Source organism: Panthera pardus, unplaced genomic scaffold, assembly GCF_024362965.1.
Source record: "Panthera pardus isolate Hobbes unplaced genomic scaffold, ASM2436296v1 HiC_scaffold_21, whole genome shotgun sequence".
Classification (NCBI taxonomy): Eukaryota; Metazoa; Chordata; class Mammalia; order Carnivora; family Felidae; genus Panthera; species Panthera pardus.
Window position 1 is genome coordinate 57745061 of NW_026526777.1, and position 57765 is coordinate 57802825.

The 57765-nt window shown below is 48.7% G+C and overlaps 1 long non-coding RNA gene across 1 annotated transcript; it reads right to left on the reverse strand.

Annotated features, from left to right (window-relative positions):
* Nucleotides 1-8932: 8932 nt before the first annotated feature.
* Nucleotides 8933-46197, reverse strand: LOC109251925 (uncharacterized). Its single transcript, XR_002073774.2, has 3 exons — nt 45857-46197; nt 25202-25290; nt 8933-9737 (listed from the first exon to the last, which is right to left on the reverse strand). It is a non-coding gene; the product is annotated as an uncharacterized LOC109251925 (long non-coding RNA).
* Nucleotides 46198-57765: the final 11568 nt, after the last annotated feature.

A 57765-nucleotide genomic window follows, 5' to 3' on the forward strand; every position in this document is an offset into this window, starting at 1 on the left:
ACATGAATGCAAAAATCCTCAACAAGATATTAGCCAACCAGCTCCAACAATACATTAAAAAAATTATTCACCACGACCACGTGGGATTTATACCTGGGATGCAGGGCTGGTTCAATATCCACAAAACAATCAATGTGATTCATCACATCAATAAAAGAAAGGACAAGAACCACATGATGCTCTCAATAGATGCAGAGAAAGCATTTGACAAAATACATCATATTTTCTTGATAAAAACCCTCAAGAAAATAGGGATAGAAGGATCATACCTCGAGATCATAAAAGCCATAGATGAACAACCCAACGCTAATATCATCCTCAATGGGGAAAAACTGAGAGCTTTCCCTCTAAGGTCAGGAACAAGACAGGGATGTCCACTCTCGCCACTGTTATTCAACGTAGTATTGGAAGTCTTAGCCTCAGCAATCAGACAACACAAAGAAATAAAAGGCATACAGATTGGCCAGGAGGAGGTCAAACTTTCACTCTTCACAGATGACATGACACTGTATATGGAAAACCAAAAGATTCCACAAAAAACTGCTAGAACTGAGTCATGAATTCAGCAAAGTTGCAGGATATAAAATCACTACACAGAAATCAGTTGCATTCCTATTCACCAACAATGAAGCAACAGAAAGAGAAATCAAGGAATCACACCAAAAACCATAAAATACCTAGGAATAAATCTAACCAAAGAGATGAAAAATCTATACACTGAAAACTACAGAAAGCTTGTGAAAGAAATTGAAGAAGACACACAAAAAAACGGAAAAGATTCCATGTTCCTGGATAGGAAGAACAAATATTGTTAAAATGTCAATACTACCCAAAGCAATCTACATATTCAATGCAATTCCTATCAAAATAACACGAGCATTCTTCACAGAGCTAGAACAAACAATCCTAAAATTTGTATGGAAACAGAAAAGACCCCGAATAGCCAAAGCAATCTTGAGAAAGAAAACCAAAGAAGGAGGGATCACAATCCCAGTCTTCAAGCTGTATTACAAAGCTATAATCATCAAGACAGTGTGGTACTTGCACAAAAACAGACACTCAGATCAATGGAACAGAATAGAGAACCCAGAAATGAACCCACAAACGTTTGGCCAACTAATCTTTGACAAAGCAGGAAAGAATATCCATTGGAATAAAGACAGTCTCTTCAGCAAGTGGTGCTGGGAAACTGGACAGCGATGTGCAGAAAAATGAACCTGGACCACTTTCTTACACCATACACAAAAATAAAACCAAAATGGATGAAAGACCTAAATGTAAGACAGGATGCCATCAAAATCCTCGAGGGGAAAGCAGGCAAAAACCTCTTTGATCTTGCCTGCAACTTCTTACTCAACACGTCTCCAGAGGCAAGGGAAACAAAAGCAAAAATGAACTATTGGGACCTCATCAAAATAAAAAGCTTCTGCACAGCGAAGGAAACAATCAGCAAAACTAAAAGGCAACCGATGGAATGGGAGAAGACATTTGCAAATGGTTAGTATCCAAAATCTATAAAGAACTTATCAAACTCAACACCCAAAAAACAAATAATCCAGTGAAGAAATGGGGAAAAGACATGAATTGACACTTTTCCAAAGAAGATATCCAGATGGCCAACCGACACATGGAAAACTGCTCAACATCACTCATCATCAGGGAAATACAAATCAAAACCACAATGAGATATCACCTCACACCAGTCAGAATGGCTAACATCAACAACTCAGGCAACAACAGATGTTGGCAACAATGCGGAGAAAGAGGAACTGTTTAGCACTGCTGGTGGGAATGCAAACGGGTGCAGCCACTCTGGAAAACAGTTTTGAGGTTCCTCAAAAAATTAAAAATAGAACTACCCTACGATCCAGCAATTGCACTGGTAGGTATTTACCCAAGGGATGCAGGTATGCTGTTTCGAAGGGAGCACATGCACCCCGATGTTTATAGCAGCACTATCAACAATAGCCAAAGTATGGAAAGAGCCCAAATGTCCATTGATGGATGAATGGATAAAGAAGATGTGGTGTATACATATATAATGGAGTACTACTCAGCAATCAAAAAGAATGAAATCTTGCCATTTGCAACTACGTGAATGGAACTAAAGGGTATTATGCTAAGCAAAATTAGTCAGAGAAAGACAAATATCATATGACTTCACTCATATGAGGACTTTAAGACACAGAACAGATGAACACAAGGGAAGGGAAGCAAAAATAACATAAAAACAGGTAGGGGAGCAAAACATAAGAGACTCTTAAATATGGAGAACAAACAGAGGGCTACTGGAGGGGTTGTGGGAGGGGAGATGGGCTAAATGGGTAAGGGTCATTAAGGAATCTACTCCTGAAATCATTGTTGCACTATATGCTAACTAACTTGGATGTAAAATTAAAAAATAAAATAAAACTTAAAAATAAATAAATAAATAAATAAATAGAAACAATATCTTAAAAAAAATAATAGAACTTGTAAGTTTATCTGGGTACATAGCCAACAGAGAGGAAGATGATACTTACCAGCCTCCCTTGCAGCTAAGAAAGGCCATAAAGCTAGGTTCTGGACAATGGAATATAAGCAGAGTGTTGTATGAAAATTCCAGGAAATATTCTTATATAAGAGGAGTAGTACACTGTTCTTTATATCTTCCTCCTTTTTGATGGCCAGGAAATGAATATGATAGCTAGAAGTAGAATAACCATGCCAGACCATGAGGTAGAAACCTAATGCAAAACGTGTAAAAGCACTAAAAGCACTTCTAAGAAGCCTAAGTCCTTCATGATTATGAGCCATCTGTACTAAATCCCTATGTATTTTTCTAGAAATATATCCATTTCATCTAAATTGTAAAATTTATTTGCATATTCATAATATTCTCTTACTGTCTTTAGAATATCTGTAGGATCTGTAGTGATGTCTTCTTTTTTACTCTTGATACTGATTATGTCTTCTTTCTTTTCTTGATCAGTCTTGCCAAAGGTATATTAATTTTATTAGTCTTCAAAGATTTGACTTTTAGATTTATTGATGATCCCTTCTATTTATATATTTTCTATTACCATTATAATTTATTTCTTTCTATTGGGGGAGTGTTATTTAACTATTTTTCTACATTCTTGAATGTAGGAATATAAATCTTTCTTGCTTTCGCTACATCTCATAAGTAATCATATGTCATATTTTCATTATCATTCATCTATTTTCTAAATACCAATTCTTGTTTGTCCCATAAGTAATTTAGAAGTATATTTTTTAGTTTCCAAAAATGTATGGATATTCTAGTTCTCTTGTATTTATTTATACAAAAATTGTGTCATGGTCAAATTCTGAACAAATACAATTCCTTTTCCACCGCCTATAGAATAGATTTTTTTTAAATACCCTGTTTGTACTTAAAAATAACTCTATTCTGTCTTTCTAAGAAATTGTTCTATAATTTGTTTGTTCACTGTGTTACTCAAGTCTTTTAAATTCTTACAGATTTTTGTCTAATTACTCTGTCAATTACTCATAGATGTATAGTAAAATTGTCCACTATGGTTGTGAATTTGTTTACTTATCCCTGAAGTTTTTATAATTTTTACTTTACATATATTGAGATTATGCTATTTGATGTAAATTTAGAAATGTTTTATAAACCTAGTGAACTGTCCTTTTGTCATTATCTAGAGATATGTTTATTTCTAGCAATGCTTTTTTTTTTCCTTAAAGTCTGTTTCATCTGATATTAACATAGCTACTTTGGCTTTTGGGTTTGGTTTTAATTTCTACAGTATATCTTTTTCTATGATCTTAGTCTTTGTGAATCTTTATGTTTTACCTCTGTCTCTTATAAAGAGTATATGGTTTCTTTTTAAAACAAACTGCTGATGATGTTAATTAGCACATTTGCTCCATTTATACTTAACACAATGACTGATACATTAGCACTTATCTGTCATGATGTGGTATTGTTCTGCGTATTCTACATTCTTCCCCTTATTTATTGCTACATTTGAATTGATTATATTTTAATCATTCAGTTAGTTGGCTCCCATCCATTTGTTCATAAGCTATATACTGTTTTGGAATTTTCTCAGTGTTACCCTTGAAATGATCAGATGCATTTGGGGCTTATCAAAGTCTAATTAATTACTGTTAATTAATATTCTCATCCTCATCCTAACAATGCAAAGACCTGAAACATTTTTCACTGCATTCTCTAACCCTTATCTAATACCCACTAGCATGCTCTTGCTGTCCTACATTTAATTTTGTATATATTTTTTAATTCCAAAAGACATGATGATGATGATGATGATGATGATAGCAATATTTTTTTCCATTTACCCACATATTAAGATTTTTATTCATCTTGGGGCACCTGGGTGGCTCAGTTAAGTTTCCAACTTCTCCCTAGTCACGATCTCGTAGTTCCCGGGTTCGAGCCCCACGTCGGGTTCTGCGCTCACAGCTCAGAGCCTGGAGCCTGCTTCAGATTCTGTGTCTCCCTCTCTCTCTGCCCCTCCCCCACTCACACTCTGTATCTCTCAAAAATAAACATTACAAATTTTAAAAAAAAGATTTTTACTCAACTTAACTTCTTCCTGCTTTTTCATCTGGCATCGTATTCCTTTTCCCTGAAGTTAACCCTTTAGTATTTCCTTTACTACTGATGGCAAATTCTGTTTCATTTTGTCTGGAAATGTCTTTATTTTCCCTGCATACGTTAGTACTTTTCTTCTCTCAGCGTTTTGGAAATATCAGTCCTCCGTATTTGGTCCCCCACTGTCGCAAGTAGGAAGGCAGCTGTTGGCCTGTTGCTCTTTTCAAGGTAATCCAAGTTACCTTCTTGATCTTTCTCGCTATAAGATGCCACGCATCGACTTCCTGTTCAAAATGCATTGGGTTTCTGAAAATCTGGATTAATGTCGCTCAACGGTTTTGAAAAAAAGTGCTCAGTTATTATCTCTTCAAATATCATTTCTGTTCCTTTAGAAAACATGTGACAGATGCAATATTTCCCTCCCCTCTTCCAAGATTCAAATTAAATGATTGTCCTACCTTCTCACTGTATTCTCCATGGTTATGGAAGGCACTCACATATATTGCCTTTTGTGTTTTCTTATTATAAAGACTGCCACCATTAGCATTAGCTATTTCCTCTTCTATTTCCAGTTTTTCATTTGAGTGCTTCCTCTCAGACCAAAAGGAAGTCATTGCTCTAGATGCTTTAAAATTACTGTGCTTTTCTGGGGCGCCTGGGTGGCTCCGTCGGTTAAGCGTCCGACTTCAGCTCAGGTCACGATCTCGCGGTCCGCGAGTTCGAGCCCCGCATCGGGCTCTGGGCTGATGGCTCAGAGCCTGGAACTTGCTTCCGATTATGTGTCTCCCTCTCTCTCTGCCCCTCCCCCGTTCATGCTGTGTCTCTCTCTGTCTCAAAAAAAAATAAACGTTAAAAAAAAAATTTAAAAAGTAAATAAAATTTAAAAAATAAAATAAAATTACTGTGCTTTTCAAATATTTATTCTTTTCATACAATTACCTCTTCCTCTCCGTAATGCTAGCAATGCTGACAATGCTCTTAGCTGGCCTTACCCCATCTTACCCAGATCCCTAAAGCCTTGCCAGGCTCATGACCTCATTCTGCCTCCCAGACTCTCTTGCAGAAGGGCAACAGACAAGAAACCTTAGCCGGCCTGGTTTGGGGAGAAGGGGATACAAAAGGAAGGCTCCAATTTGCTACAGGGAATTAAGACAAATGTTTTTGGCAGTTTTTATTTTGTCTTTAAAGTTCTGTTCCCATAGCAAAGGGCTTTCCTCTAAGGACTGATCTATCGATTCGTTACCTCACTGGGATGGGTCACCTTCTCAAACTCAGGACAGAAATTTGGCGGGGGGGGGGGGGGGGGGGGGGCGCCGTGTGAAGGGGGAGCAGGGAAAATGGAAGAAGCCAATGGCCAAGCCAGTAGCTGCTGGGTGCCTGCAGATGGGAGGAGTCAGAGGCAAAACAGACCAGAGGAAAAAAGACACAAAAAGTTCCAAGGCCGGGGATGGTACAACAAAATGCCCCGTTCACCCCATTTGCCCCAGCTCCCCCGTCTCCCGTTTCGGCCACAACAACACCTTTACTACCCGCTGAGGCCTCCTGCCCAGCCGATCCTCCTTATCCACTCTCAGGAGGACCCTGTCTCTTCCGTGACAATGAAATCCCTTCATCTGCTACCACACTTCTCTCCTTTCCTTCGCTGCCTGAGCTCCTCGGACCCTGGGTCCCGTCGTCCCCTCCCGCCTGCTCCCTGGGCATCAGTGCTCCCTCACACTGGAGGGAGTCTCCCTTGAGATCCACATTCAATACCCACTTAGTTGTCATCTTCATATGTATTTCTCAAAGGCACTTAACATCTTCCCACTATCGAAATCTGGGTCCCCTATTACGTATTCTCCTTTTCAGCGAACAGTCTCCAAACCTCTCTGGTCACATAGAGCGGAAATGTCATACCTTCGTAACTACCATTCCTCAAGCCCATATCTGGTCCACCTGCCTATCCTGACCCCCCAAGCCCCTAAACATTTCTCGAGCCTGTCCCCGTTGATCTTCTTAGCCACCACCCGATACCTGCTGACCCATCTGCCTGCATAGACTTTGCTGTCCCATCCATTCCTATAGCAGCCACCAGGACCTCTGTGAAAATGCAAATCTGACTCCATCGCTCCCTTGCTAAAAATGCGTCAGTGATTCCTTAATGATCTTAGGAAAAAGAACCCAAGAATCCTTAAAATAGTGTACTAACAGGAATCCTATTTTGAAACATACGCACACCCCCACACACTTTTACCTTCTGCCTTCCCCAAGAAGTCAACGTCTCCCTAGATGGCAAAGCATCTATCCACTGGGGAGAAATTTGGCCTGAAAAGGAAGAATGCCGAGGGAAGGAAAGGAGTTCATATCCAGAGTTTTAATTTCAAAATGGAGTTCTGCAGCAAACCAATAGCCATGCAAGGGAGAATTTTCTGAATTCCTTTATCCTCTTTTTTGGCTTAACTGGGAATCAAGACTGACTGTCCACACCACCAGGTTCTCCATAGGACAGAGCCGGTTCCCCCTGCAAAGGCCATTTGGAAAACAAAACAGAAACACAGCAAGACCTGGGGTCAGGTGGAATCATCCAGGGGATAATTGCTGGGCCCCGACCAATTGGAGGGAAGGATAGAGGAAGGGGGGAAGGGGGGGAGTGGGGAGGGGGGAGGAGGGGAGGGGGAGGGAGGGAGGCCCAGCCACAAGGTGCACAGACTGCCAGCCACAGCCACCAACGTCAGCAGGGCGCTAGGTGGCCAGAGAGACAAGGAGCGCTACTGCGAAGACCAAAAGAGGCGGAGAACAGTCCAGGTCACTTCAGGGCTCCAAGGTCGCTTTTGTCACTGTTGCTACAAGTACCAAGCAAGCCAAAGCCCAGCCCCATGCTCAGGAGCCAGCCTGAAAAGTTGCCCGGTAAGCGTAGTCAAATCTAAGCATGTTTACTCAAAAAGGACTATTTCTATTTTTATTTCACGCTAAGTTTTGAAGCTGAAATTCTTGCTCCTCAGCAGATGGAGTTTCTGAGAAAGATGAAATTAGAGACCGATCCCCCCACCCCCCCAAAAAAAAAAAAAGAAAAGAAAAAGAGAAGGAGGGCAGGGAAGTGGAGAGGGAAAGAGGAGGGGCAGAGGAAGGGGGAAGGGGAGGAGGAGAACCATCACTGCTCCCCACCTGTGCCTCTGGCTATGGTGTCCTGGAACCGCCCCCCCCCCGCCCCCCTCCACCTGCTGTCTCTCACACCCCACTCTCCCTCCATTCTCAAGACACAGTGTCCTCCCCCCCCACCCCCCAACCTCCCCGGTCCTTTTTCAAACCTGCTCACCTACAGGCACTTTCCCACACAATCTATCCCCCCTCCCCCTGGCTGCCGCACCCTGCCCGGTGGTCTGGACTGTTTGGCCCTGCCTCGCTTTCCCAAGGAAGCCGCCCCAGACCATCCCCCCTGGCCCCGCACCCCTCCCCCGCCTGCAGGGGCCCAGAGGCCCCCTCCCCCCCCCCCCACTTATGGCCCCAGAGTTCCCTGAACTTCTCCTGGTCGCCGTCTCCCCCGCTGGCAACCACGGTGCTGTCGGGTTGTGCCCTTGATTCCGCCAGCCCGGAGACCCTGAGCCCCACGCTGGCAGGACCGTTTTGCTCACCCCTGCACCTCACACCAAGGGCATTCCATCGGTCTTTACCAAATGAAAGAATTGCTCCATAAATCTATAAAGAGGTGAACAATCCCATCTGTTCAAAAATGTACTGGGCTGCCCTGTGAGCCAAGCGGCCCCCATCCCTGCGGGTTCAAGTTCAGCAGCACGGTTGCCACGGGGGGACACTTTAGCGGCAATGCCCGCACTGGATGGATGGCCAGGGTGCACACGGCTCAAGTCTCATCCATCTCGAGTCCCATGCTTCGCGGAATTGAAGTGTTCCCAGAGCCAGTGCCATTTCCTCAGGTCATGAGGGTGGCCAAGGCATCCTTGCCCAGCGTGTGCTTGAGACCAGAGGACGGCGTTCTCCACCGCAGGAGGAGGAGAATGAGCGTATGTCTGTGCCCCTGGTGGCTCTGCGTTCATCGCTGGGGATTTGTTGTTGTCTCCCCATTAGCTGCTGCTGCTGCTCAAGGCAGTGTGTGTGTGTGTGTGTGTGTGTGTGTGTGTGTATGTGACGTGCATGGACACAGTACATATGTACGGGTAGGGGTGGGATACGGAACTGGGGGACCAACTTGTAACCAACATAAAATGTTTTGTGCCAGCCTCAGCAGCACCATGGGTGATGCACGTACGACGTGGAGAGGAAGACCCTCTTCCAGGCGTAGCTCACTACCCAACACCCCACCACCACCTACATCTTTATCCAAAAGGCTAACAATTTGGTTCCCCTGAGTTTTAAAATATTTTGCTTCTGAAAACCTTGTTAAAATGAAAATGCTTTTGGAAGGGGAACGGTTCAAGCTTCTATACTCCGCGTTGTAGAGACGATTGCAATGGCTAATTAAGAAGGGCCTGGAACATCAGACACAAGATGAGGAGTGGGAAACGTCAGCGAAGGAGGATGGGAAAACCCAGCATCCAGAGAGCTGCCAACGGTGGCCTCTGTCGCCTGTAAACGTCACTGGCGCAACTTGGCTTGGGAGGCCCACAGGATAACTGTCTGTCCTCAAAGGAACACTGCAGATCTCTGAGATAGAGGGGTGTGCTCCGTTTAGTTTAGATTCAAAGAAAAAGTGCCGGGTTCACTTGAGGTTCTCTGATCAAGGGCAACAAGCAGCATCTTGGGGGCTCTGCAGCACCGACGGTGACAGCCTGGCCATTTCCCGGTTAGGAGACATAAGGAGCAGCAGCAGGGAAAGCCACCTATTACTGGTGGGATGAGGTCCACATAACTGCTCTGGGGAGCTCAGGACCACCCCCTATACCCACCCCCTGCAGAGATCCTGCAGCACTCAGTGTCAAGTTTAGGGAGGACCCGGGGAAGTGAGGGTGCAGAAAGAAATGAAGGATGGAGAGAGGAAAACAAAGAAAGACAGAGAAGGAGGAGGACAGGTTAAGCATCTGGAAAATTACTGCAGGCTCATGGCTTTTGCTGCTTCAAAGCCAGGATGAGTCATCGGCTGGTTGCCTAGGCAACAGCTATCTTCCTCCTGCCGCTGATCAATTTCATCTGCACAAATGTCCCGGGAAACCGTGAGCTGTAAAGATAATATGCCCGAGTCACAGAAAGTCCTGCCAAACGAGGTCTGCATTTCAAGTGTTCTGAGCCAGACCTTATGTATGTTTACCCATCGTCTCTGTAACCCACCCCAGCCCCATTCCAATGTTCACACACACACACACACACACACACACAGCAATGGGCCAGAGCAGGGGTCAGGGATACAGGCAGGAGGAGATTGTCACCTCTGCCTTATTCTGGCTATGCCAGGATCATAACTGCCCAACCTCACCGTCCCCCCCCTTAAAGACAGAGTAGATATGTGGTCATTCTGTCCTCTTATGTCTCCAAGCAGTTCCCTGGATGATGGAATACAGCCACAGAGGGCAGTCAGGGGCAACTCCGGGGGTCAGAACAGGGAATAGTGGCCACTGTCTTCACCCTGAGTCCTCCAAAGACATCGCTGTCACCTTCTAATACTTTCTTTTTCCTCCCAACACTTGTCACTACACGTGATAGACTAAGTACATAATTGCTTTGTCTTACCCACTAGAGCACAGGCTCCTTTAGGGCAGGAAATTTATTTGTCCCGCTCTCCAGTATATCCTCACCTCCCAGCCCAGCACATCATCCTGCACATACTAGGTGCTCAGTGATAGTTGGTTGGCTGAACAAAGGGATGAGTAAATGAATAGCAATGTTTTCAGACCACCTCACAGAGAAGGCCACCCTGAAAAAAATTACACAATCAATACCGTCAACCGCCTTCTGAAGGGGTTAACGTCCACGGGACTTCTGTACTATCGGCGAGACAACACCTACAATATGACAAGTCAGGAAACCGTCAGTTTCCATGGTTTCCCCCATCCTCCTGCCACCATTTAGGGCGTGAAGAACTGAGGAAAGATCTTACGGGGGAAAAAGGACGCGCGTCTCATATACACGTAGCCATCCCGCAGCACAAAGCTGATAGAGTTTCCAGGCCCATTCATCTGCTGCCAGTGTCCTCTAGGGAATGACAGTGTGGCAGGCACGCTGCGTGCATTTTTTGTTTGTTTCACCTTCAAAACAACCCAGGTGATACATATTTTATAATTCCCGTTTTACAGATGAGGAAACTGAGACAAAAGGAGGTGATAAATAGATAGATGGATAGATACATACATACATACATACATAGATGATAGATAAATAGATGACTGATAGATAAATAGATGATAGATAGATAGATAGATAGATAGATAGATAGATAATAGAGAGATACAAGATAGATAGATAGATAGATAGATAGATAGATAGATAGATGATAGGTAAATGATAGATAATAGATAGATAGATAGATAGATAGATAGATAGATAGATAGATAGATAGATAATAGAGAGATACAAGGTAGATAGATGATAGATAGATAGATAAATAGATAGATAGATAGATGATAGGTAAATGATAGATAATAGATAGATAGATAGATAGATAGATAGATAGATAGATAATAGATGATTGATAGATAATAGATGGACAGATAGATAGATGATTGATAGACAGATAGATAGATAAGCAGCATCAGCATGCGACCCCAGTTCTGAGTTCTTAGCCACAGCCGGTGTCACCTCTGCTTGCCTCACCCCTGCACTTGTCCCTGTTGTTCCTTTGGTGAGATTTCCAACCCCCCTTATCCTTCAAGCAGCCCAGAATGTCAATTTTAGCCTGAAGTGTTTTGCCTCTCGTACTGCGCTAATTTTCCAAGTATCTTCACGTAAATGATGTCCTTTGGGCCTCAAAACAATGCCGGCTGCTAAGCACGGGCTCGCCTCACTGCAGATGGGGAACGTGAGAAACAGAAAGGTGATGTGATTTGCATGACACCGTTCACCCAATCAGAGCTGGAGTTTGCACATCGATGCTCAGACGCCACTGTCTCCCCAGTCCAAGTGCGCTCCGGAAAAGAGCATCCGAGGGCACTCTCGGTGTGATCAGCCCCAGGCTCTGCCCGCACCCTAATTTGGCTCTGGGCCCCCACCATTGCTCAGAGCTGTCCGTGAGAAGCCTCAAGCTGGCTCTCATTGATCCCCCTTGTCAGCTAATTCTAGGCAGAGCCAGCCCTGGGGAACCTCAGGGACCTTCCTTCTGCAATAACAGGAAAGCAACCTGAGATTTCAGAGGAAATCTGAGTATGTGAGAGTCTAAATGTTATGGCTTAATTTGGAAAATGGTGCCAGATATTTGTACTAATTTTATCTTCACTCTTTCCTGGCCCTGATCCCCTCAGCCTCAGTCTGCTCTCCACCCACCCCCTTTCCCCTTCAAAAAGAAATAACCTTGCATCATCCGCCATGCAGTAAAAATGCTTCAAATTATAGCTCTGGGGTCATCCTTCTGAGAGACGAGTTCACAAAATATTCTTACCCGCTCTCTCTCTCTGCAAACACTGCTAGGCCAGGTGGGAATGAGTAATTAGAAGAGCCAGAATTATACATTTGAATCCAAACACTTATAAGATGTCCCTACTGGCCGGCAACCAACAGGCATACAAAAGAAACATGCTAATGATCACCAAAAATGAGGAGTCTCGCTTGCTTTGAGTGGTTTCTATGAACGACTCCACCTGCCCGCCAGAGCCATTCTTTTTCCTCAGCATGGCTTCCTTTCTCTATGAATTGTCTATATGGACGATTTTCCTGTCTGTATGAAAGCCACATTTTCCCTCTGTGTCTGAGCCCGTGTGTTTTGTGCACACATTTGCATGTCTTCGTTGGTGGGAGTTGGACCGAGAGGGGGCCTGCCATGTGCTGGGCACTGGGCCAGGTGCTTCCGGGATGTGACCTCAGCCCCACCTCCAGGGGGCTATAACAGCAATATGACTGCTAGTGGGTTTTTTTCCTTTTACAGGTGAGGAAACTGGGGCTCGAAGAAGTTAAGGAATTCGTCGACCAGCACAAAATAATGTAAAATTAATCCTAGCAGTAGACCCAGAACGGTAACTGGGTATCATCCACACATTCACACAATACTTTTATTTCAGCACGGGACTACTCTTTCCAGTGAATCTGAACGACCATCGCCGCTGAGAGACCAGGAGGAGAAAACTATATTGAATCTTTAATAACGTTCTTTTCCCCCATTTATGAGATCCACGGAGACATTGGAGTGTTCACCTTAATTTTGTTTGGGCCAAAATTAGTTCTCACAGTGTAACCCCTCAAAAGCATGATGTTATGTGTCAAAATTATTTACAAACCAAGTCAGAGACATTTTAGATTTTCCAAATCCACCTATCCCCTCAACTATGAGGGCAGGATGATAGCTATTTGTTATGTTTCCAGTAATACGTCATTACATTAATTCTAATGATGATGCATGAGGCCGTGTTAGAATATTTAAACGATTTGTCTGTCTTCAGTGATTGAGCTTAAGAAAAAACAAATTCTGATTAATGAAAAAAAAATAAGTCTAATTCTTAATCAAGCCTTGCCTATGAACATACATCTGAAGAAAAGTGGGCCAGGCCACAAGAAAATCATCCTGCTGATGTCTTCCTTAATTAGTCATATCTGACCCACAACTTGGACAGTACTTCTGTTACACTCATGTGCTGACCGATTAGATGCATCATCACCCCATCCATAGAAAGCATAAGAATGGTTACTGCTGACTTTATAAAGAGCAAAATATTCTCAAGCTACTGAATTTTTCAATATTAACATGGATGAGTAAAATTCTTTCCTTTCTTTAGAGCTATGCGCTTTGCCTTACTCTACGATTGTGGTCAGAAAGTTGAGTATAAATCGTGTTTTTATAACATAAAACATATTTTCCCATTCATTCTTGTGTGTGTGTTCTCATTCATTTATGTGATTAACGTGGGCATTTTCCTGAAGGAAATGAAAGTTTCATTAAATATAAATGGCACAAGTTTCCTATTGTTAAAATTGAGGATCTTAAACACGGTGACCTCAAGAAGATCTGGGAAAGCTCAAACACGGGACAGCAAGTTAGGACAAAAAGAGGCAAAAAAAAAAAACACTGGAAGCTGGGGTCTTGGCTGGGTAGTATCATTGGAGCAAAGGATGTATGGGACCAAGTGACGAGATAAGAGGCTGCAGAGACAAGCAAAAGTCAGACCTTGAAAGGCCTTATCAAGGTGCACATACTGCGAAATCCACTAGCGGGTTTTTAGGCACAGTGACATGGTCAGCTTGGAAACGAACTCTGAGAAAGGTGACTCAATCAGCAGTATGAAGATGCCCTGGAGGACAGACGCCACCGACGGCAAGAAGAATGTTTATAGTAACCCAGCGAGAAGCAATGGAGAACTAATCCAAGGCCATCCATGAGGATGGAGATGTGGTGGTGGGTCCGGGAGAGTTTAGACAGACGGAAGCTCCAGGAGGTTGTGACTGGGCCTGGGAGTGGGAAAGGACTGTGACTGGGAAAGGAAGGAAGTACAAGTTAGTGAAGGAGCCAGCCTGGAAAGGATCATAAAGAGGCTGCTATGCCAGGTAAGGAGATAAGAAACACCAGAGCAGATGCATGTTTGGCCAGGGATTTAAAATAATGAACTTCCAACGTATGTGTACAGCTTGTGGAGCTGTCCCACAGAGCGCTCGGTGGGACTGGAACATCAGAGGGGAAATCGGTGCTCACCCGTGGAAGCCGAAGCTGGCTCTTGGTGAGTTCGCTCACTACGTGGGTACGGAGCGAGGAGAGAAACACGTTTAAGGGGGTGAGTGAAGAGGCTCCCATGAAAAAAGATAAGGCGGGGAAGGCCCAGCAAATAGTGATGACCTTGGATGCCAAAGAGAAAGAGAAGTTCAGGAAGAAAGCAGTCCACACAGTCAAAGACTGCGGAGACTAAAAAGTACTCTTTGTTTTGCAGAGCATGGGTGAGTCCGTTTCAATGCAGTAAGAACAGAAGCCAGAATGTAACAGGTCCAAGAGTTGGAGTAAAGATTGCAAATACAGTCACTGGCATTCTAGGCACGTTATACACCTGCAAAAAGGTTTACAATACTTGTTTTTCATTACAGAAGAATATACCCATATGATATAAAGCTTAGCAGATAAAGAACACAAGCTCACCCGTGATTTCTATATCTCGAAACAAACCACTGCACTTGGTCAATTTTCTCCCAGTCTTTAACCATGTGAATATACTTCACTTCCAACTACTGTCTGTTAAGAAACCTGAAGGTGAAAACCTACAAAAATTCCAACACGTCCCCCAAACGTATCTGTAGCTTGCCTTAAATATTTGTCTTACTTCAAAGCATCTTTGCAAGAGCATGGCCCCAAATAATAGGCCTTGAACTTAAAGCTGGGGCCATGTGTTGTTCATAACATACCCAAACTTCAACTTCTTTTCATAGCCTTTAGAAGTCTCACTCCAGCAAAGCCAGCAATCGAGTGTCAAACTCGGAACCTCAGCCAAGTGTCTCCCTGCCCCCAGGGGCTACCCCAGGCTTCACCTGAAACATACAAGGCGTATGGATCAGGTCCCCGGAAACTGGAATGGAAGTGGGCAATCATCCCACATCAGATCATTTACTAGAAGCAACTTCTTTCTTATTCCATACATCATACCAAACATTCTCCAGCTTCTCACGTCGCCCAACGCATACTTAAGTAACTGGGCTTGCTGGAGTAAGAACGAGAAAGGTTCAAGTTTACCTAAGCCTGACCTCACCTCCAGGCCGGCCTGGCGAATGTTGCAAGAAGGCTGGGCTGTCTCCCACGTAACACCCCGTCTCCTTCTTTGATATTCCTGAAAGCAAAACCTCTTCCGAAATTTGCCCTGACTTCACGGAGACAGGGACAAATGGATAAACGTTTTTCAAGTGTCAGCAGCCAGGCTTTCATATGGAAATTTTACAAGGGAAGAGGTAATGTTGGAAGTGGTGGGAGGGAGGAGTGAAAGTTTAAGACTAAAGATGTCTATGAATTTGTGCTACAGAGGCCGTCCCTGGTGCTAGTAATTCTGGGAGGAAAGCCACATAAATATTTGCATTTTACTGGGAGTTCCCCAGAGCCACAAGTCTTAACCCCAAGGCAGCACAGCTTGAAAAGCAGGAAGAGTCTGGGGATACTTCAACTTTGTGGTGTCCTTCCAATGGTACTCTCTATCTAGTGATCTGTAGCTCAAATTTTTTGGTATCCAGTTAGGGATTATTCCTTTTGCAAAGAGCTTTTACAAGTACAGAGACTCGTGTCGAATGGGCCCCTTGAAGCGTTGGGCACTAGCCCTCTTCTGTCGGTTGATAGGGTCTGGGTGGCCCTGTCTAACCATGGCTGGATAAACCTGGATAAAACTAAATCTCGTACGCGGTCCCACGTGGAGTCCTTAGTATGGTAAACAGATCCAAGCAGACCCACCCCAGAGGACCTCAGAACTCTTCCTACTTCTCGATGGCACCTTGAAAACCACTCATCCAACCCAATGTCCCAGTTTTACAGATGAGCAAATAGGAGGCCCAAAGAAAGAACATGATGACGTCCAAGGTCATACAGCTAGTGGCAAAACCAGGATCTGCTCACTTCTGGTGCTTTCTCCCGTTCCATTTTGGAGCTGCCACTGTGACCTTTGATTTTACGCTTAGTACTCATTGGATCACACTGGTCCGGGAGACCATCAAGCCACTTGGACCCCGTGTCTAGGACTTGTGTCACCAGGACCTTCAAGAGCAAGCCAGATTCCTTTTCCACCTCCATCCTGCCAGTCCGCGGCCTGATGGGAAATTTAGAATTTAGGATTCAAATTTTAAATGGTCCAGATGAGCTGGGTAAGCAGCCATTAATGAACAATGAAACTCCATTGTATTTGATCTTCCTCTGGTCCCTCCTGAATTCACAAGCAGAGAGCCCTGTAATTCCTTTGCCATTGGAAACAGGGAGAGCATCCAGAGGGGTCGGGAGGGCTCTAAGGAGAGCAAGCCTGGGGACACCCTGGGTAGCATTCTTGCAGGGAGCATCTACTGAGCGCCTACTGTTTGTTATACTCTGTGCCTTGCACAGGGGACGCAAAGACTGTTAGTCCCCAGGCCTGGTCAGGAGGGGTCTGGGTGGCTCTGTCTAACCATGGCTGGATAAACCTGGATAAAACTAAATCTTGTAGGCGGTCCTATGTGGAGTCCTTAACTCTACCCCAACCTGTCTTGGGAGTTCCATGATTATCTCTGAGCCTCCGAACGAGGAGAGTCAGGGACAAAAAGCAAATCTACCAGGTCAGTGATTATGAGGTAAACAGGGCCAGTCCTGGCCACGACCGCACCTCTCCTCTCCCCTTTTCACCTCCTCCTTCTCTCTCTCCTGCAAGGATGCCCACCACATCCCACGCCCAACACCTGCCCCTCTGTCCCTCGCACTGTTCCCGCTCTGTCGCAGGGCTCGCAAAGATGTATGCTGTGTTTTTTCCTCGACCTTCTGAACTTCCCCGAGCTCCCATGTGCCCAGAGATACAAATATTCACCTGCTAGGACCGCCAGAACAATGAAATAAGGCAATGAGTAAAAGGTATCTATGGCACAAAACAGTTCCCTGAGTTGTTACCCTTATTATTATTCATTTCTGTTACGGTTGTTATCCCTTCCCTTAATGATACTACTTTTCCCTGGGGTATTTGCATTCAATAGGAGTCAAAGAGCCTCTAAATCCCAACAAATCGGTTCCTAATGGTGAGGCTTCAAACCAAGAGGAAGAGAGCGGGCAGGGGTCCTTCAGGGCACCCTCAATATCTCCCCGGGAGTATACCCACGGTGGGGAGGGGGGGGGGGCTCCACAGCCCAGCCTCCTGGGATGACTGCGTCTGCTGCCCCACTGAGGGCCCACGTGGCTGTCCTGCTCAGGCACACAGGGCGATCGCCACGCAGCCCGCGGGGACGGGAGCCACAAAATAGATGTTCCCGTGCATCCGCCTTCATCCAGAGAAGTGCTTCCCTTGCGGGCAACTAACTTTGTTTTGCAGGCTTGCCGGAGTCCAGGATAGCCCAAGGTCAAGCTCCCTGGGGCCTCATCTAAAGTTTATAATGAGGCCGGGACTCTGCTGAAGCAAGCCTCAGCATAAAACTGCCTTTCAGCTCGAGGGCAAGGCACCACGACTCAGCATTCTGGTCTACCTCCCCCGGGTCTCTGACTTCTCCCTCCTCCTCCTCATCCGCGGGCTGCTGCCTCAGCCAGGGCTCCTGTCACCTCTCTCTCCCCCAGGTAAACCATAACCAACCAATAATTTACTAAGTGCTTACTCTGTGCCGGGCCATCTAGACAAAAGTTTTTGCATGCAATTTCTCGCCAAGCCTCAACACAAGCCACGAGGTGGAAATTCTTTGTTGGGAAATATTTGGAAATTTTTGGAAAATATTTGGAAATATTTTTGGAAATCTTTGGAAATATTTGTTGTTGGAAATATTGGTTGGGAAATTATTTGTTGGGAAATTATTTGATGGGAAAGTTGAGGATGCTCAGCGAAGGTCACTAACTTGACCAGAACTTCCGCCCTTTCACCCCCACTCTCTGGCTTCCTTCCCCCCTGCCCTCCCCTCACCTACTCCCACTCTCCGCCAGCCCACCCACCATCCGCTTACAAGAATCCCTTCACCGTGCCATTCACACACTGGAAATCCTTCGGAGACTCGCCGTTGGGTCCAAATAAGGTCAAGGTCCCCTCAATCGGCATCCTAGACTTTTCCCACCCTCACTCCAAGCCAACCACCCCGTCCCACGATCCTCTCCGTCCCACATGAAGCCGCATGTCACCCGAAAGCAGCTCGCCATCCCTCACACCCACCACCCCTTGCGGAATGCGGCTTCCCCAATCTTCCGCCTGACAAACATCCCTTCGTCCTCGAAGACGCAGCCCAAAATGCCACTTGCCCTGTGAAATCTTCCCAAACTCCCTCTGCTCCTTCACTCTGTCTCTCCCTCTGGGGTCTCCCAGCCCTTCCCACTCTTTCCACTAACGTGCTACTGCATCAGATTGTATGCCATTGCCGGTCGGGGGGTCAGCACCCCAAATGGGCTGGGAGCTCTCCCGGGGCAGGGGGAGTTTTTCATTCTAGTCCCGGAACCTTCCACGGGGCCTGGACCGGGTGGTCGATTGAACATTTCCTGCATGCTGTATGGAGAAATCATTTATTTATTCGTTCGGCCAGTTGGTTTTTAGTCCGTTGTGGGCTAGTCTGCTGTCAGGGAGCTAATCTTCGACTATGCACAAGGCGCCACACTAGGGACTAGGGAGGCAGAGAGGAAGCAAAGTCAGACCCCCTGGGAGGAGTCCCAGCTTTGGTCTAATGCTTATATAACCGTGGGTTTTTATTACTTTTTTCTTGATTCCCTTCCCAGAAAACAAATTGAGTTGCAGAGCCTGCAAAATACCACCCAATCCCATCCTATTTAATCTGAACACAAGTGCCATCCATTTAACTGCTTACCAAAAAAAAAAAAAACAAAACAAAAAACCCTCAATTGTCGGGTCTAAATCACAAGCTCATGCAAATAACCAAGGTTAGATGGCTTCCAGCTCCACTGAGATCCTCAATCCCTCATGGTGTTAGTTCCCCAAGTTCTACACATCCAATTAACTTTTCTGATTACTCATGGATTAATTAACCAAATTGTGCTGACGAGAAAGCATCGCGGCTTAAGGTGGCTGTCTACATAAGTAGACCTTATTCCACCATGATGATAAACACTGGAAGCACCTTCGGGCAAGGATCCCACCTCTGTGACCCCTGCCAAACCAACCGGCACACGGTGGGCAGTGGGCGAGTGGGGGGGGACTCCAGAATTGCAGGTGCAAAGAAGCAGAAGATGACATCATCTGAAAACCTCATTCTGCACAGGAAAGAAACGAGTCCTGGAGAAGGGCAATGACACGCCCAAGGCTCTTTAAGGCTGAGCTGGGACCAGCACCCAGGTGGCTTAAACTCGTTTGACGATAGTGTCGACCCCACAGCTACCCATTGTTTATTGCCTGGCGTATCTGCTGACCCGGAACCACGGGGCCAAAGGCTGAGGAGCTGATCAGTATTAGTGGCCTGAGGGACGTAAATCTGAGGTCAGGGCGACCGAAGCAGCTCAAGTCTGAGGGAGCCCACCCTTGCGAGAAAAATGCAGGGAAGAGATTCTGAATTCTGGACCCCTCTAGGTCTCCAGGCAGTTGCTGACTTGTGAGCCGCAAGCAGAAGCCGCTGGGCAAGAGGCTGAGATACAAGGCAAACGTTTCAGCAGCCTCACAGCACTCTGGAGACACAATGTGGAGTTGGGGACCCACCGAGATGATGCTGTGGGAAGCGCTCAACGTTGTAGCTGGGACTCCTTGCATTCGCTTCCTGTGGCAACTAATTATCACCAGTGTAATGGCTTTAAACAACCCAAGTTTACGGTCTCAGGGTCCTGGAGGTCAGAAGACTGGCAGGGGTCCCGCTGGGCTCCCATCAAGGTGCCTGGTAGGGCTGCATTCCCGCTGGAGGCCTTCGGGGAGGAGCTGTGCCCTCGCTTTTGCCAGTTTCCAGAAGCTGCTCACATTCCTTGACATGGGGCCCTTTCCCCACCTTCGACACCAGCAACCGCAGGTCGAGTCCCTCTCGTTGAGCATCACTCTGTTCTCCTGCCTCCCTTTTCCACTGTTAAGGGCCCTTGTGATTCTGCTGGGACCACCCAGAAAATCCAGGATAATCTATTTTAAGGTCAGCTGATTAGCAACGTCAACTCCATCTGTCCCTTTCTTTCCCCTTTGCCATGGAAACTAACAGATTCGTGGATTCCCAGCATTAGGATGCAGACGTCTTGGGAGGGGGGCTTTATTCTGCCAACACACCCTAGAAGTAGTGAAACTGAAACACAGTTCTGAATCACCTCAATCCAAACATGATTAAGGCAACATGCCGCCAGGATAACAGCCAGCCAGAGCAAAAATAAATCCTCTCCGGAGAAAAGTCAGCATCCTCCAGAGCTTCCATAACCTCTCCAATAAAATGTCCAGCACTTGTGGGACACCTGGGTGGCTCAGTCGGTTGAGGGTCCCACTTCGGCTCAGGTCATGATCGCTCGCGGTCATGGGTTCGAGCCCCACATAGGGCTGTGTGCCGACAGCTCAGAGCCTGGAGCCCGCTCCGGGGTCTGCGCGCCCCCCTCTCTCTCTGTCCCTTCCCCACTCGCGCTCTGCTTCTCTCCCTCAAAAATAAACATTAAAAAAAAATTTTTTTTAATGTCCAACACTTGAGATCACCAAATATGTCAATATACAGGACCAGATGACCCCTTGGTGTCTTTCTGTTCCCCCACTAGAATGTGAGCCCCCTGAGAACAAGGGCTACGTCCAGTGTGTAATACCCAGGCCTCACCCCAGGCTGTGATGTATAACAGCAGCCCTGCAAATACGTAGTCAGTGACTGGCCAGATGCCCACCACAACTGCACCGCAGTGGAAAACACAGTGGCCCTGGGCAGGGACTTCGGAAGCCAACATGAAACTCTCGGAAATCCTGCCGCACCTGCAAAAAGGCTACAGCTCCCAGGGCCAGCTTCCCACAGGCCAACCTGAATGATAATAACAACAACAGTAACAAGAAGGAACGAAGAAAACCAAGCAGCCGATGCCGCGGGCAGCTCACCACCACCCATCACTGGGACTGAGCAGAGAGCAGACCAGCCGCGCTCGACTCCCACCTGATGTCCTCTGGTGACAGCTGGTCACATCTCCAATCCCCTCCTACCTCTTACTTATTTTGAGAGTCTTCCTTTTTTTTTTTTTTTTTTAACGTTTATTTATTTTTGAGACAGAGAGAGACAGAGCATGAACGGGGGAGGGGCAGAGGGAGAGGGAGACACAGAATCGGAAGCAGGCTCCAGGCTCCGAGCCATCAGCCCAGAGCCCGACTCAGGGCTCGAACTCACAGACTGTGAGATCATGACCTGAGCCGAAGTCGGACGCTTAACTGACTGAGCCCCCCCAGGTGCCCCTATTTTGAAATGTTTCTTAATGTTCCTAGGAGACTTAACCCTTCCAAGATAACTTCCAGGAAAATGGCTGAGAAACAAGAGACGTGGGAGCGTTAAGGCAGAGCTGGGGCACGCAGTGTGAAGCTTGTGCTCCCGGCCGGGAGCCACCAGCCTCTGTGCTGCAGAAAGGCTGGCCGCGGGGCGGGGGGGGGGGGGGGGGGGGGGGAACCGCCTCGTTTCCGTTTGTCTGCAGTGGAGGCACTTTCTTCTATTGTGCAAAGGTTTAACCTGCGCCAGTGTCAGCCCCGAACTGGCAACATTTCAAGAAATACCCTAAATGGGAGAAGGAGCCGTCATTTATTTGAGTATCTATTGTGTGCCAGACACCGTGCTAAGCGCTTGACGTGGGTTGTTTATTCTCTAAAATGCCGCTCTGCCAAGATACTGCAGCGCAGGGAGGTTAATTACTTGAGTCAAGCCTACCCGGGCAGGAAGCAAGCAGAGCCACTGGCCACGGTGACACAAAACGCCTGTGTGGCCACCACAAAATCTGCCTTCCCTTCATTCGCGAGTGTGAGCAACTGGGATAGTTGAACTTCTCAGCCACTCAGAAAGCGAGCATGGAAAGAAAAAGAAGGTGTCTTGTTGAAAGCGGGTGGCCAAGCGGCTCTTCCCCCTTCTCTGCCATGCTGGTACCTAATGGCGCCCCCCGCGGCAATATTTCCAGAACACTCCAGTCCTACAGCAGGGCTCCGGGGTAATGGGCCACATGATGCGGTGAGACTTTTCATGCGAAACAGGCGGAGGTGAAGAGTACTGTCAGAGGGCAGACCGGCAGCTTCTCTTCTCTAAAACGTGCAGGGTTTGTGCAAAAAGAGGGTTCTCGGTCCCCCACGTGTCCTTCAGATTATTCCTGCCAGTATCACCCACTCCCTGGAGCCGTCTTCACCCACAGACCGCACCCGAGTATTGGATGGTATCTCCCTATGATCAAGTTGCATTTGGGGGGCAGTGAGGTTCCTTTTTAGCGCCTCATCAAGAAAAGAGCCCTGAGATCAGCCTGCGTGCCCTTGGCGTTGGGTGATCAGGTTGCCAAGGCAACAGCAGCCGCTTCTGACGTCACTGAGGGAAGGCAGGCTCCGCTGGAAGGTGGGCCCTCCCCTTCCGGATCTCCTCTGTCAGACTTCGTTAATTCCCTGAGCTTCTCCGGAGTTCCCAGCGCCACCCGCCCAACCCCACGCAGCTCAGCAAACGCAGGAAGAGAAGAAACTGCCTTTATTGGAAGTCCTTCTCTCCCTGGTCACCCTCTAGCCAAAATCATCAAAAAAATAACCCCAAAAAACTGGAGGGAGAAGGGGGAGTGAGGTCCTGAATGGTTCCCAGGCAAATTTGCCTGTGACTCTGCCTGGAGATTTGGGGAAAAAGGAGATGGGCTGCGGAGAGAGACTAGGGAGGGGTCCGCGCCCAGCACATGGAGCAGGAACAGAGGTAAATCTGATCAAAGAAAGGGTGAAGCTCTTCACCCCACACCCGTTCCTACCTGAAACATTAATAATGGTCACCTTTGGGTTGAGCCTCTTGCTTAATAAAGTATAAGGACTTCTGCCCACAGGAACAGAAGGGTAACTAGGGGGCAGGAGTGCAAGCTTGTTCCCAGCTCAGTCCCATGGCAGACATAGCCCACTGCCCACCACGGTCCAGGGCTCCTTTTCCATGGTGTAAAAGCTGTGTTTGAGGAACAGCTACCCAGCCAAGGATGTATTTCCAAGGGAATCCTGCCTCTAGGCCCCATGTTCCTGCCAACAGAAGGTGAGCGAAAGTGAGGCGGCTCATTTACAAGTCAAAATGAGGCCGTCTAGGGGGCGCCTGGGTGGCTCAGTGGGTTAAGCATCCCACTCTTGATTTCGGCTCAAGTCATGATCTTCTGGTCCGATTCCCTCTCTCTTTGACCCCTCTCTTGCTCGTTCTCTCTCTCTCTCTCTCTCTCTCTCTCTCTCAAATAATAAATGGCAAAGGAGAGGGAGAGAAGGAGCCTGGGTCCCTGAATTACCACCCCACACACAGTCATCAGACTGCTTGGTGAGTCAGAAATACAAATCTCCTGGGTTAGGCAGCTGGGATTTCAGAGTGTCGCTGCCAGAGCAGCCAGCATGAACTCCTACAGCTTTATCACCAGCGGGGTTTAGGCCAATGCGACAAGGCCCTGGCCCCGGGGCTCTCAGGCTCTGAGGGGCCAGCACAACTGCGTCCAGAATGAAAAGCCGCCAAACCAAAGCTAAACACAAAACCTGCTCTAACTGGAGGGAGGACACGTTCCAGCAAAAATCCCTCAATGGGGCTATTTTTGTCTCCAGGACGCAGGAGGGGTGACTGGGCAAGAAGCAGGAGCGGGCGGTAGGCGGAGGCAGGGGAGACGAGGCCGACGACACCAAGGCCTCTGCTCAGCCCTTGAGCATGGCTGTGTCCTTCGAGCAGCAGCACCACGGGCCCCTGACGTGGATGCCATCAGGGCAACAGCCAGGAGTGGGAGCCGCGGTCAGGACTGCCGTGGACGGGCCAATGCACAGTCCCACCGCCGAAGGTGTGAGTGGGGCCAAAGTGAAGCCGGCCCTTGTCTTACATCCTGGCTCAGAGCTGGGTTCACCTGAGAGGAAGGTACCTGGTTTGTAAATGTGCGCGTAGGTGACGCCCGGGACCCCCCTGGCTCCCGTGGGGGTACCGCACACGAAGGCTGTGGGCCAGTGGTGGCCCCGACCCCTGCGATCCTCGCCCGGCCAGGCCACAAAGTTCCCGCCTCCAAACCAGCGTCAACACTGAGTCACGTTGAAGAAAGCAAAACTCCGAGAACCGAAATGAAATTGGACAGCTGCCCACACGGCTGAAAGAAAAATTCGCTGTCCCCCTCCTCCCTTCCTAGCCTTCTCCCCCCCACCCAGCCCAGAATCTGATCCGGGTGCCAAATCCGCTCCCCCCACCCCCCCAGGTACGAAACCGACGCGACCTTTTCCGGAGGGTAATTGTGGTCCCTCTATTAAATACTTCCATATTCAAGCCCTTTGACCTCGCGAGTCCACTTCTAGGAACTGAATCCACAGAAATGCACCCCCTCTCGGAAACTGCCAGAGAAATCTCTACAAAGCTGCCAAGATACACATTTTCGCTCCATTTTGCCTGGGAACTTTTGTCACTCGTTCCCTTGTATGAGAAACATTATGCATCGTTGAGGATTCAGGATGTCGTCTGACCACGTAAAGGAGCCACGACCTGGTATTTTACCATTTGTTTTGAAACTGATCACCACCCGGGAGTCCCTTGAGGGCAGGGGCCGCACCCTAGCCCCTGCTCCTTTTCAGACCTGCCCGCTTGCCCGCTTCAGCACAATATTCTAGACGCAGAGCCGCTGGAGGCCCACCTCACTCTCTGCTGTGTCCTTATTCCCCACTTCATGCAGGCGCTGCTTTAGGCAGGGAAACGGAGAGGTTCGGGAGAAGGAAGAAGGAGGAGAGAGCACGGCTGGGCATTTACGTTTTAAGGAGAAATAAGTCAGAGTTTTTAGCGTGTTGTCCCTACCTTGAACCCCCTGCAATTATAGGCAGCCGTTTTCTGGGGAGACGGGGCGGGGCTTTCGTGACCTTCTCAAAGAACTCATGTCCGTGACACTAAAAAAAAAAAAAAAAAAAAGTGGTTACTAATCCCTGCGTCCGGGAGTTTCGACTCCGAAAAGGGTATGTTGAGACAGCTTCTGAGAAAGCAGGGGAGAAGGCCAGCCAACATCATAACGAGAGCTACAAGAAGCTCCAACATCAACCGTCCCACTGGTGTGCCGATTTTCCTCTTGCAAGCCCTGAAGACGGTGTTTCAAAGCACTACAGTCCCAGGGCCCCCAAGCTCCTAAACCTACCTCCGCGTTGCTGTCTGTCCTAACGAAGCGTGAAGACGTATGTTCTGACTCCTTAAAAAACTAAGAAGGAACAAAAGAATCTCAGAGAGGAACACGCTCAACGTTCCAAACATCACCTACGAGACAAAATACGACAGGGTGTCCCTACCACCGTTGGCCTTGAGAGCGCGATTACTAGTCAAAGATTTTGGGGCAGGCAGTCGAAAGCAGTTGATTTTCTGTGACCGCGCGTTTCATTAATGCTGAGCTCGGCACCCTCTGGGGAGTGAGTGAGGCTTGCGGATCAGATCTAGGTTTCCCAACCCCTCAGGACGCTGGCGGCTCCCCATCTACCACGACCACTATTGTGTGGCCCAAACAGAAATCAACTTAGCCTCAAGTTATTTGCTTTCAAAGAGCTCTGCTGTTCCCCGGTGCCATTACCTTTCAAGGTATCTTGGGTCTTCCTGATGCTTTGTGATCGACCAGAGTTAGATTTTGCAGCAAGAGACGTTCAGACATTTGCCACACTGTGCACGCGTGGTAAATTAACTACCGGGTTCCCGATCGTTTTCCACTACGATGCTTTATGTAAACTGCGGAGCGTCTGGCCTCCCTCCACCCCTTACCCTTCTACCATCTCATTCGCTCCAGTCCTTTCCTTTAACTCGCAGGTTAACAACTAGCTGTGCCTGAGGCCGCCTGGCACGGCGCACAGAGAGATGATCTCACCAACACCATTTACTGGCACTTACCTGCCTGCCTCATCACACTGCCCTGCGTGCTATGGAAAGCAAATAATAAGACGAAGTATTTGGTCTCAAGATACCTACCGATCAAGCAGAGGAAAACCTGTCCTGACAGCAAGAAGCATCCTAGCATGGGACAGCAGAAAGAGAGAGAACCTGGGGGGCCCGGGGGCCTAGTTGAGAAATAACATTTAGTTTCATGTTCGTTCGGTGAGTGACACAAAACAGTCATTGAAGAAGGGCGCCTGGGTGGCTCAGCCTGTTCAGCGACTGACTCCGGCTCAGGTTACGATGTTGCGGTTCGTGAGTTCAAGCCCAGCATCGAGCTCTCTGCTGTCAGGGCAGAGCCTGCTTCGGACCCTCTGTCTCCCTCTCTCTCTGCCCCTCTTCCACTCGGTCTCTCTCTCTCTCTCTCTCTCTCTCTCTCAAAAATAAACATTAAAAAAACAGTCATTGAAGAATAAGTAGACACACACACACACACACACACACACACACGATATTTGCACTTTGTAACACATTAAGACTGCTTTTGGGGCGCCTGGGTGGCTCAGTGGGTTAAGCGTCCGACTTCAGCTCAGGTCACGATCTCGCGGTCCACGAGTTCGAGCCCCACGTCGGGCTCCGGGCTGATGGCTCGGAGCCTGGAGCTTGCTTCCGACTCTGTGTCTCCCTCTCTCTCTGCCCCTCCCCCGTTCATGCTGTGTCTCTCTGTCTCAAAAATACATAAACGTTAAAAAAAAAAAATTAAAAAAAAAAAAGAAAAAAAAGACTGCTTTTAAGATCAAGCACCGCTGTGTAGGACTTGGGAACTGGCCAAAGCCTAGGTCACTAGATATGATCATGAACTGTGGGTCAAAAGACTAGGGTTCTAGCTCCCCATAAGGTCAGGAACACAACAAGGATGCCCACTCTCACCACTGTTATTCAACATAGTGTTGGAAGTCCTAGTCTCAGCAGACAACACAAAGAGATAAAAGGCATCCAAAACGACCACGTCGCTCTTCACAAACATGACACTCTGGGTGGAAAACCCAAAGACTCCACCAAAAACCTGCTAGAACTGATGCATGAATTCAACAAAGTCGCAGAACATAAAATCAATGCCCAGAAATCGGTTGCATTCCTATACAGCAATAATGAGGCAACAGAAAGAGAAGTCAAGGAATTAATCCCCCTTACAACTGCACCAAAAACCATAAGATACCTGGGAATAAACCTAACCCAAGAGGCGAAAAATCTATGCATTGAAAACTGTAGAAAGCTGATAAGAAATTGAAGAAGGCACGCCAAAAAAATGGAAAAATGTTCCATGCTCATAGATTGGAATAACAAATATTGTTAAAATCTCAATACTACCCGTGGGACACCTGGGTGGCTCAGTCAGTTAAGCATCCAACTTTGGCTCCGGTCATCATCTCACAGTTCATGGGTTCGAGCTCCATGTTGGGCTCTGTGCTGACAGCTCAGAGCCTGGAGCCTGCTTCAGATTCTGTCTCTCCCTCTCTCTCTCTGCCCTTCTCCCACTCATGCTCTGTCTCTTAAAAATAAATAAATGATATATTTTTAATGTCAATACTACCCAAAGCAATCTACATATTCAATGTAACCCCTATCAAAACAACACCAACATTCTTCACAGAGCTAGAACAAACAATCCTAAAATTTGTATGGAAACAGAAAAGACCCCGAACAGCCAGAGCAATCCTGAAAAAGAACCCAGATTGAGACACATCACAATCCCAGACTTCAAGATGTATTACAAAGCTGTAATCATCAAGACAGTATGGTACTGGAACTAAAACAGACATATAGATCAATGAAACAGAATAGAGAACCCAGAAATGGACTCAAAAATGTATGGCCAACTTAATCTTTAACAAAGCAGGAAAGAGTATTCAATGGAAAAAAGACAGCCTCTTCAGCAAATGATGTTGGGAAAACTGGACAGCGACATGCAGAAGAATGAACCTGGACCACTTTCTTACACCAGACACAAAAATAAACTCAAAATGGATGAAAGACCTAAACATAAGACAGGAAGCCATCAAAATCCTACAGGGGAAAACAGACAACAATCTCTTTGACCTCGGCCACAGCAACTTCTTACTTGAAATGTCCCTAGAGGCAAGAGAAACAAAAGCAAAAGTGAACTACCCGGACCTCATCAAGATAAAAATCTTCTGCACGGCGAAGGAAACAATCAGCAAAACTAAAGGGCAACCAACAGAATGGGAGAAATTATTTGCAAACTACACATCAGATAAAGGGTTAGTATCCAAAATCTGTAAAGAATTTATCAAGCTCAACACTCAAAAAACAAATAATCCAGTGAAGAAATGGGCAAAAGACACAAATAGACTCTTTTCCAAAGAAGACATCCAGATGGCCAACCAACACATGAGAAAATGCTCAACATCGCTCATCACCAGGCAAATACAAATCGAAACCACAATGAGATACCCCCTCACACCAGTCAGAATGGCTAACATTAACAACTCAGGCAACGACAGATGTTGGCGAGGATGCGGAGAAAGAGGAATCCTTTTGCACTGCTGGTGGGAATGCAAACTGGTGCTGCCATTCTGGAAAACAGTATGGAGGTTCCTCAAAAAATTAAAGATGGAACCACCTTATAACCTGGCAATTGCACTACTAGGTATTTATCCAAGGGATACAGGTGTGCTGTTTCAAAGGGGCACATGCATCGCAATGTTTATAGCAGCGCTATGGACAAGAGCCAAAGTATGGAAAGAGCCCAACTGTCCAACAACAGATGAATGGATAAAGATGTGGTATATATATACATATATATATATGTGTGTGTGTGTATATATATATATATGTATATATATGTATATATATGTATATATATGTATATATGTATATCTATGTATATCTATGTATAGATATATATACATAGATATACATACATAGATATGTACATAGATATACATAGATATACATACATGTGTATGTATGTATACATATACATATATGTATATATACATATATATACATACATATATACATATATATACATATACATATATACATATATATGTAAACAACCTCTTAAACACAGAGGACAAACTGAAGGTTGCTGGAGGGGTGTTGGGTGGGGGGGAGGATGGGGTGGGTGATGGGCATTAAGGAGGGCACTTGTTGGGATGAGCACTGGGTGTTACAAGTAAGTGATGAATCACTAACTTCTAGTCCTGAAATCATTATTACACCATACGTTAACTAACTTGGATTTAAACTTAAAAAATGAAACCATTAACCTTAAATATATATTGGAAATAAAAGCCAGTGTTTTAAATAAATAAATAAATAAATAAAAATAAAATTAAGTTAAAAAAAAAAAAAGGCTGGGGCTCTGGGTCATACAAGCTCTGAGTTCTTGTCTCCTCTGTCTTCCACCTATAATGGTAGTGATCTTTAAAGTCCTGATATTGGCTCTCTTTCTACTATACCAAACTTTCCTTCCTCGGTAATCTTGGACATTGTAAGAGGCTAAGGGGCCTCCATGGGTACCACGGCAGCTACAGAACTGGATGTACGTAACAGCAGATTGATTACCCAGTGGTATTGACTAGGCTCATAGTCATTACCAATTTGTACAGGTATTTTGACATTTTCTGGTAGATATCAGAACGGTGTCTCGGGAAAGGATGCTTTTTTCTAATTCACATCAAGTTTCCACATGCACTAGCTGACAGGTCTGAGACAGAGAGGTGAGGTGAGCAAGCCAAGCCCCAAGGACCAGGGTCAAGGCCGGACCCCGTGGCTTGAGAAGCCCAGCCTGGGAAGAGACACTTCCCAGGCTGTGCCTTTCACCGCGTTGCGGCTGATGCCCAAACCCTACCCGCTACACCTGACTTCCGCAGAGCTGCTCTACAAGCCCAGCCAGAGATTCTCGGCGACACCTACCCCCAAGCATGGGCCCACCTGCTCATTTCACACTTCTGTCAAAGCCCCCGTCAGTGTCCCCTTGCCGGAGTCCGAAAGCCTGAGGTCAGCTTAGAGTCCTTCACGCCTCCCCCCACTGCTGTATTCGTTCGGGGAACACGGCCTTGACCTCCGGCAGCCAAGTGGTCTCTGCACCCGTCCCCTCAGTGCCAGGCCTCCTGCCACCACCCAGTTCACTCACCTCCTCTGCCCTGAACCACAGATACCCTCCTAACTTGGTCTTCAAACCACCCATCTTTCTGCTCCAATGCATCCTGGGTGGTGTTGGTTAATTGTCTACAACGCTGTCCTCAACACATCACTTCTTGCCCCCAAACCTTCACTGACATCATCCTGCTTACTGAGTCAAGTCCACACTGCTCCCAGGCAGGGCAGTACCCCCCCACCCCCATGTAGGCAACACTCAGTAGGATCAAAATCCTCATTGTTTACAGCTAACCCACCAGTGAGGTAGGGGGAAACCATTTCTCCAAGCCTGTTTCCACATCCGTTAAATGGGGATGTTAACAGGACCTACTGTATAGAGCTGTTGTGAATACTAAGTCCAATATATACTAAGCACAATACATATACAAGTGCTTAACCCTCAGTAAATGTGAGTGGTGATGATGGTGATGATGAAGGTGAACACGATCTCCCCCCCCCCCCCAAAACAATCCCTCAAATGGCTGTGGCTCCACTCTGGCTCACGATTCTTCCTTCTCGTGTTCGCTTCCAACCCAGGTCCCTTAGCTGCCACGCCCAATGAATGCATTTTAGCTCACGTCTGTGTTTCAGTTCCCTTTTAACTTCTCCCAAATTGCCTTCTCTAGCCCTCAGGGAATGGAATCACCCAGGACTCATTGATCAAAGTGAAGTAATGAAGAGTCCAGCCCACTTATCTCAACACCCTGACCTGACACTTGCCCGCTTGTCAAAATCATCCAAATCAAAGTTTTACTAAAGTAGCAGAGGGGCACCTGAGGGGCTCAGACGGTTGAGCATCCAACTGTGGCTCAGGTCACGATCTCGTGGTTTGTGGGTGCGAGCCCCGCGTCAAGCTCTGCGCTGACAGCTCAGAGCCTGGGGCCTGCTTCAGATTCTCTCTCTCTCTCTCTGCCTGTCCCTCATTTGTGCTCTCTCTCTCTCTCTCTCTCTCTCTGAAAAAATAAACAAACTTAAAAAATTTTTAATAAATAAAGAGTATGAAATGTGAACTTAGATATCAGATAAAAGTCCAGCTCTTCCTGGTTTGAGCTCTGCTCCGATGGGGTCCTGGATGTGAATTAAGTAACAGAAGTCCACATCTGAATAACATGCTTACCAGGCGTCACCGAGTCTGTTTCCTCATCTGTAAAATGGAGATAATGATATCCACTGCGCAGGCTGCTGTAAGAATTAAACGGCACCGTCCGTAAAGGGCCCGCGTAGGGCCCGACTCCAAGCCCAGAAAGGAGACCTTCCTTCTATACTCCTTACCCACTCTAACCAATGTGGCTAAGAATACCTCTTACTGGAGGGTGGGCTCTACTTTCAAACATGTATATGTTTTCCAGAATGCATCACTGTGAGAATCAAATCGAGAGTGATAAGAAGGTGGGGCGCCTGGGTGGCTCAGTTGGTTAAGCGTCTGACTTCCGCTCAGGTCATGATCCCGCGGTTCGTGAGTTCGAGCCCTGCATCGGGCTCTGTGCTAATGGCTCAGAGCCTGGAGCCTGCTTCGGATTCTGTGTCTCCCTCTCTCTCTCTCTCTCTGCCCCTCCCTCACTCACACTCTGTCTCTCTCTCTCTCAAAAATAAATAAACCCTTAAAAAAAACATTTATTAAAAAAAGAGTGATAATAAAGCATGACAACTGTATTCGTTGGCTAGAGCTGCTGTAACAAAATATGATGGACTGGGGACTTAAACAGACATTTATTTCTCACAGTTCTGGAAACTGGGAAGTCCAAGGTCAGGGTGCTGGCAGACAGGCTAATTCTGAGGCCTCCTCTCTTGGCTTGCAGGCAGCCGCCTCCTCACCGGGCGCTCACGTGAGCTTTCCTCAGCGCATGCTCACGGAAAGTGAGCAAGCCCTCTGGTGTCTCCTTTACAAGGGCACTCAGCGCAGTCAGACCAGGGCCCCATCTTTACAACCTCGTCTAACCCTAATTACCTCCCCAAAGCCCCTTCACATGCCATCACTTTGGGGGTTAGAGCTTCAACATATTAATCTGGGGGGGAGGGGAGGGGTGCACAACATTCAGTCCCTAACATTATTCACCACTGCCCTTATTCATTATTACAATATCACCAGTCTGCCTTCTAAGTCTCCACGGCTATGCAGGGAAGACTTCCAACAGTCCTGTCAGCCACCACACGGCATTGGCCAGTTTGCTTCTCTCCTGCTGCAGCCCTGAGGTCTCTGTAATTCCCGAAAGTTCTGCCAAGGCATTCAGTCTCCACAGAGTCCCTGGAAAAGGCCCTCAGCCAGAGCCAGAGCCGCTGTTCCCTGTTACTGCTTCCTCTGAGTCCGCTGAGCCCGAAGAAGCTGCCGGAGCCAGGGCCACAGATGTGGTCAATGAAGGCCTGCCACCCGTGGCAGCCGCCACGGGCCGCAGTTGTCCCGACCCCAGAAAGCAGCAGAGGCGCCCCTCCCGCCCCCGCCTTTGGGCCGACCGTGTCACGGATTCCAGACAAAAAGCTTTCCTCCTCCTTCCCAGGATGCAAGCATGTTTCGCAGGGTCTTCTGTTCATCGCACAGAGCATGGCATGGAACGACGCTCGATAAACGTCATTTCACTGGTGGTGGCATGAACTACAGCGAGTCCTACAGGATGAACGCTGTACTCAAAACCCACCCTATCTCTAGCTCCAAGGCGGTATTGATCAGTGAAGCTTGTGGGCCTCAGTTCTCTCTCTCCCGAGCAAGGTGAGCTGCTTCCTTCCAGCACGCTGCAAGATGGGTCACACCCCTTGGCGTGCCAGGAGATATCATTCCCTCAAGGTCTCCAGGGTTGCTGGGCCGGGCCTGGGGGCCAAGAGTCACAGGCCGGACCCCTCCTGTGATCAATAGCTCCCACAGTTCACCCCCGTGTGCCACCTGATCACCACCATTCTCTACGTGCAGGACAGTCCTACTCATTGCCGTCCAGCATGAACTGGAGAAAGTTGGGAAGCACTTCCTCATGCTGAAGGAGCCCCAGCAGGCCTTCCCTCGTTCTGTCACGCGCGCACCCTAGGACAAGCCCAACTCGGGTTCCAGATGCCCTCTCCCAATCTTGCTTGACCTCTTCATTCTTTCCTTTGATAACACGATCTCATCCCCTCACTATACCTCCTCCAGCCATCCTTCCTGCTGTGCCGTCACCATCCATGGGACTTCGTGGGTCTTCTAGAACAGTAATTTATTCCCTAACAATTATCTGGATGGAATTCCCAAACACTGAGCCCAAAGAGGAAGAACACCAAGATACCTTTGTATTTGAGGGCAATTTTCTAGTAGAAACCACATCCTATGAACAACTCCGTGTGTACAGATTTGAGACTTTAGATTAATAACACAATTCCCTGACAGGCACCGTCTGTGAAAACTCACATACACACATGCACACACACGCACACACACACACACACACAACTCACACAAGAATTAATAGACAATCTGAACAGGCTTATATCTATTAAATAAGTTGAATCAATAACTAATAACCTTCTAAAATAGAAAGTACCAGGCCTATTGAGTTCATTGGTGAATTCTACCAAATATTTAAATTCTCTACAATCTCTTTTAGCAAATAAAGCAGAAGTGTTTCTTTCTAATTAATTTGATGAGGCTGATATTACCCTAATACGGAAGCCAGACAAAGGCATTACAAGAAAACTACAAGCCAATACTTCTCATAAACAAAGATGAAAAATCCTCAACAAAATACTAGCAAAGCAAACCCAACAATGTATAAAAAGAATTATACGGGGGCGCCTGGGTGGCTCAGTCAGTGAAGCATCCAACTCCGGCTCAGGTCATGATCTCAGAGTCCATGACTTCGAGCCCTGTGTTGGGTTCCATGCTGACAGCTCAGAACTTGAAGTCTGCTTCAGATTCGGTGTCTCCCTCTCTCTCTGCCCCTTTCCTGCCCATGCTCTGTCACTCAAAAATAAATAAACATTAAAATAAAATAAAATAAAATAAAATAAAATAAGATAAAATAAAATAAAAAGAATTGTATACCATGACCCAGTGGAACTTATTCCAGGTATGCAAGTCTGGTTCAACATTTGAAAATCAGTTAACGTAGCCCATCACATCAACAGGCTAAAAAAGAAGAATGACATGATTATATCAATAGATGCAGAAAAAACATTTGACAAAATCCAACATCCATTCATATGTCATCAGGAAAATGCAAATTAAAATAAGAATGACGGGAGCCTGGGTGGCTCAGTAGGTTAAGACTCCAACCTCTGATTTCAGTCCAGGTCATGATATGATCTCACAGTTCACGATGTTGGGCTCTGCACTGACAGTGTGGAGCCTGCTTGGGATTCTCTCTCTCTCCCTCTCTCTCTCTCTGTCTCTGTCTCTGCCACTCCCCTGCACACGTTCTCTCTCTCTCTCTCTCTCTCTCTCTCAAAATAAACAATAAACTTTAAAAAATAAAATAAAACTTGGACAGAACCAAGGTGCCCTTCGGTAGGCGAATGGATTAACAAACTGTGGTCCATCCAGACGATGGAATGTTATTCAATGATAAAAAGAAATGAGCTATCAAGCCACGAAAAGACATAGAGGAACTATAGGCTATTATTAAGCAAACGAAGCCAACCTGAAAAGGCTATATACTGTATAATTCCAATTACATGATGTTCTGGAAAAGGCAAAACTATAGAGAAGAGACCGTAAAGTACAATGGTTTCCAAGGGCTGGGAGAAAGAAGGACAAATCAATAGAACACAGAAGATTTTGAAGGCGGCAAAAATACTCCATACGATACTATAATGATGGATACATGTCATTCCACATTTGTCCAAACCCACAGAATGTACCAGTACCAATGTACCAACACCAAACACTAATGTAAACTATGTCAGTGTAAATTCATCAATTATATAATAAACTCACCACTCTGGTGGAGGAGGTTGATAATGGGGGAGGCTGTGCGTGTGTGGGAGCAGGAGGCACATAGGAAATACCGGTACCTTCTTAATTTTGCTGTGAACCTAAAACTGCTCTAAAAAAGTGTCTGTAAAAAAATCATGCTGCAGGGGCGCCTGGGTGGTTCAGTCAGTTAAGCATCCAGCTTCAGCTCAGGTCATGATCTCATGGTTCATGAGTTCAGTCCCCGCATCAGGCTCTGTGCTGACAGCTCGGAGGCTGGAGCCTGCTTCGGATTCTGTGTCTCACTCTCTCTCTGCCCCTTTCCTGTTCGCACTCTGTCTCTCTCGCTCTCAAAAATATATAAACATTAAAAACTTTTTTTTTTTTTGCAGCTGAGGTCAAAGAGGTTGTTGCCTGTTTTGTCCTCTAGGGTTTTGATAGTTTCCTGTCTCACATGTAGGTCTTTCATCCATTTTGAGTTTATTTTTGTGTCTGGTATAAGAACCTGGTCTAGTTTCATTCTTCTGCACGTTGCTGTCCAGTTCTCCCCCCACCATTTGCTAAAGAAGGCTGTCTTTTTTCCATTGGATACCCTTTCCTGCTTTGTCAAAGATTAGTTGGCCATACATCTGTGGGTCCAATTCTGGGTTCTCTATTCCATCGGTGTATGTGTCTGTTTTTGTGTCAATACCGTACCGTCCTGATGATTACAGCTTTGTAGGGGAGGCTCTGGCACTGGAGGGTATTATGCTAAGTGAAATAAGTCAGAGAAAAGGCAGATATCGTACGTTTTCACTCATGATGTGGGGCTTGAGAAACTTAACAGGAGACCATGGGGGAAGGGAAGGGGGAAAAAGTAGTTACAAACAGAGAGGGAGGGAGGAAAACCATAAAAGCCTCTTAAGTACAGAGAACAACGGAGGGTTAATGGGGGGGGAGCCAGGGGAGAGGGGAAAATGGGTGATGGGCATGGAGGAGGGCACTTGTTGGGATGAGCACTGGGTGTTGTATGGAAGGAATCTACCCCCAAAACCAAGAGCATACTGTATACACTTTATGTTAGCCAATGGGAGAGTAAATTATAGTTAAAATAAACAAAGAAACCATTTTAATAACCTTGTAAGATGTCTTAATCATGCTGTAAAATCAAAATGTTGTTCAGTTGATATTTTTACGCAAATGAACACATTAGTCGGCATCCATGGTCAAGTGCTGCGGCAGTCAATAAAAAGGAGGAGGAAGGCCGTGAACGTGTCCACAGTTGGCCGCACAGTGGTACTCCAGGTATCTCACCTACATTCAAGTTCACTCTCAATCACGCTTGTCCCAATTGCAAGTAGGCGACGGTTTCCCTGGACAGCTACGTTACTCCCCTAATTTTAACCTTCCTGAGTCCACTCCCCTCGTTTCTCATTAAACCGTGGCCCTAAGAATCCACGCTACCTATCACAGCCACCTTGCGGAAGGAAAGAGGAGGATGCTCCCTCTCACAAGAGAAGAGGGTTGCTTCCTTCGACACAGGCATCTGCTACCTAGGATTCGCCGATATGGAAAAATAGATTTACGCGCCCTCGAAAAGAAACTGAAGGGTATTTCCCGGTAGGCTGTAGGGTTCGATGCCCGATCCTATCCAAAGCAAAAAGCTGAACACACACCCAAACTCAGATCCCACCATCCATGGATGGAGCTGGCCGGTCAGCCTGTCTCAAGTCTTCCCCCTCCTTGCCTCCCACATCTAGCCGGTCCCCTAGTCTGTTGTTCAAGGATCCCAGCTATGCCTGCGTCCCAACCCCAGAGACCCTCACCTTCCTGAAGTCAGGCAATTGCCTGCAGGGCCCCAGGCCTGTCCTGCCTGCCCCACCCTGCCCTGGCAAACCCACTCTACACGATTCAAAATAACAAGCATTCACTGAGCACCTATTATGTGCCAGGCCCTGAGCATTAGGATACGGCAATGTAGGATTAGATCCAAGGGTCCTCCTTCCAAATCAGGACTCTCTGTTTTCCTGATCCACCAGAATCCCATGGATCTTTATTTCAAAGGTGAAAATGGTAATAATAATGCCTATAAGTTATACAGAATTTAGGATGTGTAAGGCACCATTCCAAGCATTTTGCCTACACTGACTCATCCAATCCCCATACCATCCCTGTGAGGTACCGTTCGTATTTAACAAATGGCAAACTGAGGCAGAGAGATGGCCTAGGGAGGCTACCCGCCAGTAAGTGGCAAAGCAGATGTAGCACAAGCAGCCTGGCTCTGGAGTCAAGGTCTGGACTACCGGGCCAAGAGCTGGTGGGGGCAACAGAAAGGGAAACGACATTCAATGCAATATGTATTAATTTAACACTTACTGGGTGCTCAGACCAAGGAGTCAGAGATGAAGGTAAGTGCCTCCAAGAGGGGGAAGCTTCCTTTCTCCACCTCCCTTTCAAAGACAAGGTCAGCCCTGCACAAACACATGTCCAACACAGATGATATCTTAGCAGACGGAGCCTCCCGCCTCTAAATCCACTCTACCGTATGCCAGATAATGCACATAAAATGCTTTATTGGCGTGCGGGAGTCCTTCATATCCCCCAAGGTCTCCACTAGGTTTTTATTACCTCCATCCTATACATGTGGAAGCTGAGCTCTTGGCCCTTGTATCAAGTTCTTGGGGAACCGTTGGCCAGGCTGCGAGCGCCTTGACACTGAGAATACCTTTCATTTTTCTGCCCCCCCCCCCCCCCCCCCCCCCCCCCCCCGCTCAGCCCTCCAGCAGGCACTCAGAAAACAGCCGCGACATTGCACTACATCAACAAGCCAGCGGGGTGCTCTGAGCACCCCGACACCTGATAATATCCAGCAGGGATCTTGCCGTCGGTGTCCTCTCCCGCTCGTGTTCACACAATAAAAATTGACCTGAACATCACGTTTTATCAGCGGCCACTACCAGAGCTTTGCATGCGAGGATTGGTTAGAAACCTCACTCTCACCACATCTCCCAGGGAACGGAACCAAAAACACTCCTCCAGGGTGAGGGGGTGCACACACAGGCATCGAGGACCCCTGCCGGCCAGGTCTCCTCCCGGGGAGGTGAGCTTTCCGTGTGGGCACCTGGAAATAGAACCCACACGCTCTCTGCTCCTTGTTGCCCTGGAGCCTTGACAGCTGTCAGCTGTTCGGACATAGCCTGACAATAACGAGCCCCTAACGAGCCCCGTAATGCCTCTTCAGGGTCTTGCTAAGTCATCAGATCCCCTGGTGATGCCATCTGCCGCCGGGGGGGAGCACGTCCAGAGATCCTGATCCCCAGGCGGCAGCCTGACAACGGGATTTTAGCCCGGGATTTATGCCAGGCACACAGACCCAACCTGACACTGCAGGGTTTAGAATTCAGAGCCCATACGCCACGAGTCCCCAGGGAGAAAAGCAAATCATTTTCTGAAGACAGTGGGACCTGCTGTTTCCTCTTAGGAACCCATTAATAACATGCTAATAAAAACGAAGTATCATCAAAAGAACATATTTAGATCAACTGTTCCCTTCAGCAGGTTGGAATTTCTGCAACAATCGGGAACAGCTTTGAGCTCTGCATAGCAGCTCCCACGCCAGACACAATCTGTCTGTTGCAAAGGGGATGAGTCAGCCTGGGGGGAGGGGGGGAGGGCAAGGACAACCTCCTACCCCAACCCCGCCCCCCACAGCAGCAGGGCTGCTCAGCTGGGTTTTCTTGTGGGATGAGCTCTTAACCTGCCTAACAGGTCACTTCTCTCTGCTTTAAAAGGAAGGGTGGTATCCCAGAGGCTCCCAAACTTTGAGGGAAGTGGCCTGTCACCGAAGCAACGACCCTCCTTCAGAGCAGGGGTGAAGCCCACCCAGCTCCTCCTCTGTCCGGGTTTCCAAAATGCAAAGCTCTATAGATACCTTTGACCCCTCCTTTCTGTCTGTTCCTCGCGTCTTCTATACCCCCAGCTATAAACTGGGCTTTGTGCCACTTCCTGATGGGTGTTGCAGGCGTTTATTCATTCAGGAAGGCATTCATGCAGGCAGGCAGGCATTCGTTAATGCATGCATGCAGGCAGGCATTCATGCACGCATGCATGCAGGCAGGCAGGCATTCGTCCATGCATGCAGGCAGGCAGGCATTCGTTCATGCATGCAGGCAGGCAGGCATTCGTTCATGCATGCAGGCAGGCAGGCATTCGTTCATGCATGCAGGCAGGCATTCGTTCATGCATGCAGGCAGGCAGGCATTCGTGCGTGCATGCATGCATTCGTGCATGCGTGCATGCAGGCAGGCCTTCCGCAGGGCTGGCTGAGCACCATTACATGCTGCGTCAGGTGTTAGGGGCGTTGGGCTGAAGTTATAGCCCAGCACCACCCTCCTGGATCCCATCCACCCAGCCCTTCCTCTTACCCCTGCTTCCCACGGCAACAAGAGAAGCCTTGCAGGTAAAAAGGCTGGACACCAGCCTGTCCGCCCAGGTTGGTGGGGCTCCTGCTGGCTCCCTGCTGGCTCCCTGCAGGCCGGCTACCCTCCAGAGAGAGCTGAGCCTGGCGGAGCAGGCCCTGCTTCCTCCCGTCACACCTCTGCAGACACTCGAGGGCCCCCCGGCTCCCCCACTGCGGGGACGTCTCCTAAGGGCCCCTCTTCGCCGGCCTGCCTGGAGAGGCAACTGGGCCTCTGAGCCCCTCCCCCCCCCCTCCCCGAAGTCCACAGTTTGCCCCCTGGAGGGTGTGCAGACCTGCCTTCCCTCCTCCCCGCCCCCCACCCCTGCTTTCTGTCCACCTGGCTCCCAACAGCGCTTTCCACAGGAGCCTTCGGGGAGGCCCTCAGCTCAGCGACACCGGATTCCGACCTTCACCGTCCTTTCTCCGTTTTCTCCTCTGTCGCCAAACGGTGGGGGGGTGGCAGGGGATGCCACCCCACAGTCTGCCACTCTGACACGTGGATTGTTGTGAGCAGAAGGCAATCGGGACCCAGCTGACTCAGGAAAGGTTGTGTTGTGTTGTGTTGTGTTTTACCCTTCCCTTAACTGCCTAAAAAACATAGATCAAGGGCTTGTGCCAGGAGGAGAGTTCCTACCAGAGATGACTTTTTATATCAGACTGAGCAACGTGACCAACATCTGTTTCCCAGACATTTGCTCTCCCGTCGTCCCGTGAACTGCTTCCTCCCTCCAGCCCCAGACCCCTTCCCCTTCTCCTTAGCTCCCAGCCTCCATTGCCTGGTGTTTTGGAGCTTCCCCAGTCTTTGGGGCTCCCGTATGTATGGAATTAATTGGAATCAATTAAAACCAGCTCTTGCGTCCGTTTAATCATGAGACCCGCCCACGAACCCACGAGGGAGGGGGGCGGGTGTCCCTCCCCATGACGCCCACAAACGGGCATCCCTTCCAGCACCTGAAGAGGGAACTGTCCCGAGACTCTGTCGTCAGCCCCACGCTGGCAGTGGCTGCCACCACCCCCCCCACCACCCCGGGCTCAGGGGTGGCACCTGTGGGCTGGCTGGTTCCTGAACTCCCAAGGTTCCCAAACACAGCTCCGCACAGCCCGTCTCCTCGCCCCGCCCAGCTCGTCCCTCATTGCCCCGTGTCGCTTCTCTGCTTCTCTCCCTAAAACCCTCAGAGGAGGCCACAGAGCACCGTGGCTACGATCGTGACCGCGGACACTGGACTGTGTGGTCTCAGTCCTAACCATCCCATCGCTACCCGGGCGACCCTGAGCGGGTGACTTAACTTCCCTGGGCCTTGGTTCCCTCATCTGCAAAAAGGGGATGATCGTAGTGTCTGTCTTCTAAGAGGTGCTGGAAACACTGACACGGGGCTCAGATCCACATCTGGCACAGAGTGCGTGTCCTGAACGTTCTTACCGAATAAAGAACGGCTCCCTGTTGCGCAGCATTTAAACCCCGGGCTCGGGGAGCCTGGGTGGCTCAGTCGGTTAAGCGGCTGACTTCGGCTCAGGTCATGATCTCGCGGTCCGTGAGTTCGAGCCCCGCGTCGGGTTCTGTGCTGATGGCTCAGAGCCTGGAGCCTGTTTCGGATTCTGTGTCTCCCTCTCTCTGACCTAGAAGGTTCTTCCCCACTAGCTCCTGGCCTCCCTGCCCACCCCCGTGCTCCTCCACGCCCCACCCCTGTGTTTCATCTCCCTCCTAAGCTTGCTTGCTTTCCACGGGCCTAACAAACCAGCCCTTCTCAGCACATCGCGCAGTGTTTATTGACGAGTAGGTGCTCAATAAATATTCGATGCAAGAACAAATGTCCAAGCTGTACGATAGATCAGTCATCAGTAGCCATATCTCCAACTCCCCAGTCATTCCAGATATAATCGTTGTTTGGGCTCCTCAGCGCCAGGAAGAAGGTTCTTTTCCGAGGATATCCGAATCCCAGACAGCCAAGGGGGACGGTGGCCGGGAAGGGGCACAGGCCGAGCCTGGTTCCCCAAAAGGTGACAAGTGCAGTGTTCCAGAGAGCACAGGACCCCGAAGCACTGAAGGCAGGGCCCCTGGACACTGGGTGGGATCAGAGGCCTGACTGGCCCGAGGACCCGCTGAACAACCTTCTTGCCTTTCTGGGCCTCAGTGTCTTCACCTTCAAACTGAGGGGCTTGACTCTATGCTAAGGATTCCTCCCACTTAAAAAATCCTTGAGTCTGTCCCAATATCGAACGTGACTTGATTCCCGCCATGTCACTCCTCCACGCCAACCATCTTCAGTGGCTCCCCACTGCCCTGAGAATCCAGACTCCGCTTATACTGGTGGCTGGACTGAGTGTTCTCACTCCGGCCTTCCTGTTCCTAACGGCCCGCTCCCCATTCAGGTGAAACTCTTCCCGTCGCCTATTGAACAGGTCCCTTCCCTGTGCCTCCTGTTTCCACCTGAAGAAACTTCCCTCCTCTCTGCAAACCTGACGTCCCCCCTCTCTTCTGAAACCGAGTCAAACCTCTGCTCCTTCACGCAGCTGTCCCCGGGCCTCCCCAACCCATGGCGCCTTGACCTTCCTTGTTGGCCTACCGTTCGGGCCCGTGTACCTGGTGTTGTACCGCGTTATTTATGGCCCCCGACCTTGCCTTCACCGATTCCTACATATTGGTATTTTCTCCTCGTTAGGAGCGCGGGCTTCTCAAGGAAGAGACCCTGTCTTCTCCCTTGCTACACTTTCCTCTTACGCGGCCTCAGTAATCTGTTAGCCAAGAGAACAGTATTTAGGAAACCACTGGCTGAATAAGCAACTTTCTGGCTGAATCACGCGTCTCTCGAGTGTTCAGAGGCTGGAGCTAGATGCCAGTGATCACATAAGGGACCGCAGGCTTATCAACCACAGAGGCAGTTTTCGAAAACCAGATGCCTCCGTGTTGGCTGCCTCGAAGTGACCAGCCCGCCACCAGCCACCTCCCTTGTGTACCCGAGGCTCCTTCCACTAAGAGACCCACACGTTTACGGTCATCTTGCTACCGTCTCACTGGCCCCCCTATATCCTTGGCCCCATCACCGGCGTCACCCGAAAAATCAAAGCTGAGAAGCAACACAAGAGAGGAAGAGTCTCTCCAGCTGCCCCACCGCCCCGCGGCCCCTTGCCCAATGTCAGTCGGGCTCTGGCCTTGCGGACCCAGCCTACCTTTCGTGACTAATTTTTGCCTAAAATGGACCCCCCTGACTGCATGTTTTCTTCTTTTGAACAAGAATGCCGGGAATCCTCACCCAGCGGCATCGGCCTGAAGGATCCAGGTCTGAAGGCTGCTCTTCTCCCGAGTCTTCCAAAAACAGAAGCATCTCGAACTCACCTCCTCACTTCCCTCCCTTCCTCTGTGCAAGCTTTGCACCTTGTGTGCACGAATGACCAGGGGCCAGGGGCCACCGAGCCCTCAGGCCTTCGCCTGGCTTCCGTGGAGAACCAGGAACAGAAGGCCGGTGGCCCCGCTCCCTGATCCCGCCACAGCCACAGCCGTTCCCAGACTTGGCCTCTGGGGACAGAGTGGCTCGCTGTGCTGAGGGACAGTGTCCAGACAGACAGAGCGGCAGGAGCCAGGAAAGGTGGCGGGAAGGGGCCGTGGCAGGAGGAGTGGCAGAAAGCCAAAACCCACAGACGGCAGTGAACGGTCAATGCAGGTAACGGGACCCATCCAGAAACCTGTCTCTACCTCTCCAGTTCTCACTTCCAGCCCGGGGTTTTCTCGGTTGCAAGATAAGGTCGGGAAGGAAAAAACACAGACAGCGGCACTTCCTTTTCCCCCAAACACCAGATGGTGCCAGATACAGAGTTCTTTCCGCCGAAGTCGGTTACTGACAGGGAGCTGGGCTCCCGCAAAGCGCCCCCTGCAGGCCCGTGCAGAGGAACGGTGCTCTGTTCTTGCCCAAGTGGGTTTCACCGAAAAGGCATTTCAGAATTATTTTTGTAAAGGGTGGCTGGGTTCCCAAACCACCTGCAAAAGCTTACTTCCACCCGAAACGTAGCTGAAACAGTGACTGAAAGCAAACAGAGTTCCTGCTTTTATACATTCTGGCGTGGTGACAACGAACAGGAACAGAGAGCAGCCACCAAGAACACAGGCAGGGCTGCTTCTAAGCTCTTTGCAGGGAGCCAGCCACTTACCGCTTATACCTTCCCTGTGAGGAGTACGATGGCTGGCCCCCCCATTTTATGCAGGAGGGGGTGGGGTCGGGAGAGGTTACCAAACATGCCTGAAGTGACACACCCGGAAAGGAAGAGAACCAGGGTCTGAACCCTGCAGTCGGAGGCCACAGCCCAGCATCCTTGGCAAAGTCACGCTGCGACACAACAACTGCCCCGAAACAAATGGATCTGTTGTTCAGATGCTGACCTGCAGAGCAGAGGGCAATGATTGACGGTCCCAATCGCGCGCTCCGGGGGGAGGGCCCCGGCGGGAGCAGAGCTGCTGAGGACCCAGAGGGTGGAGGAGGGTTTGGTGGGAGAGGGGGCGATGGGAGCACGGGTATAAGGAATGGTTCTGGCCCGTGAAGCTACCTGGAGCTCTGTCTACAAGTAACTCTCATGTCCTCTTACCCTTCCCTGCGCCTCCTTCACACACCCCTACGTTTTTTGTGTTTTGTTTGCTCGGGAGCCTGCTAACCCCCTGGGTGCCTGCTCTGCCCAGGCCCGCTGGCTCCGCACGACTTCCCCGATGGCGATGGCGGCTGTGCAGCCGCAGCCAGGCTGGGCGGGGCCAGACAGAGGGGCAGCCGAAGGTTCGTGCCCTCACTGCACCCAGACACGTGCACCTCTGAATTGTCACCATCGAGTCGGCTGCTCTATCGGATGACTCCCAGATCTTTTCCCAGAAACAGCCCTCATTCTATATTTGGACAGTTGCTTTTTTTAAATCTGCAAAGTTCTAACTTCCTCATGTTAGTTTCAGCCTGCTATTCCAGGCCACTGAAATTATTTTCAAATCTCTGTCCTGCCATCACTGTTACTAGGTTCTTCTGAGCTTTGTCTCATCTGCTGGATTATAAAATGTTTCTTTCTTCAGTTGAAGCATAAATAAAATTGTTGAGCGAGACAAAGCCAAGGTCAAGGACAAAGTCCTCTGCCTCAACCAGAGATCATTCCCCAGGCTGATAAAGGATACTGTTTATACCAACAAGTCTGGAACATCTGACAATAGCATCCAGTCAAATATTATACACTCTCCTCCCTCGAGATCACACAGAGCACATTTTCCTAAATGCCAGGCAGGAATGCCACATGCTGTATCCCCAGCTTTCCTTAAACTTGCAAACTAATTGCCCTGTTTTAAAAAATAGAATGATGTTCATTTCTTATATTTTTTCCCTGTAGGAAGTGATCCCTGCATCCATTTCAAAATACTCAGAATCCCTTTAAGAAATGGTTTTTAATGTGATCTCTATCAATACCTTGCTTATCTTCCTGATTTCTCAGGGTTATCTGCAAAAGCTCTGAAGTCATCCCTACGTTCTTCTTCAGGAGAGCTCACCACCGCCTTGCCAGGAGGAGAGTGGCCTGGCTCTCGTTAATTGACCATTCTTTCTTATGGAGAAAAGGAAACTTGCATCAGAACCTTTTTAAAACACATTGGGGGGTAAATGTAATAAAAGAATCCCAAGAGAAGATTAATTTTTTTTTTTTTAATATTGAGCAGCTTCTGTATAGAGTGAGAATTTCCGGACCCAAACAAGATTCCAAAAGCCTTTTCTATGCTCAGCAACGTCTAGAAGTCTGCTCTAAGACCCCTTCCGAACACGCTTTTCCCTAGGTATGGAGTATAGCATCCTCCCCTGTTCTTTCAAATTTCCTCAGGTGCTGCAGGCGGCACCCTGAGTGGGAGGGCCGTGGAGGAAGTCTGCACCCCAAGGTGCCAGACCTGGTTCCTCCCTAGCTTGGTGCTGGTCTGTTTTGAGTCACTGTGCAAGTTCACGCCACCCGTCCTCAAACCCACCACCAGCCCACCCTTCCCTTTATACGGCCTGCCTTCAAGGAAACTGTCGGAGGTGTCAAAGCAAGGGGTTGATAGGAATCTAAGTCAACGTGTGAGCATTTCCCCTCGAGGGGGATAAAAAGAAGACACAGACCACAGTGAAGAAAATAAAAGCAGAGATACCTGATTAAGATCTCCCTGCCATTATGTATGCATGGCCTCAGACCAGGCGACTGAAGGGCAATCAGTTCTGCTTTTTTCCGGCCATTTTGGACTTTTGTGGGAAATGAAATGATACCTTTGGAAAAAAGAGTAAAAAATGATCATTCTTAATGCTAATGGGCACACGGCAAAACTAGTATACTTATTTATGGCCTGTCCCAAGCTAACTTGGCCCGATCACTTTGCACTGTCAATGCAAAGCAAGGATCAACAAGAAACTCACACTCCAAGGAAGTTACCCTGAAGAAACCAAGAGAAGAAAACTACATACGTAGGCCCAAAACTGTTCGATGCTGCATAAAAATGTCGGCGCAGTCCCAGGTATATCTTACGCACTCAAAACTATCTTTTGAAAAGCTAAGTAGGTCCAACAGTCTGATGATGATTTAATAACTTTGGTCAACAAGATGGACAAGAACATGAACAAGATGAAATAGTACACAGAAACGAAAGTCATAGTAGAAAGTCTATAAAAATAAAGGGACGGGGCTCCTGAGTGGTTCAACCAGTTAAGCATCCAACGCTTGATTTCAGCTCAGGTCATGGGGTTGAGCCCCGCATCAGGCTCCAGGCTGAGTGCGGAGCCTGCTTGGGAAAAAAAAAAAAAATATATATATATATATATATATATATATATATGGATGATTGCACAGCATAAAATTAAATAAATATGCTACACTTCAAACTAACATCCAAATTGATTGCAATTAAATAGATATATGTGTCAAGAGGATAATATGAGAAATAGAAATAGTTATGCAAAGTGAGAGAATTGAAAGCAATTTTCATAATTTTATTAACTTTTACTCTGTTGCATTTTCTTCACCACTTCAGAAGCGCTTTTGGCAGAAAGAAAAATGCACCGCCTGTGAAGGCGAGAGACTATAAAGATCTTAAACAGTTATTTTAGAAGTCATCGTGGACGCTCTTGGAGGGTTAAAATGCCTGTCCAAAGGTGGGGGCTGCCCTGTGGGAGACACGGTTGGCATCCCTTAGACAGAACTGCCCAAACTGGATTCCTCCTTCTTGAAACGTACTTGACTTCATGGCTCAATAAAATGGAGGTCGAATATCTACTTTGCCCACCCCCCCCCCCCCCCCCCCGGATTCTCATACTGTTTCTGAAAATACAATCACTCTCTTTCTGACATTGTCACCTAATCTTCCGGGGCTGGTTTTGGAAGTGGCCAGCAGGGCTTTTTCCCTTCCGAAAGGTCACAAAAAAGAGTGGCCCCCATGCAGCCCCAATTTTCAAGTTGGTGTTTAATCGATCTTAACACACCTCACAACATTGTCATTATGAATGTGTATCCAGGACCTAATGAGGTTAAATTTGGAACAGATGAAGCCGCCCAAACAAGGCTTCGGACTTCAGTGTCCAAGGAATTGGATTTCGAGAGAGGTTTTGATCCCCCCCCAAGAGCTTACACCTTTGACCTAACCTTTCCAGACACTTGCTCTCGCCTGGGTTTCCAGCTTCGCCAAGAGGGGAGGGGGCATGCGCACAACGGTGCTTCCCCCCCCCACCCCCGCCCCGCCCCGGAGTTCAGCGGGGCTCTCCAGGTCTATGCAGCTCCTGTTGGTGCACGATCGCCTGCTGAGTTTCTTGGCAGAAGGACACCTGGCCCCAAAACTCATTCTGAGGCGGCAGCTTTAAACGGGGTGACGGTCACCATTGGGACTGGTTGTGTGCTGGGACCCCCAGCTTACCAGTCCTCAGGGCTCCCAGGTGTCTGTTTGCAAAAGATGTCCCTGCAGCCTGCCAAGCAGTGTAGATTCCTCCAGCTTTCCCTGAAGGGACAATACGTGCATTGGTGTCACTTAGGGCTTGGAGTGTGATAGATGCCAGATGCCCCCAGTAGCCCACTCCTGCGACCCCGCCTCTCCCAAGAGCTGCTGTCTTGGTCCCTGGCTCCCCTGACTTGAGTGTCAGCTCGCACCTGCACAGCAGGCACCCCCTTGTCTGCCCAGGGCTGCGGGGGCTGTCCAGGCCTGTGGAGCTTAGGCTGGTCCCGAACCTCCTGCAGAGGATCCGGGTGGAAGGAGGCTCTCCACCGCACAGATCTCTTTGAGGCGGCAGCTGCCTTTGGACTTGATACATGGCGGAACCTGGGGCTTCTCCAGCACTGGGGCAGCCCTGAGTCACGGGAAGACACTCAGGCCAGCCCTCCCAGCACCCGCCCCCCACCCTGCGTTGCAGTTGAGATTCCTCCAGGGAATTGCCTTCGGGGAAAATGTTCACTATTGGGTAGGTTATGGCTTACACTTAGACGGCATGTTCCTCTGAAAGACAGCTCCTGTGACCAGGCCTCCCTTGAACCTTGCCCTGTGCCCTATCCCCGGTTCCCCTGAACTACGTGGACATGAGCAGTAGGCACCCCTCAGCAGGCCTTGGGCAGCCGGAGCGCTCCAGGCCTGAGGAGTTGGGACCCACCCTCAACCACCTGCACAGCCTCAGTCGTGGAGGCAGCCGCCAGCCCACAGATGTCATTGAGGCGTCAGCTGCAAATTCACAAGTCAGACCCCATCTGAACTTGGTGCCTGATGAGCACCCGACCTTCTCCAGAAACCAGGGCTCCCAGCTGTCTTTGACTGAAGACTCACCTGCACTGCCCTGGGAAGACGGTCGCATTCCCTCCAGCTCTGCCTTCGGGGTGAGTATGCCCATTGGGTAGGGTGGGGCTTGGGATTATGGGGCTGCCTTATTCACCCAAGAGGCTCCTGCCCCTTGCCATGTTCTAGACCCCTGTCCTTCGCTGAACTGCTGGGCGTATGCATGGACGATATACACCCCCCCTCCCAGCAGGTTATGCTGTGTAGTTCAGGGTAGGCATAGATCTTGAATAGAACAGTGCCCTACTGTATACCAATGCCCTACTGTATCTATCTGAGCCTCAGTTTCCCAGTTAAGACGTGGATAGTAGTCTTTGCAAAGGTCAAGTGAGATAAAAAGTCCTTGACATCTCTTTGCAAGTGACAAAGCGGCCATGGCCATATTTTTGCATGTTATAGTTTATACGTGGATTTGCTTGATGGTCTTCTTGTCTGCCTCCCCATTTGCATGCCCTCTGGCAAACAGAAATCTGAGACACAGCACAGTAATTCTGGAGACGCAGGGAAAACGCCAGTTATGAGCAAACCTAGCATTCATACGCAAATTTACCAGGAACCGCTTTACGCTGTCAGCAAAGACCTGAAGCAGTTTCGGTGAGGTCACACGTGAAAACAGAATTGTAGAGTTTGAATGTATGGGATCCCAACTCTCCTTCGCTAAGCAAAGAAGGCTTTCTGAGGAAGGAGGGATTTCAGGTAGCATGTAAATATCAGAAAGATGAGGCCTAAAACGCACACTATGTGGGTGAAGTGGTCCACTGACCGGGACGGGACAGCAAGTAGATAGATCTCATCGATCACCCAGGCTCTTAAGAGAACGCAAGGGGCACGTGGGCCACGTTATTTCTCGCTGAGGTCGCAGGGAGACTTTGAAAGGTGAGGACGTCAACACCGCCGCCCAGATGGGTTGCCTCATCCTCTGTAAACGTACAGCTCTCCACTCCCCTTGAAACTGTAGGCTGCTTAGGTGACGAAAAATGAGAGAAAGAGTAATCTGACAGGAGCTCTCCCTCTCTCTCGGGATTCTCGCTTCCTCTCCCTGCCCTTTCGCAGCTTCCAGGCCCACCCTGGAGCCACGTAAATAGCTTTGGGGCAAGCCGCAACACTGGTCTTCAGCAAAAAGATTGCTTTTCCAAGCACAGCAGGCCCAGCTGAAACGGGCTGGCTTCTTCAAAGAACTCTGCTGGCCCTCTAAAAATACCCTGCTGAAGCAAGAGCAGGGGTGGGTGTGGGGAGCAGGGATGATGGGGGTGGGTTCACTAAATTCTAAGAACCGTTTGGTCTTTGGGAGACGGGACTCGGGTGTTTCGGGCCCTAGCAAAGTGCTTGTTTTCACCGCCCCCTCGGTCCCCCATTTGTCCCTCTCCTTGCTCTGGGATGCAGCTGGGACAGGGCTGTGTCATGCGATGGGCCCAATGGTCTACTCTCCGAAGGCTCTGCCTTAAAAGCGGGTGGATTCTTCCTCCCGAGCTAATCCCTGTCGGTTAGAAAGAAACCCCGTGTTAACATCAGTCTGGGATCCACGCATTGATCTACACGAGGCCCCATGACGCGAGGTCACCATGACGGACGTCACCAAAGCGTGCAGAACTACCTCCTCTGCGGCCAGTAAACTTTCATGAGACTTTCACATTTTAGGTGCCAAACTGCCAGGAGAACGGGCCTCAGAGAATATCCACACCCAATATCAAATGATCGGCTCCAAAGCATAGACCAAAATTGCATTGTATCGTCCTCGGAGGGGTTTCATAAACGATGGCCCGTTGCGGTGGGGGCGGCGGGGGGGGTTTGTTTGCCCATCCTATTCAGAAGGCATTTTTGTCCTGACGACTGTTCAGTTATCTCTATTGCTGTCTTTACAGCTGCTCGTCTTGCTTGGGTGGGTCCTTCTCTGAAAGGAAAATCTGCGGCCCCACTTTTTTTCAAGTTCTGCCGCAGAAGACTGCAGACGCTGTGTGGCCGGCGCTTTGCTGCCACCTAGTGTCGAGCCTCGGGGTTGCAGCGGTAAAGAGGTAGAGGCGTCCGGAGCATGCGCTCTGCGGACCTTCACAGTCGGTGGTCCGCCGGTGGTCCGCAGGCTCCCAGATCCAGTGCTGCACGGACACGGGGGTGCAGAGTTCTGGGTTATACGGCTGATTTCAGGAGGTCGACCATGCATACCCAGAGGCAGAAAACCCAAGCCTGCCCCCACCCCCCGCCCCACCTCCAGCCACCCATCCCGCCCCTCGTCCTCACCAGGGCGAGGCCGGTGGTGTGGCCAGCACTCTCCCATTCCCCGCAGACCTTTCCAGTTTGCCCTCGGTGATTTCTCCCGCCCACCTGAATCCCACGCGCTAGGATTGAATCCCCTGAGACCCCCCTCCCCTCCTCTGGGCGCCTCAAGCCCCTACAGAAAGTTCTGAGCACTAAAACCAAGGGAGAGAAAGCGATCTTAGTGGAATCCGTGCGCGGAAACCTCCAGGAGACGCCAGCCATCAAGGTGATGAGCCTGCTTTCCTAAGGGCTGGACAGCACCCTGTGACTCAACTACAGACATTCAAGGAAAAAAAGCTAAAAGCCAGCTTTACTAAAAATGTCTGCTGGCTGTTTGGGGTCCATCTGCAAATCCAAAGCCCCAGTAGCTCCTGGTGTGTATTCTGTACGGGAACACAACAGGGAACACTCACACAACACTTGCTCAAACCTTTAATAGTAATGCTATGAACTCGGGGCGCCTGGGGGGCTCAGTAGGTTAAGCCTCCAACTCGAACTCGGCTCAGGTTCTGATCTCACGGATGTATAGCCCCACATTGGGCTCAGTGCTGCGGGTGTGGAGCCTGCTTGGGATTCTCTCTCTCTCCCTCTCTCTACCCCTCCTGTGTGTGCTCGTTCACTCTCTCTCTCTCTCTCAAAATAAATAAAATAAACTTAAAAAAAAAATAACACTATGAACTTCACTTACTCAGAAGGATCAGGGTCAGGGAGGTTTAATTCAAATTTTTCGTTATCTGAGAGCTAAGGCAAACATTGTCTCTGATCCAGGAAAGTGGCTTCTGGTAGTTACAACTCTCACAGTCTGTGTCCTGTGAATATTTCTGCTAATACATAGGAAGAAGATTCGGAGATGTGCTGATCAAATTCCGTATTGCACAGGCTGGGGAAGACTGAGAATGCATTCTGTGACAGAATTTCCTTCGAGAATAATTCAACAGACTTCTTTTTTTTTTTTTGTAACGTTTATTTATTTTTGACACAGAGAGAGGCAGAGCATGAACAGGGGAGGGGCAGAGAGAGAGGGAGACACAGAATCTGAAACGGGCTCCAGGCTCTGAGCTGTCAGCACAGAGCCCGACGCAGGGCTCGAACTCACGGACTGTGACATCATGACCTGAGCCGAAGTCGGACGCTCAACCGACTGAGCCACCCAGGCGCCCCAAGTGGGTGTTTTAAAGGGAGTCTGAGGGAATGCGGTGGGGGGGGGGGGGGGGCGGAGGGGGAGCAGGGGCCCTGCAGAGTCCGGGAAGTGAAAAATTACAAAAAAGGTGGGAGGGGAAGTGGGTGCGGGTGACACGCACCTGGGCTTGCTAACCGGCGCTTACTGAAGTTAGGCTCCTACCTCTCAAGGCTGGGAGACGGAGACCCTGCCTTCAAGTGTTACTGGAGCAAACGGGAAATTCTTCTGGCAGCCTTGGGTCTTCTAGCACTCTGTCTCCTGCCCCATCTGTCGGCTTCTCTCCCAGCTGCCCGGAGTCCTCGGCCTCTCCCGCTGCACGGGAGAGAGGGCAACATGGAGGACAGAGGGTGGAAGGTGGCCCTTCCTCGGCAACCTCGGCCATGGCCATCTCTCGTGCACTGGAAGGCCAGCCGAAACTGAATTGGAATCTGACGACGATTTCCAGATTCCTGGGAGAGAGCAAAGAGCGTGGGTCAAGAGGGACCGTGGAGGCGAAGGGGCGGGTGTGACAGAATACAGGGCGCAGCTGTCAAGGTTCTCAGCTCCCCTGGGAGGGAAGGAGCCAAAGGGGTGTGTGATTCACCCACACTCAGTGAAGAGTGTGATTTCGGGGCGATGTCACCAGTAAACGGAGTGGGTTTACACCAAGCCCCCTGGCGGGACTGTCAGGACCAAGGACACCTCCCGATGCCTTCTGGGGCCCACACGCCCCTCAGGTTCCTATTTCCTAGAACTTATTTGTGGGGTTCTAACAACCCCTCCTTAGAGCTGCGGCCCAGAGTGAGGGCCGGTATGCGGTCTGCCCCTCGGAGACCCCCAGCGTGCCTCTTTTCTCCCCAGCCGACACTGATTTCACCCGAGGACACCGTCGTCTGCCCCGCACCCGTGTCCTCGCCTGTCTCTCCTGCCTACTGTTTCTCATGTAGATGGGGAGGCCCCGGTTCTTTTGGTCTTTCCAAGCCAAATACATTTTTTTCTCAGAAACACTAACTTTTACGAGTTGTAAGAGGCTATTTTGGATCGCAAAAGCGGATCTATGTCAGGCGTGGGGGGCAGGGGTAAGTGACAGGTGCCAACAAGGAAGGTTCAGGTAGTTACCTCGGGGGCAGTGGAGAATCTCACTTTTATTCTGCTTCGTGTTAGAGATAATCTAGAAATAAGGGGGCCGTGATGTACATGACCTCACCCTCGAGTTTGTTGGCCCCAGTGTCCTTTCCTCAGAGACCAGAGATAAACAGGAATCCCAAAGACTTTTTAAAAAGGGGGGGGGGGGGGATTGGTGAGCGACAGAGGGGGACGCCACTAGGTGGTATTACCATAGGCAACTTGTGACATTCCCATAGGGCATGGCTGAATGTGAGAACATTCAGCATTAACGTTAATTGAAGGTAACTCTGCCCTCCTCTTTTTCACACGCTCAGGAATGAAACGCATGAAATAGTCGAGCCCAATTTCAACGTATCAGTCACCCCAGACTCACATAGCCATTGTCCCCTCCTTCTCCAACCGCCAGCTCTCGCTATATTCCGCTCAGACCCTGCTGCCTCAGGACCCATTTGTGGGATCTTTGCCTAGGCGTCAGTCTTCAATCTGCCCATGTAGATCCCACTTGGGAGCAGGGGGGCAGGGCAGTCTTTTCTCCAGAACGCTGGAATGCCATATATCAAGTGGACCCTTTGCCCCATGCTCAGAGGCCTCCGTTCTTCAGGCAAAGGAACAGCTGATGTGCCTAGCCCAGTGCCTGGCAGCTGAGGAAAATTGGGACCATCCCAGGTCCCCTTGGCCCTGAGGCTGAAGCAACTGCCCGGTGACACAAAGCTCAGTGGCAGGCAGAGAATCTGGGGAAAGCGTCTGGTTCTCCACCAGAGGGTTCTCATACCAAGAAGTGCCTTTCCAGCTGGACCCATAGGCCCCCGGTGTTGAAACTTTCTATGTGCAGGGCGTGCTGACGGGCCACTTGAAACACAAAGAGACGTGATCCCTCCGTATCAGGAGGTTGCAAAATAGCCGAAGAGACAGGGTGTGCTCATTGGAAGGGAAATAGCCACCGAAGGTAGTAAATATCACAACGGAAAACATGTCCGCTGGTCGCAGATCACTTCGCGTGGGTTATCTGCTTGGGTTCCTGCTCCAGTAAATCCTTGAGGGGTTGCTCAGTGAGAGCATTGGCCCAAATCTCGCCCCCTTTCTAACTCCTGTACCCCCTCCGCCCCAGTGGAAGCTCAATCCCCTTCTCAGAGATCCCTTGAGGACTCCAGTCTGTCCTCGGCCAAGGCTTCGCTCTTGGGAACTACTCTTATCTTCCCCAGAGGCTAGAAGGTGTGACCTACATGATGGCTGCTATTCAGGGTTAGACGTCCATCTAGCGGCTAGAGAAATAGGGCTGGACCTTACCTGAGACGCACAGTCAGCCTCTGCAGGGAGGAAGGCTTCCTGATCTGCCCCAGAAGTCATCACTCTGGCCTCATGCTCGCCACGTTGTGCCTGCCTCCGCTGCAGGGTTGACACGCCGTGTCCACGCAGGAGGGAATCGGGTTCTCTTCAGCTCGTTGTCCCCAGCACCTGCGCCTGGCAGAGCCAGTGCCCAGGGGGCTTTTACTGCCTCATCCTGCATTTGGTTGAACTGAGAGGTATCAAAGCCGATGTGAGTTTAACAAGTCACATGTATGGCACCTTTGTTTTTAGTGACTGGTGTCTACTTTAGAATTCGACGCAGCTTACCTGAAGAGGTTTCTTCTTTTGTGGACCACTGCTGCCAGGTCACCTGTTCGGCCCGTCTTCTGCTCAGATGCCCCTTATTAGCACAGGGTCAACGCTCGATAAGCCCGTGATGTGCCAGAGGGCAACGTGCCTGCCACCCCACGGCACGAGAGGATCAAGAGCAAAGACCCTCCACATTATCATGACCGTATTCCAGGATACTGTTTCTCAGGATGATGAAGTCACAAATTACGTTAGTGACTGCTTCAGAAACGCCCTAACGATCCATGCATCTGAATAATACCTGACTCAAAATGGTCCCCCAGTCCCCCAAATCCTATAAACATCCATCCTGGATTTTTCTCTTCTAAGACTATTAAGACTCTATCAAGGTGCCAGGGACTCCTTTACTGCAATTAGTAATAAATTCAGTGTTGCTTTGTCAGCAGGTGACCTTGGTGGTCTTTTTGAAGGTTGGCATACTGCGTTGTATTGAACTGAACCCTGTTCCAGGCCTGGACCTAAAGCTCTCCTCAGTTCAAGATCAAAAAGCCCCAATCCTTTGTGCGGTGTGCTGGAATTAAGGTGCATTGGAAGGGCCACTAGACAATGAATGGACAGATAACGTTCTTTCCAGTAACACAGGGCATTTGTAATGGGTGGGAGGTAAATTATCAAGATTGCACTGTGGATAGATTCTAGTTGCTACGAGAGAGAGGGCCAGATGTCTCTAGGAGGGCCCATCATGGTTGTAATTTGGATACTCTTGCCCAGACCAGAACAGCCTGACAAGAAGAAAGCCACCCATCTCCATGATGGGGTTTATATATTGTTATTTATTTATTTGTTTGTTTGAGAGAGAGAGAGAGCGTGCACACAAGCGGGGCAGAGAGGGACAGAGAGAGAGAGAAAATTCCAAACAGGCTCCACACTCAGCACAGAACCCAACACGGGGCCCAATCCCATGACCCTGGGATCGTGACCAGAGCCAAAATCAAGAGTTGGACGCTCAACCAACTGAGGCACCCAGGTGCCCATCCATGATAGGGTTTAAGGGTCTGCAGACAGAAATAACCACAGACTACCTCTGAGCACCTGAATCGCCCCAGTGTAAGCCTTGTTCCTTTTCACTTCCAGGACTTTGTCCTTTAAGTGGAGTTATCATCCTGTCATCATTTCAGCCATTTGCTTTGTTGCCATGCAGTTTAGAGCAAAGCTCTTCTTGGAACAGAGGAAAAATGATCCCAAGAGCCAGCGAGGAAGCCCCAGCTACAAAATGTCAAGGAGCTGGCCATTCCTTGTTCTTAAGTCTCTTGATGTGGAGCATACTCACTGCAGTTGAATGAGACAAAAATGACCCAGATTTGTCACTTGTCTCTGTGTCCACACCCCTTGTGGAAACAAATGGCTTCTTCTGACCAGGAAGCCACATCGGAAGGTCGCATTGAGTGCAAACTACAGTCTTGTCGTATAAAACTACTGAGATTCAGGGTTTTACCTGTTGTAGCATCTAGAGTCCTTACAAAGACCGTACCTACCTAGGTAGTAAGGAAAATGAGGTATGTTTAAAATTAACCAGTTTTGTGGCACAAAAACAGACACTCAGATCAATGGAACAGAATAGAGAACCCAGAAATGGACCCACAAACGTCTGGCCAACTAATCGTTGACAAAGCAGGAAAGAATATCCAATGGAAAAAAGACAGTCTCTTCGGCAAGTGGTGCTGGGAAAACTGGACAGCGATGTGCAGAAAAATGAACTTGGACCATTTTCTTACACCATACACAAAAATAAAGTCAAAATGGATGAAAGACCCAAATGTAAGACAGGAAGCCATCAAAATCCTCGAGGAGAAAGCAGGCAAAAACCTCTTTGACCTTGGCCACAGCAACTTCTTACTCAACATGTCTCCGGAGGCAAGGGAAACAAAAGCAAAAATGAACTATTGGGACCTCATCAAAATAAAAAGCTTCTGCACAGCGAAGGAAACAATCAGCAAAACTAAAAGGCAACCGATGGAATGGGAGAAGATATTTGCAAATGACGTATCAGATAAAGGCTTAGTATCCAAAATCTGTAAAGAGCTTATCAAACTCAACACCCCAAAAAACAAATAATCCAGTGAAGAAATGAGCAAAAGACAAGAATAGACACTTCTCCAAAGACATCCAGATGGCCAACCGACACATGAAAAAATGCTCAACATCACTCATCATCAGGGAAATACAAGTCAAAACCACAATGAGATACCCCCTCATACCTGTCAGAATGGCTAACATTAACAATTCAGGCAACAACAGATGTTGGCAAGGATGTGGAGAAAGAGGAACCCTTTTGCACTGCTGGTGGGAATGCAAACTGGTGCAGCCACTCTGGAAAACAGCATGGAGGGTCCTCAAGCAATTAAAAATAGAACTACCCTACGACCCAGCAATTGCACGAGTAGGTATTTACCCAAGGGATACAGGTGTGCTGTCTCAAAAGGGCACAAGCACCCCAATTTTTATAGCAGCTCTATCAACAATAGCCAAAGTATGAAAAGAGCTCAAATGTCCATTGATGGATGAATGGATAAAGAAGATGTGGTATATATATATACACTGGAGTATTACTCGGCAATCGAAAAGAATGAAATCTTGCCATTTGCAACTATGTGAATGGAACTAGAGGGTATTATGCTAAGCGAAATTAGTCAGAGAAAGACAAGTATCATATGACTTCACTCATATGAGGACTTTAAGACACAGAACAGATGGACATAAGGGAAGGGAAGCAAAAATAATATAAAAACAGGGAGGGGGACGAAACAGAAGAGACTCTTAAATATAGAGAACAAACAGAGGGTTGCTGGAGGGGTTGTGGGAGGGGGGACAGGCTAAATGAGTCAGGGGCATTAAGGAATCTATTCCTGAAATCACTGTTGCACTTTATGCTAACTAATTTGGATGTAACTTTAAACATTTTTTAAAAATTAACCAGTTTTGTTTTGTTTTTTTTTTTAAATCAGACATAGGGATCACACAAACAATACGGGGTAGGAAGCTAATGAGGGAAAGATCTGTTTGATCATCAGATGGATTTTGTGCTGAACATTTTGTTAATGTTTATTTAATTTTGAGAGAG